Raw genomic sequence first — 72,089 nt, 5'->3', positions numbered from 1 at the left:
CATCAACTTCCCTAGAAATCCAGATGGCCACAGATTTACATCACATTATTATCACATGGTAATGAAAAACGGAGAGAAAATTACACGATCCTGGCTAATCTACAGTAGAGCAAACAACTCAGCTGTATGCTTTTGTTGTAGACTGTTTAGAAATGGAAAAACTCTAATTGAGATCCAGTGGTTTCAGGGACTGGAAAAATATTCACGCGCATCTTAAGCAGCACGAAAAGTCTGATGAACACATCACCAACATAAAAAAATGGTAGACACAACCATTGATCAGACAAGCCATGGCCTAATAAAAGCTGAAGTTAAAAGATGGAAAGAAATTTTAAAAAGATGAGTTGCTATTGTAACTCACCTTGCAGAGTAAAATATTGCTTTTAGAGGTCACAGAGAAAAGTTGAATGAACATGGCAATGGCAATTTTTTGGGCCAAGTAAAATTGCTGGCCAAGTTTAACCCGTTAATGAAGGAGCATCTGAGGAGAATCCAGGAGAAATCTTTGATACATACCTGAGCAAGACCATTCAAAATGAGTTAATAGGAGTTATTGCACAGAGTGTCACTGATTTCAATGTAGAGCGAGTCAAAAAGGGAAAATACTATGGTGTTATCATGGACTGCCCACCAAATATTAGCTTTGTTGAACAGCTTTGTAAACTGTGAGCTCACAAAGGGAGTTACAATCCATGAACATTTTGTGGGTTTTCTTGTGGGCGAGGACACTACTGGGAAAGGTCTGCTAGACCTTTTTCTAGGACACCTCAACAAAATGCACTTGGATATCTCTGACCTTCGTGGACAATCCTATGATAATGGAAAAAATATGCAAGGGAAACACCAGGGTGTTCAGAAGAGAGTCCTAGAAGTTAACAACAAAGCCCTGTGTGTGCCATATAGAAGCCACACCCTAAACTTAGTGGTTGGTGATGCTGCCAAGTCTTCCGTGATATCCTTCAACTTCTTTGGGTTATTGCAAAGGCTGTACACTTTGTTCAGTGGGTCTAGTTCATCGGTGGACAATTCTTCAGCAGCATGTACAAGGATTTCCTATCAAAGCTTTGTCCACAACAAGATGGGAGTGTCGGGTGGAGGCTGTGAAAGCAGTACGTTATCAGCTTGCAGACATTATGAAAGCTCTAATTGCTTTAAAAGAGTATGCACAGGAGAAAAAAGATGCAGAGTGTCCATCAAGTGCTGACAGCCTCTGCAAGGACATAACAAAAATGCCTTTCTTGGTGAGTACCATTGTTTGGTATAATGTGTTGTATCATATAAACAGAGTAAGATCTTGCAGAGCCCCAATGTATCCATTGAAACAGTAAGAAGAGAGATACTATCTGTATCAAGATATCTTGAAGATTTCAAAGAGAATGGATTTAATGCTGCAAAAACTGATGCTAAGGAGATTGCAGAAACAATTGAGGTGGAGATGAGCTGGCCTGAGGAGCGACAGAAAAAGGCATAGAGGCAGTTTGAGTATGAAGGGAGAGAGGAAACACTTTCAACTCCAGAGGAGCGCTTCAAAAGAGACTTTTTTCTCCACTTAGTTGACACAGCCATAGTCACATTAAGGGAGAGATTTTTTCACCTACAGGACTTCTTTGACTTATATGGATTCCTCTACTCCACTGAATCACTGAGAAACACATTTCAGGAAGGGAAGCTGGGTGAATGCTGCCACAGACTGGAGGAGGCTATGGGAGATGTTGATGCAGAGAACCTGAAAATGGAAGTAATGGGGGCTGTCAGATCCTTCCCTTCACAGATCTTAACACCATTTGAAATATTAGATTATATATATATATATATAGCTTCAGGTGAAAGGAGTTTCTCACTACTTAAACGACTAAAAACATACCTGAGGTCCACGATGTTACAGGACAGGCCGTCTTCCCTTGCTGTCATTGCCATTGAACATGAGGTCAGGAAAACAATGGAAATCGACACACTTATACAAAGGTTTGCAGAGGCCAAAGCCCGCATGGTTAAGTTCAGCAAGTGCCGACTGTGCCAGCTAGCTCAAAAGTGACAATATTGTTAAAGCTGATTAACTAAATACAGTATTACCAAAAAAATACACTTGAAACAAACAAACAAAAAAGATCTTAAAGGGAACATAATGAAGAAACGAAAAGGAGTACAGTTACAAAAGCACAGAGAATGAATAAAGGAAAAGACAAGAAAAAAAGGGACAAAGAGAAGAATACACCCACATTCCAGGGAAAGAAGAATAAAAGAGGAGACAGAAATAGGGAGCCTAGAAGAGAGAAAAAGAGTAAAGGTATTACTTTGTAAATCAGTAAATTACATTAATGTATACCTTTTATATTTCACTTGTTGTGCTCTCATGTGATTATTTTTCTTCAGTAAAATAAGATAGAAGACAACTTATAAGCAGAGGTTCAGCTGAATAATCAAGGTAATTCATGATCACATAATGCTGTAAATACACACTGCAGGTAAGTGCGTTTATTTTCTCCGACATTAACATATTTGTTGTGTTTTTTTTAGATGCAGTCTTTAACCACACGTCACTAAAGACCAGTAACAAGACAGAAGACAACTTTCACAGAAGTCCAGCTGAATAATCAAGGTAATTCATGATCACCTAATGCTGTAAAAACACAGTACAGTACAGTACAGTACAGTTAGTTTATTTCCTCCAACATTTTTTTTTTCAGATGCAGTTTTTAACCACACATAACAGAAGACCAGTAATTACAAATTGTTATCCATACAAACCTCGCGAATAATCTCTGCCAATTCTCTAAATCAGGGGTATTCAACTGGCAGTCCGCATGTCTCAAAGTCTGGTCCACCAGACCGGGTTGGATTATGCCCGCAGGCTACCAGATGAAAACCCCTGGTTTAGAGAGTCGACAGAGATTAATCATTCATCTCTTAAGCACAAACTACCAGTTTTATACTTTATTAATATAAGTTATTATAAAAAGTTAAAGTTCTAAAGTTAAAATCAGCCATAAATGGTTAATTTTGAATTGATAAAGCCTCCTATATGGGAAGTGAAACATTTTCTTCTTCAGTACAGTTGTTGTTGTTTTTTAATTACTATTTTTTTGTTTTTTTTATTTTTTCAACTTTTGGGATTTAATATGACCTGGATGACTGAGAATCTTCAACAACCTCTGCTGTTTGATATATTGTGTAGACAACAATTTCAATTGAAATCCATAAAGTCAAGAGACAAATCACAAGTTTTACAAGAAAAAACCAACAACTTTTTATTGTCGTTTTTACAGATTGCACAAGAGAGTCTCGTGTCTGAATATCTTGCTATCCATCATATCGGGCCAGGGTGTGAATTCACTCCCAAGTACTGCATCTCAAACGCAGACTTTTTTACATTTATCTGACAACCTTTCCCTGTTACAAAATATGTAATAACTAAAATAATTAAAGTTATAAAAATCTTCTAATTTAGAAAAATTTTAGGAAATTAGGAAAATTATATTCTTTACTTATCTAGTCATCTGTGTTTAGTTAGTGTGGTTGAATTTTGATGTAACACTTGATTTAGAGCTTTTTTATTGCAATAATAAAACAAAAGTTTTTTCAAAATAATTTTAATAAGTAATTGTACCTTATAAAAGTAGAGAAAAATCGTTGATTTTATGGTATGGTTCACAGCATTGGAGTATGAAAATGAAAACCTTTGCCCCTCAGGGCCTAATGACATTTTTAGGCCATGGATAATAAATTCTAGTCCTCAAGATCCACAGCCCTGCATGTTTTACTTTTTTCCCTTCTCTAACACACCTGATTCAGTCAGTGAATTATCTCTTCCAAGTTCTGCAGAAGCCTGAAAATCATCCACTCATTCAAATTAGGTGTGTTGGAGCAGATAAACGAGTAAAACATGCAGAACTGTAAAACCTCAAGGACCGGAGTTGATTAATTTGCGGAATTTCAGTGGACATGTATAAGGATTTGAGCGGTCAACTATTGTTTTGCTCATCGGTTACCACCAAAAGTGGCTAGCCAATGACTAGCAAGAATATTATATGTTTGAAAATTATCAACTGGCCACTTATGGAAGATGCCTCTGATGGTCCACTATGTAACCGATGAGAAAAACTCCAATGAACCCCTCAAAACGCTTATATAGGTTTACTGCAAATCCACTACAATAATGTTTGCTGGGAAATATAATATTTTTAAAACTTTTTTGTGGTTAATAAGGTGCTCCATGTAGTCTTTGCGGTCTTTTCGCAGAACACCATTTAACTAGGAAGTACACTCCTTTTTCTTTACTGATGTCGCTTATCTGGCTAGAGCTGCCATTTCTCCAGATCTTCCATTTTCTCATGTTCTCTGGAGCTGTCGTCTATACTCTCAAAACTATTCAACAAGTGCTTATCAGAGTCTTGTTTTTCAGTCTGCTGGAAAGCGGCATCCGTTATCTCTATCTTCAAAAATTCTGGTAAACGATCTGATTCGTCAAATTACCATCCCATTAGTCTTCTTCCTATCATAAGCTTCCTATCATATCTTTCTGATTGCTTGGAGGGGGCATTTGAGCTTGAAAAGGATCTCACTTCTGCTACAGCATTGGGCTCACAGTGGCTGGTAAACTTCAATACAGATAAAATTCAATTTTTTTCAGCCAATTGTTATCGCAATAGTTTAGATCTTCCTATATTTATGAACGGTGATGTATTCGATGAGTCATCTACTCTTCATCTTCTAGGATTAACTCTTACTTCCAATCTTTCTTGGAAACCATATATCAAATCAGTTGCAAAATTAGCATCTGCTAAGGTTGTATCTCTTTATCGAGTTCGTCACTTTCTTACTTCGGATTCTATTCTCTATCTCTATAAATCTCAAATCTGGCCTTGTATGGAATACTGTTGCCATATCTGGTGCGGTTCTTCTAATGATGCTTTTTCTCTTTTAGACAAGGTTCAAAAAGGCATTGTAAACATAGTTGGATCTGCTCTTGCAGCCTACCTCAAACCATTATCACTTCGTCGTAATGTTGCTTCTCTTTCTCTTTTCTACAAATACTAAAATGGGCACTGCTCTAAAGAGCTAGCTTCTCTTGTGCCATCTACTAAAAAAAAGTTATCTTGCTCTACAATCTTCATCTTTTCTCTTTCAGTAACTTCCAATTTTAATTAGCGGCTGCTTGCAGCCTTGTTGGCAGCGAAGATATTAAAAAAAAAAAATTTGAATCTCGGACATCTTGTGGAGCCATTCTGGTTATCGCTCATCCTGGACTAGAGAGAAAAAAGCCAAACTAAAAAGAATTCTCAACAACCGAAAAGGGATTTTATCAATATATAAAATCAATTATATAAATCGATTGAGAATTAAAAATATATATATATTCAATAAAAATAAGGTGAAAAGACTCTAAATACAAAATTGAACAACAAGAAAAAAAAGCAGAAAACATAATCAATTCTATAACACAAAGTCATTTTTGATTATTGATTTAGAAAAAAACTTTGGTTTTGCAGGTGATAAAATAAATATAGAAGCTGAATATTACGTGGAAATGAAAAAAACATGCCAAGTGATGTCTAAGTGTAACTTATGTCTTAAATGTCTAAGTAATGTCAAAGCCTGTCATGTCCAGAAAATGATTTCTAAATCATTCTTTAGTATTTCAAAGGTCGTAGCAATCAATACATTAATCTGTGTTGATGGATGTTTAGAAGCATAATTTTTTCCATTCATTCACAAGTGTCATGTCAGCTTTTACTATTTGTTTTGGATGTAGCAAGTTCTTATTACTCTAGATTTGATGGACGAACATGTCCATTACTGTCCGTGGACGAACATGTTCATCAATGTCTACTGACGAACATGTCCATTATGTTGATAAAGAATCCAGCTTATCAAATGTGTCTCAAGCATGACAAATTGAGAACTTTTGAGGGCATTTGGTCCAAAGGTTTTACGAGGGATGTTGGTTAGCTTTATCAGAACAAGTCTTAAGTAATTGCTTCAAATTAAAACTAAAAGAAATTGATTTAAATTTTTTACATTTTTTGACTATGAAAGATTTCACTGCAAAAATGAGATCTATTGCATATGATGGAGTTTTTTAAAATAAAAAATAACTGATTTTTATTCAAAAATAAATACTTTAATTTAGAAAAAAAATTCAAATAACATTTTTTTTGATTAATTAAGAAGATAAAGCTTTTATTTTGTCGGATAACTTATGCATCTCCGGTTATTGCGCAAAACAATTTTTTTTTCGTCTAAAAATAGAAGCCAGTAAAAAAGCTTTCTAATTACATTGAAGCAAATTCTGAGTTATCAAAAGTTTAGAGTTTATCAAAAACTTATCCAAGTTAAAAATTTTTATCCTAAAACTTTAAAAATTTGTGTTTAGTTGGTCGTCTAAAAAGAAACCTTAATTAAAACTTTGACTTATTTAATCTTTAAAAATCGTAAACATAATTTGATTGTTATTTAAAGTTATTTCAAAACATTAATTTAGGTGATGTATTGTATTACGCATCGATTAAGTATTTTTCACCGTTTTTTTTTAAAAACTGAATAATTCTTATATTTTTTAATGCTGGTTCTTGTTTATCCCAATTTCCACCAATAACTTTAATATCATCGTTCAAAGAAATTTTCATCCAATTGGAAATTTTCCGTGGATCTGTTGGTGACCAAAACCACGAATGAAATGTTCTTAAAAACCAAATCGGAGTTGTTCCATAACTAGCCGGACTTACAAAAAGTGACGATTGAAGATAAACAAGTCCTATTTGTTCTAATTCTTCAATATGGCTTTCATTAAGTTTTGATAATACCAAAGATGATGAAAAAGAAAAATTATTTTTTTCAAAGCCTCTCAAAATTACATCTTGAATGTAATACATATGCACGGCAACGTTGCGTTTTCTTCGATTGCAATAACCTTTATAAATACCGATAACAGTTCCGCTACTGCCAACAACAGGCGACCCTGACAAACAAAGTTCAGTTGATACTTTAGGATAAAAGACACTTCCCCAGAGTTCATCTACAATGTCAGTGGTTAAAGTTAAATTCTCACCATGTAGATAGTGAAAAATTGTTAATGTATCTTTACTGCAAACAGATGATTTGCTAGCAGTAATTGTTAGAAACTCACCGCCTTTCTGTTCAACTTCATTTTTTTGAATACTACTAATTTTTATAAAAGTTACATCCAAAAATTCACAGGTAAAATAATATTGATCAACTGTTATGAGAATTACTTCGTTTTTTATGAGGCACTTTACCTGGTTATTGTTACGTAGATAATCATTGTTAACTACATGATTATTAGTAAATAGGCCGTAAACCGTAGTTGAGTTTCTACAAATTATACCAAAAAAACCATAACCAACGCTTTTCGATGCATAAACTTCACACAATCCTTTAGCCACATTATCGATTGTATTTAATGAAATAATAGTTCTATTTCTAACGGAAGAGTCAGATCCTATCATTTCATTTTTACTTTCTGTAGAAAATACATTTCCCCCCATCTTTTATGTTAATTCATTATTTATATTATATATCATTAACATTATTGCATCTAATTTGTTTGCTATTAATTCCTAAACAAAATGTAAACAATTTAGTTTTAGTTTATTAGTAAACAGTTTAAGTAAATCATAAAACTACCATATTACTATACGTATTATACAAAGTTTAGAAATATTTTCTTTAAAAAATAATGCTTTTTCATCGATAGCGCTATAATGCTTATAGAAAGTTTTCTTAAACAAAGAATTGTTATATTTAATTAAGATTATCGACGTAAGTAAACACGTAATTATTTAAAAATCAAATGTAAATATTTACAAATTTTTGAATAAAATGCTAGCATTTATATATATATATATATATATATATATATATATATATATATATATATATATATATATATATATATATATATATGTATATATATAATTCTTTTTTACAAGTTTCCTAAAACTTGTAAAAAAGAATAAAAGTATAAAATCTCCTAAAAAGTCCTTACAAATCTCCTAAAATCTCTTAAATTCTTCTAATTTTTTAACTCAAAAAGAGTGTGGCCACCCTGGGTGTGTGTGTATATATATATATATATATATATATATATATATATATATATATATATATATATATATATATATAAAATCTCAAAAATATATAAAGAATTTATGAGATTTTAGGAGATTTTTAAGGACTTTTTAGGAGATTTTACCAGGAAACCAGTAAAAAAGAGTAAAAAAATTGGGATTCATTTGGAAGTATTAAACAATTACGTACTCATATTACCCAGTGGGCACAGGAATAAAATTAAATAAGACGTCTTTTGAACGTTCAAAAGACGTTCAAAAGACGTCTTTTTTACGTCTTGTGCCCTCTGAGTAATAAGTTCATACGTAAACTTTCAATAATAAATTTCAATACCTATTAATAAACTACAAACTTTAAAAACTAATAAAGTTTATAATTTAGTTTTTTCACAAAAAAGAGTAGCACTCTGTCACTCAATAAGCACCACGATTGGACCCCCGAATTGAAAAATGCTCGGGCTTGTATCAATCATCTAAAATCTTTTATTTCAATCTCTGATTTTAAATTCAAGCTTTCAATTATTTGTTTGAATAATAATAATAATAATAATAATAATAATATATGTATATATATATATATATATATATATATATATATATATATATATATATATATATATATATATATATATATATAATTAAATATTAAAGGTTTGCCCATAAATTACGTCACGCAATTTCTGATCATTTTTGACCCCCTCTTTCCTCTCGTCACAACATCGTAACACTTTATTAACAAATCACGTATGAGTCGTCACAAAACCACTATCCTCCCTATAGCGTGACGTAGTTTATGGGCGAAAATCTCTTTATTAGGTCTATCTTTAAAACTTTTTATTATATTTGTGATTCTTTAATTTTTTTAATTTTGATATTTTTAACATTTTGAAATTTATCCATCATCATCTTAATCCTTTGGTTTTCAATCTGTTGTTTTTAGTTTTTGCTGTAGTTAGTTTTTTTTTGTTGGTTTTTGTTTTCTTGAATGAATTTTAAAAATTTTCTTTTAATGATTAACTTTGAAATTTGAATGTTTTTAGCATTGCATGATCGTAAGTTAACCTTCGTGTTGTTGTAATTAAATTACTTCCTTAACTTTTATTAAAAATAACTTTGAAAAACTCTATTAAACTATTTTGTATTCTATGTAAACTTCTTTAAAATATTTTGTTTTTTTCTCTCGTTTTTAATTTTAATTACAACGTATTTATTTAAATGTCAAGAAAAAACAAGGGAATTGGTGATAAGGCAAACCTGTCTTCTTCTCGTTCTTGCATTTCTTTATACATATTATAAAACACGAAACTTGTAAATATATGTACGGCTAAGTAAATTAATTAAAAAAAAATTTCTTTTATAAAATATGTCATTCTCTTAGTACTATTTATTTTTTAACATCTATCTATTTATCTCTTAATCCGACGATCGATTCTGTACTTTTACTACATTTTTTAAATGCCTTTATTAATGAAATTCATCTTCTAATATTTTTATATGATATTTATATTATATAATAACAATATAATTATTGTTATTATTGTTAATATATATTATTAGTTTATCTTTAAAACTTTTTTATAAAAATAGTTATAAATATTTTTTTAATTTTGTATTAATCATCTGGTGCTGTGGCTTAGCGGTTAAAGCGCCTGTCTAGTAAACAGGAGATCCCCGGTTCAAATCCGGGCAGTGCCTACCGTTTTATTTTTTTTATTTTGAAATTTATTACATCTTTGCTTTAAAATGCTTTTAAAATGAACCATGTATGGTTAATTTTCAAATATTATCGAAATTTAATATTATACATTATATGGTCCATAAAAACCGTTTAAATTTTGACTTTTCTTTTTAAACTTTAAAGTTAAACTTTAGTTTTATTAGCGTTAAATGCTATACACCTCTGAACAGCATTCAACCAAAAAATTCACGCCTCTTTCCTTACCTATGATGCATATGTGGCTTCGAACCACGGACCTTCATTTTGAAGTCAGAATCACTGCACTGAAGCCTCTACCAACGCACAGTGGGCCAGAATAGCCAATTTTAAAACGAAGTTAGTAACCAATTTGACATAAGTGCTATATTTATTAAATTTGGCATGGTTACCAATATAACATCTGCGCTTTTTATCCCTATGTTTTTATGTAAATCAATGTTACGTACATGAAATAGTAGTAATTAAATCAAAAATTGAATAGAAATAATTTCGCTTTTTTTGCACATGGCCTACAGTGCACATTGTTAACTTCAGTGTATAATTTTTTTTATGCAATTCAAATTTTGTCACTAAATTCACCACTGGGTTTTATGAAAAAAAAATTTAAAAAAAGATATAAAGCATATATTCAAAAATAAAGTCTCGCAGGATGTAAAAATAATAAATAATAATATTCAGTTTTTAAATAAAGCAATATTTTTTAACTTGCGCTGAATTTTAAAACTTACATAGCAAAGATCAGCAAGTTTCATTATATACTTTATGAAAAAGTATGTCAGAGTATTTCCCATCGGGTAACTTTGTTATCTGGGATGAGAGGCGTAGCTTGGCAGATCCCAATTTGGAGAAGCCCAGCGAATTTGAAGGGCTTAATTGCAAATTTAAGGAGCTTTTTTTATTTTAATTAGTAATATCTAATAAAAAATATTTAAACTTTATGGAGATCTAATGACAAATTTTAGGGAAGTCTCTCAGTGCAGGTAAACTGTCAATAACTTTGCCAATATCCTTACTTAGTAAAGTTTTATATTTTGGAAAAATGTTCTCTAAACCAATATTGTTTAATATATCTGAATCTTTGTCGATAACGACTTTGTACGATAGTTACTTTTTCAAGAGTTCATCCTAAGCCTTGTGGTAAATTTCCAAACAGCATTTCTAATGGGTCAGTTAAAAAACTGCCTAGAGCATCTTTATATTAGACATACTGATAAATTGTGCTTAAAACATATTCTAACAACTGAACTAGACTACACAAGTCTATTGTTAGTACCTTCATTATTTTTTCTTGTTTTTTTTTTTTTTTAATTTACATTGAAGATTCACCAATTTTACTTAAACTCTCATCACAAGCTGAAGCATATTGATTAAAATATTACAAACAAATTTCTGCATAATGACTGTAAACGTTACGAATTTTCCAAAACTCGACGTATTTTAGATTAAAATAATTGACCGATCATTTTCATGCATGTCTGGTTGATCAATTAATTCAATACACCCGGGTTACGTAAAATAGCGAGTTTAAACATACACGCGTTATCTCCACACTAGCAAGTTTGCCACGACTGCAAATTTAAAAACACACGTGCTCAGTGAAATTTTTCTGAAATCCAAATTGTTTTAAATTAAAAAAAAAATTGTTTTTGTAAAATGATAAAAGATTATATTGTAAGTTACGCATTCAAATATATACTAAAGTATAAAAGCAGAAGTTGTTGCAATCGAAACAAATAAAATATCATAAAAATGAAGTGTAAAATGTGCTGGAGATCAGAGGGGGAGGAGACAACAATACCTAGTTTGGAAATAATTCAGTTTTTCAGTCAAGGTTTTACAAAAATCCCTAATGTAAACACTGATACTGATAAGTTTATAGATCAAATCAAGTAAAAAATTCAGTTTACAAACCACTGCTCACAGGATATCTCACAACACAAAAGTCTATGGTTGTCCCAGATTGGCTCTGCCATTTCCAATCTATAAAGTGTTTTGTAAAGCAATTTTTTTAATTTAAAAACTATAAGAATGTAATATGTATAAAAATGTAATATGTATAAAAAACTGTATATGTAATGTAATATGTATAAAAAACTATAAAATGTAATTTAGGAGAGAGTTGCCTAAATTGGAGCACTTAAGGAATATATATTTAATAACCAAAGATGGCTTAATTATAAAACATTTATGATTTGATTAATACAAACAGGCAACCCTGCTGTACTTTCAACCATAATTTGACTTATTTGATTGCACTGTGATTGGGAATAAATTTGTTTTTGCAAAGGTACCATTTTGTTCCAATCAAGGCAATTGTTCCAATTGCCTTGATCGGAACAAAATGGTACCTTTTGTTCCAATCAAGGAACAAAAGGTACCATTAACAATTGTTTCTGTTTTTAAAAAAACACTGTAAAATTAACAAAAATTGATTAAAAAGGATTTTCATCTTTACAGTAAAAACAGTTCATTCAAAACTTATAACAGGATTAATATTACATTAACCTGGAAAACTCTTCTAAAATAAAATCATATAAAAGCTTTAACTGTTATGACATTCTCTTAAGGTGGTAGACTACTAAAAAAATACTGATTTTGAAGTAAAATGTCAAAATTTAGTTTTTGGACTCATTTTTTTCAAATTTTATCCTTTTTTATTTGATATAACCATCTTGTATTTTTTAATTACATTAAACATTTAAAAAATGCATTTTACCAGAGTTAATAAAAATTATTGACCTTACAGCGCCTTAGCAACACAAAAAAACCCCATAATTTAAGCCCTAAAATCTATGCTTTTTTATATTCGTAAAGTGTTGAGCTATACTTTAAAAGCACATTTTTTGTAAAGTGTGCTTTAAAAGCACATTTGTTGTATAAAAAATAAAAGAGTTGAGCTAAACTTTAAAAGCACATTGTTGAAAACGAAGTTTAGTAAAATTATACAATGGCACTAAAACACCATTGTCTGGTAGAAATAAACTGACAGATAAGATAATAAATTCGATGCAGAACTACTATGGCATCGCTATAAGAAGGAACATTGATAGTATTTATGCTATGAAGAAGTCTATATTTGCCATTTTTTTCCACTTCACCAATATTCCAAATCAAGATGAGCGACATCAGTTTTGTCCTCGTGATTCTGAAAGCTGGTGCAGGTATTGGTGTAAAACAAAGCAGTATATACCATCAAATTAAATTCCAGTATGGATTAAAAACCTGCTAATGCCAATTTATAAAAGCTTACAAGCGATCAACTGCTATCTAAATGTCTTCACGGTAAGACAAAAAATCTGAATGAATCCTTGAATGCCATTATATGGTCCAGAGTCCCAAAGAGCACTTTTGTCAGTAGAGAAACAATTAAAATTACTCTGCTGTTATTCATTTTAATGATGGAAGTAAAGGTATTTTGGATGTTTTAAAAAAGTTCAATTTGACTGGGTATATAACAGTGATGACATCTATTCAGTATGACAATTCTCGTTTGAACCAAATGAAGCGAAAGTCAACAAAAGAGTGTATAAAGCAAAGAAAAAAGTTAAGATCAGTAGCCAAAGGGTTCAGTGATAAACTAAAGTCAAATGAAACTAATCAGTCATATATTTCTGGTGGACATTAAACAAGATTTTACTTGAAAAAAACTTTAAATGTGTTTTTTACAAATTTTGATTTTTGTAATACTATGGTAACTTTAAAACGTAATATCTTTGTATTGGCTAATGATTTTTGCATGAAATTTTCTGGGTGTACTCAGTATACTCAATAAATTCGGTTAACAGATGGAATTTTTAAAATTCAAGTTCAATATCTTTAAATAAAAAAATTAGTTCACATTTTAAGTGAAACTACTTAGAATTTCAAGCATGTTTTAAATAATTTGTAAAAAATTTAAAATAAGTCCTTAAATTAAAAATCCATCTGTCAGCCGGAATAAAACAAAATAATGCATCATTCTACAAAGTTTAAACCAGAGAAAATTTATATAACGGAAGATATTACGTCCCAAAGTTATTCAATTTTAGACATTTTTTAGGCAGTTTATCTGCCATTATGGATGTCAAAAAAGTTTAAAAAAAAAGAAGTATTTCTACAACCCTTTAATTTTATTACTGGTTAAGTAAGGAAAGCTTTATAGCTCCAATCAACGAAACTTTGGACTATTATGGAATATCACTGCAACATCATGCTTGCAGCAACTCATAAGTTTATATTGCTATTTGCATTTTAAATCCCATCGCATAAAAACACAAAAAAACCGTATATCCTTTAGTAGTATAGTTTACCCAGCGCAATCAATATAGTGTGAACACAAAATTTGATCACCGAAAAAAAAAAAAAACTTAATAACTTTCAAAATCTGTCAAAACATAGAAAATAAGACGTTTTACTAGAAAAATGCAAAACATACCCAATAATTCTTTTTTTTTTCAAAAATAGATGCAAGTGTTGCAATTAAGGCAACTCTCGCCTAACTAAAAATTTTTTACTAAACTATTTTCAATTTTGTTTTTGTAGGTTACAAAGGCAAAAACGTATTCTCACGAGAAAAGTAGTATTAGAACATAAGAAATCAGCAAAAGTTTTTTAAAATAATGCTAAATATAACCTAGCTGTACTCTAAACTTTAAATAAAAGAAGATAAAAATATTAAGAAACTGTTAAATGTTAATTGATAAAAGATTCTTATAAATTATATTAGTAAATACTTGTTTATTTCATGTTTCCGTCATTTTTTCTCTATTACAAAGACGGATTATTTCAGCAAGACTTTTTCAGATCTTTTCTTTGCAGTATAGGAAACCGCCAAAATTTCCCTTATTTTTAAAACTTGATAAAAAAAAGAAAAAACGACGCACCCTATGATAACATTAACTGTCTAAAATAAGAAAAAAAAATTTTAAAAATAACCATTACAAAGATATTATTTTCTTTAAATTTGAATGCGCTAATTTTTGTTTTTGTTAAGGTAAAGAAACTTAATAGCTTTACTTTTATTAATATACTGCGGTAGTGGTGTAGCGGTAAAGCGCTCGCTTCATAAGAGAGAAGTTCCGAGTTCGATCCCCACCACCGTCCCTGGTAGTACCGCACTCAATTTGTTTCTCCGCGCAGCAGCCTTGTTCGTCAAGGTTCGTGTTTCGGAGTTATAGAGTTGAGAGAGGGTTATAACCACTATTAAGTAGCCTCCTCATCTGCAGTGGCCTTCTCGGCCTTGAGGAGGTGAATAACAAAAAAAAAAAAAAAAAAAAAAAAAAAAAAAATATATATATATATATATCCATATATTAGGTTACGAAAATACCATATATAAATATTACATAGCTCATTCTGAACTAGAAAGAAAATCATCTTGACATCAACTTGCCTTTCTACCTACCCTCCTACCTTCCCTATCATGCCAGTTTAAAAAAAAATAATTTGAAAATATTGTCACTTGAGTGCGTTTGTGATGCCAACGCTATTTGAGCATAATTACTAAACCGTGTCATTGGTCACAAAGGTATATTGGATCTAACTGTAGTTCAAAAACAAACAGTAAATGAAACTTCTTTTTTTGCTTGAAATTCTGAAATAAGAAAAAACTACAAAAATAACTGCAACCAAATGGGTTAAAACTGTTAAGTTGATTACTTTGTATATCTGCATTATCGATACTTCTAGCATTTTTTTGTTCGTTTTTTGTTCGACGGCTTAGAAAAATATTCCCTATATTTTTTTATGAAATTTTGAAAGCGTTTTACAACTCGAAAACTCTTTATTATTTTATTTCATCAACAACAGTGTCTCGTATGCACTGAAAACACGCAATTAAACTACTGAGCTGAATCTTTTCTGAAGTTCCAGCAGCTAATCGATACCTAAAAATAATTTAATAATACTAAATCATCCCAAAACAGTTAAACGTATGTAAACATGGTACTTGAAATAATTAGAAAAAAAAAAAAATCAAACAACAACTTTAATCTAAAACAACTAACTCAACTTCTGCCATCTTGTCTAAGAGTATCATTCGAACGCGTGGAGGAAAATCGACTAAAATAAAAAACGTCTCAAAAAGGTTTTAAAATTTTCAAATTTTAGATCACAATTACTTAAAAATATTTTTGTTTCCTAATTTAAAATACGTTTTTATTTTTTTTCTTTCAATAATTGATAGTTAATTGATTGTCATGTTATTATCATATTATTGATTACTCATGTAAACTTTTGAAGTTAAATGAAGTATTAGGCAATTCGCTAAACATATGCGGTAGTGGTGTTGTGGTAAAGCGCTCGCTTCATAAGCGAGAGATTCCGAGTTCGATCCCCACCACGTCCCTGGTAGTACCGCGCTCAACTTGTTTCTCTGCGCAGTGGCCTTGTTCGTCGAGGTTCGTGTTTCGGAGTTATAGAGTTGAGAGAGGGTTATAACCACTATTAAGTAGCCTCCTCATCTGTAGTGGCCTTCTTGGCCTTGAGGAGGTGAATAACAAAAAAAAAAAAAAAAAAAAACTATACAAAACAAATGACTTTGTATCCTCTGTTAAAATTTTTATTTAGACTTAAAGTGGAGTCTAAAAAAATTCCAAGATATATATATATATATATATATATATATATATATATATATATATTTCTTTGTAGTTTGCATTCTTTTTGTTTTGTATAAGAATTAAGCTTGGTAAGTTTATTTGTCTAAAAGTTCTAAAAAATTTTCTTTTTTTCTTTCTGCAAGTTTATTATTAAATCAATAAAATCAAAACAAAGAAATAACTTTCTTTAATAATATTTCAGGATGTTTAAGACATTCTAGAAAGATAAAATAAAAAAATAAAACAAAAAGGATTTTAGATTTTAATATAAAATTGAAGATATCAATATAATGAAGATCCAATTTTGCAAATAAATTTTATTTTATTACATATAAACCATTTTTATATTTAAAGATCTTTTATATTTTATTTAAACCTGTTAAGTTTGTTTTGATGTTTTTATTGTATCAGTAGTTCACACAAGTAGTGAAATTTAAAATATATATAGTTCTCATGCTAGCAATTGAAATGTATTAAACATATAAAATAAACAGATAGTAAAAGCCTCACCTACATTTTTTCATTAGATTTCTATTAAATGCATTTATCATGACATTACCTTTTATTCTTTTAAGAATCGAAAAGACAATTAGCATAATTATTCACTTGATAAATTAGTTTACTGCAGCAGAAACATGTGAAGCATATTAAAAATAGAAGAACTATTTTATAACAAATCTAATGATAGCACAAAAATACTTGTGCAGCAATTAAAAGTCATATGTTAAAAGTAAAATGTATATTAAAATTAAAATAAGCTCAAAACTGGCTTAATGATAAAAATAAAAATAAAAAAAAGAAAATAGAAACTTCATGGCAATTTGACTTGAAACAATTAAAATAAAGGATTGGAATAAAGGATAGTGCTTCTGTTTTAGCTGGTTTGTTAAACTATATAAACTTTTTTTTATACAGGTAAAAAGGAGTAGAAAACAAATTGTGAAGGTTAAAGTTAACAAAAATAATAACTTTATTATGTATATAAAAAAATTTTAATTTTTTTAAATTAGAGCAAATCTTTTTACTTTAGAGCACTAATATTAACTATGGTAAAGTAGATAAGTTTGTTGAAAAAAAGATAAGTGTGTAAAAGTTAATCTTTTATATTTTATTAGTAAATATAATTATTTATAATAGTTGTAATAATAACAAATGTTTGTAAAACGTTTTGAAACATTTTGAATAAATTGATGTTTTCTGTTATGTCAAAAATCATTTTTATAATGTTACTAATAATACCTGATTCTAGCTTTTCTATCAATCTACCATGTGACACTTAACCAAATGCCTTAGTAAAATCACAATACGGCAAATCTATTTAATAATTGTTTTCTACATCTTCTGTATTTATATTTATTCTTTTTAAACCCATGTTTTAATAAGCAATTGTAATTAGATAACCCATAACTAGGTAATGATTAAATAATCTTGTATGGAATGATAAAGACATGTGATTATGTGCATCGTTTTTATTTACTTACTACTGGGTTATGTGCACATTTAAATAGTTAGGGTTTTTACGAATACAGATTTTTAAAACCAGACTTATAATAAAGCTAATGGAACAAAAATAACTTTGGCCATATTGGCCATATTGAGTCTGAAAACAAATCTTATATTTGAGAATGTCTATGCTCGGGCTCAGGAAAAAAAAAAAATTTGCCAATAGCATTTGATGTTGCAGATGAACAAAACATAAAATAATAACTTACTATTAGTCAATTTTAACTTGTAACTATCAATGTATAATCATAAAACTTTGATTAAGTCGCTCTGAGGTCAAACGAAAACAATCGCATCAGCAGTCATGTTGAATGATATGATAACATTGAGAAGAATAAGAGAAAATCCTTAGAGAATTTTTGATAATTAAGAATGTTATACGAAAATCATTATGAAGACATGTCAAAAAATGATGTAATTTTTATACCAGTAAAAAAATATGTACTAATATCTATGTCATGCATTATTACATCATAGTTCAATTTTTTTTGGAATTAAAAATTGATTTACAATAGGCTGTTATTCAGTTAGGTTATGCAAGAAAGTGGTAAGGTTAGCTGTACGAGAGATAGAAAGATTGTATCACGTAAAAAAGTGGTTATAATAGAGTTAAGAAAGATTGTATCACGTAAAAAAGTGGTTATAATAGAGTTAAGAAAGATTGTATCACATGAAGAAGTAATTATTAAAGCATTGAGAAAGATTTTTTCATGCGAAGTGGTTATAAAAGAAATCACATGAAGAAGTGGTTATAAAAGAACCAAGAAGTTGTTAAGAATTGATAATAAAAATGCTAAAAATCAGTGTTTAAAATTGTTCAAACAACAACATAATGTAAAGTAATGCAAAGATTTATCTTAATCAGTTCTTTACTTTTTTCATCTTTTAAATTTGAATTCTATACAACTATTTGGCGTAAATTAACCACCAAACTGTTTAAAATAAAGTATAGATAACTTTTATACGGAATTTATGTTGTTTATTTTTTACAATTGCTAAATTTCGACATGCTTATAAAGGAAAATACATTATAAACATACAATGATATCACAAATTATCCATTCAACAATGCTTAAAACATTTTACTAAAAGAGTTACTTACTAATTAACAATAATTTATTATTTACTAAAGCTCAATTAGGTACTTAAAAATAAAAAGCAACGTAAATACATTGTTAATTAAACTCGAATGAAAAAAATTAATTTAAACGATTTTTTTAAAGGTTTTTTTTTAATGTTTACGTTTTCAGAACAATATATAATCATATTATGATTATATAATCATATTATGATTATATATTGACATTTTGACATCACCATTATACTAGTTTTTGCGGTGAACAGATGCGTTTTATTCTCTAGAAATAATTACTTTTTGTAACTTTTTTTTTTTAAATATGAAGAAGATAGACTCTGAGACGGGCTTCCTGAAAACGATCAAGAAACCTGGGATGAAACAAAAAAAATTGCTAATTTTATTTAAAAACGAATTTAATATTAAGGACGTTGATATTGAGAGGGATCACAGATTTGGAAAAAAAGTAGAAAATAAAAATAGAACAATGGTCGTTAAAATACTACATTACAAAGAAAATATAAAAGTACTACATTCATCTAATCAACTTAAAGGAACAGGAATATACATCAACAAAGGCTTCTCTTTTGAAACAATGGTCATAAGGAAAAAACTCTTAGAAGAAATGAAGATACATTGTAGAAAAAATTGTAAATATTCTTCTATAAAATATGATAAACTTATAGTTAAAGAATTTAGATAAAGGGAGTGCTTTTTTTTTCTTTTCTTACTTTTTTTTTTTTCTTTTTCAGAAAACTAATTATTTAACAGTTTATAAAAAATACCCTATTTATGAACGAAGATGTTTATTAATGATTATGAATTAAAATGACTTAACTCAGACTTTAATTCATTACAAAATAAAAATAGGATACTATTAGATAAGCATTCTGACGTCGATATTAAATTTCATAGTATTACTATATAATATAAAGTATAAATAGTATAAGTATTATATAATATAATAGTATAATATAATAGTATTAGATAATATAAAGTATTAATATTTTAAAATACTTTGTTATTAACAAAGTAGTTTAAAATATTAATACTTTATATTATAACCCTAAATCTGAAAACACAAAGCAAGGACTAGATGTAAATTCATTTTCAATTTTGCATTTAAATGTTACGAGTATTTCAAAAAATTTTGAATTATTTTAAACAACTTTTGTGTGATGTTAAATTTAATTTTAAAATTATTAGTCTCAGCAAGACATGGTGTACTGATGAAAATATCGAGACAAATACATGTTTTCAACTAACAAATTATAAATTCATCAATTCAGAGGATCTGGGAAAAAAGGAAGAGGGTTTGTGTGTATTTATAAGTAATTCTTTATTATACAAGCTAAAAAGAGATTTGTGCTCAACCACTAATGATTGTGAATCACTATGCGTGGAAATAATAAAACCACAAAAAACATCATCCATGTTTTATACAAACCACCTTCCAGCTCAATAAAACAATTCAAAAATTATATTAAAAACATAAAAATAAATTAAGCAATAATAAAAGCATTTATTTTGTGATTTTAACCTTGACCTGAAAATGAGTCATTTAAATACAAAAATAAATAATTTCTTAAATGTCATATATCAGAAATGCTATATTCCACTAATTAATAAACCCACAAGAATAACTAGAGAAAGCGCAACAGTCATAGATCAAATAGTCACCAATGAATTCATATCAAAAATAAAAACTGGAATATTTACATGTGACATTTTATTTCATTTACTTTCCTGTATTTGCTATCTCACAAAAATGTAATATGCACTAAAAGTTACAAAAAATATGCAAAAAATAAATGAAAAATCCATTGAAAATTTTAACACTCTTCTATCAGATTTAAACCTCCATGATATTGAGCACACAGATGAGACATATGATAAGTTTATTGATATATTACAACAACTTTACAATACAGCTTTTCCTGTAGTTACAAAATGTAAGAAAAAAAAACAACATTAAATCCATGTATACCTGGAATTATAGTCATAAAAAAAGTTTGCTCAAAAAAAAAACTTTCAATAAAGAAACTAATTACAAAAATTATAAACGTATTTTTGAGATGGTTATAACAAAGTCAAAGAAATATTACTATACCAAAAGAAATATTACTATATTATTAACATTTTATTAATGCAAATATTTTACATTCAGCTAATCAGACTAATAATACTATGCACTTAATATATTCAAGCATGCTGAATGATATACTGAATATACTGAATGTTTACATGTTGAAGGTGTTGTTTTTTTTTAAATAAAAAAATTTAAAAAAAATCACCACCTAAAGCTAATAACTCACCAACAAATTTTTGATTTTTTAAATGTATTTGAAATTATTATGTAATATTTTTTTCAAGTTCAGTCATTTAAGATAAATTATTTTGAAAAGCCATATAACTATGTATTAAAACTATCTTTGGGTTTTTAAAAGACTTAGTATAGTAACTCAGATTGTGCAATTTGATTGGTCGCATATTGTACCAATTAGTAGCGATTACAATAATTTACTATAATTTACATTCATTTTTGTATACTGTGATTTTTGCTGTTTGTTAATTTATTTGTTTTAATTTTTATTGTATACTTAATTACTTTTTGTTTTGATATCGTTATAATATTACCAATTTTATTATTTTTTTCATTTATTCTGTAGCTAATTTTGTAGTTTTTCAAATAGCTTTTTTCTTCATTTATAAGTGAGACAGGCTATTATAAATACAAAAATAATAAAGGCCATTATAAATACAAAAATAATAAAAATATCTCTGAAAAACTCTATTGAAGCTATTTTAGGCTATTTAAAGGCATTATTTACTCTGGCCTTTTTTTATGAACCAAATAATACAAAGATATCAATTGCCATTAATGAATAGTTATTTTTTATTTTGTATTTCTTTTAGCAATAATAAAATCATGAAAAACGCTTATGGACCTGGACCTCCTCCAAAACTACCAAATCATTTATTAAAAAAAATTTATAGAAAAAAGAAAGTTGATTATGCTACAACCAGAGCAAATGATTTGAAAAAAAAAAACTATTGCAAAAAAAAACCATATAAAATTCAAACATGATACTCAATCAGAAAACCTGAAGGAACATTAACTGTTTGACATCAATTCATGATATGAAATATTTCTTTGCACTTTAACAAATTTTTAATAAGATTGATACTCCAGTTATGTTTTCTTCTATTTGGAATATGGACGAAACTGGACTTCAATTAAACTAACTAAAATTATTGCAGCACAAGGTTCCAAACATCTTCAGTCTTGCACTGAAGATGTTTGGATGCACAGGAAAAAAGAGAGACCATCACAGTGATCGCAGCTGTGAATGCTGCTGGTGAAGTTTCTACATCTAATACCAAAAGGTAAAACAATAAAATCATTTCAAGTTTTTAATATTAGTGATGCACCAAGTGGTTCAAAATGGTGTGTTAGTGAGACTGGGTGAACAAAGCAAGGAATAGGATATCTTTGGTTTACAAATGCATTTTTGGAAAACATTGGAAGAACAGGCCACAGGTATTAATAGTTGATGGCCATGATTTTCACAATTCGGTTGAACTATTATCAGTTGCTATTGACAACAACAATGAAATTGTTGTGATGCTAGATTGTTCTTACTGGTTACAGTCGTTTGATTATCATGATTTAATAAACACCTACTCTGTTACAGTCAATAAGCCAAACTTTTGTAGGTTATTCAAAAAAATCTCGGGATCAAGCTTTCCCAGTTGCTAACATTATTTCTGGTTTTCAATCATGTGGTATGATATTTATTAATTCACTTTATTCAGTTACTAGGGAATGAGAGTTTGTTGGAATAAAGTTTCCATCCCTGCAAAATGAATACCTTAAATTTGAAAAAAAATCACTGAATAAAACTTTTGAAAAACAAATAAATTCTAATTCAAGTTTTTCTCTTATTGATAATGGGATTAACACAACTGAAAACACAGGCATTTCCTCTAGACTAGAAATTGTAAATGTGGATTTAGATTAACTAGTTAACAACACAGCATTATATTGTTATGGAAATATGTTTTACTTCTGAGCAACTGAATACTTTTAACTTCTGTTTTCAAAATGGTTTTGGTATTTCTAACAATTTGTATTCTTCATACAAAGACTTTTAAATTTGAAACAAAATTCAATTAGTAATAGTTCATCTGATCTATTATAAGGAAAAGCTGTTGAAACAATTCCTTTACCAAACGAGACTCATTTTGTCCCTGTATTAAATACAAGTGTTGATCATTTTAGTCCAATGTGTTTTAAAACAAGTTCACCAAAATTGCCATTGTCAATGATCATGATCTTTCATACCCAAATTTTTATGTTGAAGAAAAAAGAAAGAAAAAAGAAAAGCTAAACAAAAGAGATTAAAACAGCAACAAGACAGAGATTTAAAAAAGCATTATAAAAAAAATTGATTTTGCTATTAATAAGTCAAAATAATTAAAGATTAAACTTCCAAAGACAAAAGATTGGTTCTTTAAATAAATATTATATAAAATTAAATATAGTTATATTTAAATTATTATAGTATATAATTAGTCTCTACAATAGTAGACTGCTTAACATAGTTTTCACAACTGTTTTTTATAATTCAAAAATTCAAGAAAACAATTTCTGTCCTATTTACAAAATCTACTGATTGTTATACTACACTGCACTCACTCTCATGAACTGCCAACTATCAGCATTTATTAACTTCTTTTAATAAAACATAGCTTCCTTTACATATATACAAAATATTTAATTCAAAACACGTCTAGTAAAAATGAAATCGAAATTTGTTACTTTTTGTCCCATCGCCTTAGCTCTCTTATTAGTATCAAAAATCTGATTATTTGAGATGCCCTGAAGAAGATCAATAACCTTCTCTAAACACTGATTTGAAGCCTTAACAGATTTTGCTTGTGCGGTTCATCTTGTTCTAGACAGGTTTACAAGCTGTATTGCACTGTCAATGTCTTCAAGTTTTTCTTTTAAATGACTAAATATTTTTGTGCTTGATGTGAAGAAAACATGCAACTGTTCGAGGACATTAAACAATTCTCGTATTAAAGTATTAACATTGCAGGCATGTTCAAGAGCAGTGTTTGTTCTGTGGTCTTGACAAGGTATGTAGGTACATTATGGTCAACTTCATCTGTTATATACTTTAGTACTCCTTTAAATTGTCCAGACATTGAACTCGCATAGTCATATGACTGAAAAGCCATCTTTGATGTGTCAATGCCTTCTTTATGTAAAGAAGATAAAATTAGCTCAGCCAACCCTTTTCCAGTCTTATCAGTGCATTCAACAGATTTTAAAAGCCTTTCCCGAATCTCACCGTTTTCACTGGCTGATCTTCCAACTATACTCATCATGTCCTTATGTGACATATTGGGAGTAGTGTCAGCCATCACTGAAAAAAAATTGGTGCTGTTTTTTTCATCAATGATCTTACTCTTTAATTCAGTTGCAAGTAAACTAATCATTTCATTTTGAGACAATGGACTTGTGTATGTAACTCTATATGGATGAAGGGCTCTATCTTCATTCAAGGCTTTTAGTGTTGGATTGTGGCAAGAAATAAGATTCACTACTGCAACAAAGTTACTTTGATTAGCACTGTCTGATTCCCTAATGGCTAGCCCTTGGCTTCCTAAAGTCTTGCATGTATTGATAAGAATTTTCTATTCTGCACCTCTATTTTTTGCTCTTCTATTAGAGCAAGTCTATTGGATTTATCAATAAACTGATCTATATGTCCTTTTTTCATAAGAAAGTGACAATATTCACTTAATGCAACTTTATGTGCTTGAGAGGTAAAGTGCGCCTAAAGCTTTCCAAGTTTGTCTTTTCCATAGCTTTTCATTTTGAACCAAGATCTCACCCCAACATTTATCTAAGCATCTTCAGTTTTTCCCTTCTTTCCAACACCCTTGGGGAAAAGGCGACAGACAAAACAAAATGTGGCAACCTTCTGGGTGCTGTATTCTAAATGTTCAAACTCTTTGTACCACTAGGGATTAAATCTATTTTTATCGTCACTTGGGAAACTAGCAAGTTTTGGTTGGTGTGGCCCTAACTGGATTAAATACAATTTTTGATTGTAATTGTATGTGGACATAAACCTGGGTCATGGCTTATCAATGCTAATGAATCTGATTTGTCAATTATAATATTTTGAACTTTGATATCGAGTTTTCTTATAAAAGCGTTTCCCATTTTCAAAACATTTTTTGACATGTCCACCACAGAACTTGTTGCATTCACAATTTCATTGCAGCGAATTTTTCATTTACTAATTCTTCTTTACAATATTTTTTATAAATGTCATTAGAATCTTTAAGATTATCTATTAAAACACCAAAATTTCCCATGAACGAAATCCAATTTGTTGTTTCACTGCTTACTTCAGTAGTATCCAAGTTAATAATATTCGTGTCATCCTTTTCATCTCGGTCAGGAAACTGGGTCAAATGATCTGATTTAGAATTTAATTCTGTAAATTTCTCTACTTGTTCCTGGACACAACATAACCTGGGTTTTCATCATTATCTTGAATTTTTGAACTTGCATCTTCTGCAAATTTTTTATCAGAAGATGTTGTTTCTTCTTCTATGGATACGCCACGTGTTGAAGTCGATGTCTCAATTATTATCAAGTCTAACTTTGTATGTTCACTACTTTGTATTTCATCATCTACTTCCACATCGTTACGAGCATTCTGAGGTTCCATTTTTCGTTTTTTTGAAGCTAAGGAAGCTACAAAAGGATTCTCTGGGGCTCCCACTGTTTGTATATAAACCTTTATACCACCATGAACAGATCTTTCATGAATGGTTTTATAGTCGTTATTAAATACTGCTTTGCATATGCAATATTGTAACTTATATCTTTTGCTTTTCATAGTTAGTGCTGGAAAACAAACACAGATACTATGTTTATAAAAGTTGTCATTCTTAATAAGTGTGATAAGATATAAGAGTCTTATAATAATAGAATAAGACTAATAATCCTATTATACATTGAAAAAAGAATAAGAAAATAAATGCTAAACTCTGATATGAGCAAAACGCTCATATCAGAGTTTAGCATTTATTTTCTTATACTTTCTGATAAAAAGCTTTATATAAAATTATTATACTAAAAAATGAATCATATCATTTTAAATGCTATCATATCTTTTAAGACAGAAATGTTAAAATCAATTCATGGAAATAAATATTCATGTTTCAAAGTAGAAAGTATGAAAAAAAATGAATAACTGCTTTTAGTCAAACATACAGCATAAACTTGCAGCTGCCATTTTATTATTGATAACAAAAAAAAATTGCGGGAAAAAAACAACAAGGTGGAAATCAAAAGGGCGCTTCGTTATGACTTCACAATTTATTTCATCTTGTGGAAAACAGCCTTAAGTCATTTAATAAATATAAAGTTTATTTGTCCAAGTCAAAAAAGAATTAGATCTTTGATGGATTTTCACAAACATTTTAATTTTATTTAACTAGAAAATATTTTTTGATTTTATCACCGATTTCCCAACTGTCCGAACTCATGGCAAGGAAATTCCCAACTTCTCTTTTCTAGATTCTGGGAGAGGGAGACTCCCCCCTACCCTCTCCAAGGTGACGCCCCTGTTTAGGGGAGGAACTGAGTAGACATAACTCATTTGGATATTGGAAAGAAATGTTGCATAATAATCTTGTAAAGGCCAAGATACTACAATTATGTAGATAAAGTTTCAAAATAATTCATTTTCTTTTTAAGTTATTTTACTCAATTGGGGTTAGATACCTATGTCCTAGTTTTTATTGAGTGATTTTATTGTTTATATTTAATAAAAACTGATGTAACATTTAGTTAATAACCAATATTTAATTTTTCATGAAAAAGCAAACTGGCTATTTTTTTTTTAAAGGTATTTCACCTCACCAAGGTCAAGAAGGCCACAACAGATAAGGAGGCTACATAATTGTGGTTAAAACCTTCTTTCAACTGTACAACTCTCTAACACAAACCTTGATGAGCAAGGCCGCTGCACAGAGAAACAAGTTGATATTTACAGAGCTTAAATAAAAAGATAAGAAGATATATTAATTGGTTTATTTATTCAAGTTATTTTACTTTTATGTACTTATTCAAATTTCAAGTTTAATTTGAAATTTTACAGCGTAAAATTATTTTTCCAACGAATGTTAAAGAAAGAAATGTCAAAATGTCAAAAGAATGTTAAAGAAAGAAAGTCCATTATTAAATAGAGCAAATAAAACTTTAACTCTAAGTAAATTTTCAGCCCGAAAAGTATCTTTTTTTTTTTACTTTACACATTTATAAAACACAAAAAACACACAAAAAACACACACAAAAAACACACTGAAATTAAAAGATAAAACAAAATTGTTAGTTGTTTTACATTACATTAGTTGTAATACAATGAATAAAGTATTTCTAGCCTTTTGAAAAAATAAAATTTGTTATTGTTAATCCTTTTTTTATTCCAAAGAAAAGACTTGGCTGCTATTGCATCACATTTTTATTAAGTTCTATTGCACTAAGTGCATAAAATCACATTAAAAAAGTTTTTTCCATTAAGTTCTATGCATTAAGTGAAAAAATTACTTCTCAACATTTCTGGAAGGAATAATTTTAAGGAGGTAAAAATTAAACTCTGTGCAGTATTTAGGATGACTTAATAGTATTGTCTAAGTGTTAAGTCTTGAATAGCCACCATAAAATCTTGATTTGAATCCCATCAAAAATTTCAGAGAGAAGCTCTCTAGAAAGGTGCAGAGAATTAAACCCAAAAATCTGGATGACTTGCAACATAATTTACAGGCTGTTAGAACACATTTCCGGCTACCACAACACAGAACCTAGTACAGTCTGTACCAAAAGAGTCAAGGATGTTCTCGAATCACACTGAGGACATTCAGAATATTATTATTTAAATGCAACTTGCATTAAAACAATTATAGTAATAATAATAAATAAAGTTTTTTAATGCTCAAATTAAAAGATGGATTTTCAAAAAGACATCAAAGAGTATTTTCTAATGAAACAAAAGTATTTAATTAGTTAAACATTAAGTTGAAATTTCAAATAATTAAGCTTCGCATCCCCAGGCAAGTTTACCACAAACTGTGCACTCAATTACCTGTTTTTGGTATTCAATTGTTATAACAAAAAAATCATAAAGAGATCGTCCATAAATAACGCAATACTAAATTTATTTAAAAGAAAAGAAGTAGGAGATCTTAAGTTCTTTTATGCAGAAATTTTCATTAAACTTCATTAACCTATTTAAAATTTTTGTTAAAATTAAGGCTATGCAAGGAAAAACTTTTGATTTTTTTTGTTTTGTTTATTAGTGAAATTTAGCATTGCATAATTTATGGACAATCCCAAATAAAAAAAATCATCACTGATTTTGAAATATAAAAAAAAATTGAGAATGCAAAGTAAAAACTTTAATCAATTTAGAACTTAAAACTCCTCAGGTTGATACATTAAGCTTGATTAAAGCATCAATTTAAAAATTATGGAACCTTCAACAAAAACAAATTAAAAACCCTAAAATTTATAAAACTGTCATTTTTACAGCCTGGTTAGTAAGCGACTGGGGCTGGGTTTGATAAACCCGTAGCCGGGATTATGGCCAGGGCTGCCTAAATCTTGACAAGCTCTATATATAAAATAAATATTTCATCTTGGATTAAAATTCAGGTTATGTTTATAAATACTTGAAGATTAATATATATGTATATACATATATATATATATATATATTATATATATATAAATTATATATATATAATATATAAAAGTCAATATCTATTCCATAGATGCTAAAATCATCAGTTTTATTTCTTGATTTTCCATATTTATCATGCTCATAGAAAATATTTAACTAGAAGATTTTCTTCTGTAGATAAAGGGATATTACTACTACTATGCTTCATTATACAAATCAGAAGAATTTAAATTTAAAACAAATCAATAACAAAAAAGTTACAACAACCAAACTAACAAGCTAACAAAATAGTATTAAAAAAATTAAACAATTATAAAAATACCAAAAAAAAACAAAAATAGAACTTAAATAATTAAAATTTAATTAAGAAAGTAATAAATAAATAATAAAATTACTTCGATGAATAAAAGCATGAACTTCAGTAAGAACATCTTGAAGAGCTAACCCTTTAGCAAGCTTCATTTCTGTGATTTCTAATTAATGTAAATTCATACTATAGTATAAAGCATGACTTTTTTGTTATGATATAAAAAAGAAAATATTTTTTAACACCGTAAAAAAATATTTTCTTTTTTATATCATAACAAAAAACATAAATGTATTTAAATTCTAGATGCATATAATTCCTTAGTACATTTGTTATTAACAACAATTTTGAACAATTACATTTACTAACAAAATGTAAAAGATTAACTTTTAAAAGCAGTGCTAAAATTTTCATTTAACATCCAATCAACCATGACTTGTATATCTTGTGGCAGAGGATTTCCTGTGCACGTGTAAACTGTAGACTCATCTACTTTACCATAGCCAATGTGAGTGCTCTAAGTTAAAAAAAAAAACAGATTTATTTTATACAATAATGTCATGAAAATGTCCAAGACCTTAAAAAACCTTAAAAATTAAAAAAACTAAAAACTAAACTCATAAAACTATTATGAGTTAAAAAGTTCTATATTTTTTATTTCACCAATGGTTCTTTATCTTTTTTAAGTTCAAAAAATAATTTTTGCAAAAAATTACTGCTCAGTAGACAAACATACAAATTTCACTCGTTTTGTTAATTTTTCAAATAAAGTAAGAATATCCAATTGTCATCTTTTAATATAATTATATCCAATTGTATATTTAATTTTTTTATGGGTTTTAGAGGATTTCTACTTCTATTTTCAAAATTTAAAGATACTAAAAAACTTTAAAAAAATCTTTGCAGCAATTTTTTTCTGTATACAATAATAATATAATATTAAAGTTGCAAAAACAGTAGAAAAACCCATTAGACAGAGTGTAATATCTACACAATGACGCATTTTGTTATTTAAAATGTCTTGTAAGTAAATATAAGAATATCGCTACTTAAAGGTATTGACAAAATCTAGCAAGGTGAATTTTTTAAGTAGATGTTTTTCTATAAATAAATCTCTTTAAAAATATTTTGACACTTTCAAAATAAAAAGTTAAATTTGTAGATGTAAGTGAACCACAACAACCGTGCGTGACCAGATCAAAATCAAAATTATTCTTTGAAGATAATTCTCATAATATTATCGCTCCTCCTAATGTGCAACAATAAAATAAAGTTATACCTATTATGTGTGATTAGAGTTGCATGTTTCTCAATAAGAGTAATGCAAATGGCACTGCAAGTAATCTGTAATTTACTTTTAAAGCAAAATACAAAATTCAAGAAAGAAAATGACTGCATTAAAGTATAATATAATATAAATAACAATAAGCCCTCACAGCAATCCGAAATCATCTGTGATGACTTTTAACAAAGTTATTTAGCATTTTCACTGGTATTAAGAACAAATTGTTTCTTTTGTGATCTTTTTAAATGTATAATCCCTAATTTTTTATGTTACTTATAACTACACAACAAATATATACTTTATTAACAAAATAAATAAAAAATTTACTAGGGATTTTAATTAACTTTTATTTAATAATAATAATGACATTTAATTTAACAATTTTTAATAATAATGACATTTAATTTAACAATCAAAATAATTACTTTTTTTTGATTTGTTAAGAAACTCAAAATCAACATGAAAAATTATTAATAAGTTGTAAAACTTCAAAAAATCTAAAAAAAAAGAGGCAATTTTGGACTTCCCACCCCACTAATATAACTGACAATACAAGAACTAATATAAATAAGTAACAACAATTCTAATAATGAAATAGAAAGATGTTTCAAACATCTTCTTAGGCAAATGTTAACTGCATCTGAGTAATTTTTTGTAAAAGATCTCCTTAGCAAAGACTTAAAGGGTAAACAGGAAGTTTTTGTTAACAAGCCTCCATTCCTTTATCATATAATAGACTGATATAAAATCTATGCTACATAGTTAACCTTCTTGATTCTATTCGTGGGTTTTTGTTTGTTACTCCTTGGTTCAAAAACTTAGTTTAATACTTCTGAACTCAGCTGGTACTAAGGTTTCTTAAATTTAGTGTTAGTTCTCAGAGAAGATGTTTCTGTTAACAACTATAAAATATCTGAGTATAAAACAGTGTAACTCTGTGAATAGTGTGCATTGCCAAGGGCACGTAAGCAGCCCTTTGTTATGACTTTAGATTCATTGGACTGATGCAACTGTATAGAATATTGCCTAGGGTATCATACATTATTTGTTTTTGAGTCAAGTTCACTAATAATTTAAAACATTAATTTAATACCTAAAAATATTAAACATAAAAAACAATCATGATTCAATCTATAATTTACATCAATAATTCAATCTATCCTTTTCAAATATTTGTGGCAAAGTAACTTTTCATCAGTTAAATCATACCTCTAAAATTTCTACTTGCTTTTTGTGAAACTAATTTAAATTAGGCACTTAAAAACTGATGTTTTTCTTAATGTCTCAAACTAAGATAGGTAACTTTGTAATTTGTATTCATGACAACCCTAATTACTTACATTTACTCCATGGTTTTACATCTTTTCTCTGACCGTAGCTCGTACTCAATTTCTTATTATTAAATTTTTGTTGGTTTGGATCATGCTTTGATCTCACTAAAACTTTTATCCTGTACTTCCTCTTTATCAGACCTACCCTTTATAATATTACCTTGAGGTTCATTGGGATTTTTTTTGTGACTTTATTTTATGACAATCCTTGGCCTGATGTCTTTTGTCTCTACAACTGCTACAAAAATCTAAAATATAAAGATTATCTATGATAAGACAAATCCAATTTTTGTAGCAGAGACAAAAGACCTGATGTCTTTTGTCTCTGCTACAAAAATTGGATCATCTCCTAGATTCAGAAATTCAAAAATTGGGTCTCCTAGATTCAAAAATTGGATTATGGATCTCCTAGATTCAGGAATGAAAGCTTTTATTTCGTCTTGTCTGGGTAAAAAAAATTTTTAGCATTGTAAGATATTGATGCAAAAAGATATTTTCTGATACAAGATTCAATATCCTCAAATTACTAAATATTGTATTTTAAAATTTAACAGTGTCATTAACAAAGACAAGTCTAACATTCAATCTCTCATAAAAAGTCTAACATTCAATCATCATAAAAAGGTCCAACTTTATTAGTCATCCAAAGAATAAAAGAGAACTACTTGAAAAGAACTTTTCTTCTAACATTATCTCTAAAGTTTAATAACATTAAATTCAATAAAAAAAAGAAAAAGAAAAAATCTATATATAAAACAAGGTTCTGCACACCTTATAAGTTTTTACTCTAGACTAAAAAAAATTTTGATGTAATTTTGAATCACCCACATGTCATCCTGAGAAAACAGGTTAGCTCATTGCTAGACATTCAAATCTTTCAAACTGCTAATCTATTATTTAAAATTAAGTAATAATATTATAATAAGCAACTATATTTATTTTGAATCTACAGAAAATTTGTTTTTACAGAAAATTGTTCGTCAGATCAGGTTATCCTGCTACTGGTAACATGTAACCCAGTACAATCTGCTTCATGTCCTGCTGCCTTGTAGGATACGCCTTTTTAGGCAAAGGCTAGGAGATGCCAACTCCGATATAAAACACCCCCTGCCTTGGGGCTCTTGGTTGAGTAAAGGCTAGAGATGGTGTCTCGATAAAAATACTCATCTTGGGCAGATGTTAAATGCACCCAGCTACTGTCTTGTAGAAGGCCTCCTAGGCAAAGACTTAAGGGGTAAACAGATTCTATCTGTTGACCAGCCTTGCACCCCTTCTTCATCTATTAGGCTGGCGCAGATGTATTTTTAATACATTGTTTCCAGTTTAGGATGTTGAATGCTGGATCTTCTTGACTCAATGCATGGGTTTGCTTGTGTCACTGTTTTTACGAATAGGCAACTCATTCTATTATCTCCTTATGAGGGTACAGCTCTAAAACTCAGTTTATGGTTCTGAGGCCGGCTGGTAGTCAGGTTTCCCGAACTCTGTGGTAGCTCTCAGAGAGGCTGATTCCATCAACAGCTGAAAAATATCAAAGTATTAACAGTGCCATGTTGCGCATGGATGGTGTCCCTGTTTGTACTTTTGGTGTGCATTGAGGAGGCCACATTTGGAGCCCTTTGTTACGGCTTAGGGTTTATTAGTAGTAATGAGGCAATTGCTTGGGCTATTAAACGGTGTTCTGAGTACTATCTATGCTTTGAGTCAAGTTCTTCAAACTAATTTAAAAATGAATAAAGTACCAAAAACTATAAAACACAAAAAACCATCATCATCACCAAGTTCTCTAAACCTATCATTCACTAATATTCGTGGTCTTCGAAGTAACTTTTCTTCTGTTGAGTCTTATCTCTTGCAAAGTTCACCAGACCTACTTGCTCTTTGTGAGACTAATTTGAGTTCAGCTGTCTCATCTTGTGATCTTAGTGTTGATGGTTATCTTCCTCTGATTCGTAAAGACTCCAATAGTCACATGCTTGGCCTGGGCATTTACATTCGTAAGAATTCACCTGTTTGTCGTGAAACTAGGTTTGAATCCACAGACTATTCTTTCATGTGCTTTCGTTTAGCACCACTTCACTCTATTGCCTTTCTCTTTGTTCTATATCGCTCTCCTTCATCTCAAGACTGCACTCTTTTTGACGTTATTTCTGATCATATTGACCAAGCCCTCTCTCTTTATCCATCAGCTAATATAGTTGTTGTCGGTGACTTTAATGCTCACCACTCTGAATGGCTTGGCTCTAGTGTCAGTGACTCTGCAGGCATTAAAGCCCATAACTTTTGCCTTTCTCAATCCCTAACTCAAATAGTCAACTTTCCAACTCGCTTTCCTGACAACCCTAATCATTTACCTTCTCTACTTGACTTATGTCTTGTTTCTGATCCAGGTCAGTGCTCAGTTTCTCCACATTCACCCTTAGGTGCTTCTGATCACAGTTTGATCTCTTTAAAACTAATATCTCATTCTTCTTCATCACCTGAATCCTCCTATTATCGAACCTCTTACAACTACAGTAAAGCTGACTGGGATTCTTTCCGTGATTTTCTTCGTGATGGCCCTTGGGTAGAAATCTTTCAACTTCCTGTCGACAAATGTGCTTCTTACATAACTTCGTGGATTTAGGCTGGCATGGAATCTTTTTTTCCCTCTCGACGATTCCAGGTCAAGCCTCACTCTCCTCCATGGTTTTCCTCACACTGTGCTGCTGCGATTGCCAATCAAAACCGTTACTTCCATATTTATCAGCAAAACAATTCTCCAGAAAACAGACGTCTGTTTATTACTGCTAGAAACAACTGTAAAAAGGTTTTGTCTAACACCAAAACCCGCTATTCTCAGGTCATGAAATCTCGTATCTCATCTCAAAAATTAGGCTCTCGTGACTTCTGGAGAATCTTTAATAATATCAATAATAAGGGCAAATCTATAATTCCACCTCTCTTGTATGGTTCAGACTTTGTCACCTCACCTAAAGACAAAGCCGAACTGTTTGCTAAAAACTTTTCATCAATATCATCTCTTGATTCCACTAAATGCGTTCTACCTGATATTGCCAACAAACAGGTTGATACATTGCTTGACATTCATATCACTCCAGCATCTGTATCTAAAGTGATCTCCTGCCTAGACTCTTCTACAGCTTGTGGCCCAGACAACATACCTGTTATTGTCTTGCAGAAGTGTTCTCCGGAGCTGTCGTCTATACTCTCAAAACTATTCAACAAGTGCTTATCAGAGTCTTGTTTTCCAGCCTGCTGGAAAGCCGCATCTATTATCCCTATCTTCAAAAATTCTGGGGAGCGATCTGATTCGTCTAACTACCGTCCTATTAGTCTTCTTCCTATCATAAGCAAGGTTTTTGAATCTTTAATTAACAAACACTTAATTTCTCATCTTGGACCTAATAACTTACTTTCTGACCATCAATATGGATTTCGATCTTCTCGTTCTTCAGCTGATTTGCTAACAGTAATAACTGACAGGTTTTATCGTGCATTAGATGAAGGTGGAGAGGTTAAGGCCATCGCTCTTGACATTTCAAAAGCGTTTGATAAAGTTTGGCATGCTGGTCTTCTCCATAAGCTTTCTTCTTATGGTGTATTTGGCAACATCTTTAAGATTATTGAATCCTTCCTTTCCAATCGTAGCATAAAAGTTGTCCTCGATGGACAACACTCTTCTTCTTATTCTGTAACTTCAGGGGTTCCTCAAGGTTCTATCCTTGGCCCTATACTCTTTTTAATTTACATTAACGATCTTCCAGATATTCTCACATCTAAGGTGGCATTGTTTGCTGATGATACTACCATTTATTCTTGTCGTGATAAGAAACCAACACCCTCTGATTGCCTGGAGGGGGCATTTGAGCTTGAAAAGGATCTCACTTCTGCTACAGCATGGGGCTCACAGTGGCTGGTGAACTTTAATTCAGATAAAACTCAATTTTTTTCAGCCAATCGTTATCGCAATAATTTAGATCTTCCTATATTTATGAACAGTGATGTACTTGATGAGTCACCTACTCTTCATCTTCTAGGATTAACTCTTACTTCCAATCATTCCTGGAAACCATATATCAAATCGGTTGCAAAATTAGCATCTGCTAAGGTTGCATCACTTTATCGAGCTCGCCACTTTCTTACTCTGGATTCTATTCTCTATCTCTATAAATCTCAAATCCGGCCTTGTATGGAATACTGTTGCCATATCTGGGGCGGATCTTCTAATGATGTCCTTTCTCTTTTAGACAAGGTGCAAAAACGCATTGTAAACATAGTTGGACCTGCTCTTGCAGCCAACCTCCAACCATTATCACATCGTCGTAATGTTGCTTCTCTTTCTCTTTTCTACAAATACTATAATGGGCACTGCTCTAAAGAGCTAGCGTCTCTTGTGCCATCTACTAAAATTCATTCTCGTGTTACTCGTCATTCAATTAAGTGTCATCCTTTTTCTGTGACTGTTCCTAAGTGCTCCAAAAACGCTTATTCGTCTAGTCTTTTTCCTCGAACATCAGTTCTTTGGAATTCGCTTCCTTCATCTTGCTTTCCTGATTCATATAATTTGCAATCTTTTAAATCGTCTGTCAACCGTTATCTTGCTCTACAACCTTCATCTTTTCTCTTACAGTAACTTCCAACTTTAATTAGTGGCTGCTTGCAGCCTTGTTGGAAGCGAAGATGTTTAAAAAAAAATTGATTCTCATTGAGTATACAGTAGTTATAGAGTACTAGCTTCTTAAGTGGAAGGTACAGAGTTTAAACCCCAGCGCATCCCAGGAAGGTCTAAGCTCACCTTGTTTGTCCAATATCAAAAAGTAAAATTTAATTATCAAAGAGACCTTGGCCAGGCAAAGCAAATATGTAAAAAAAAAACTTATAATTTTTACAAAGAGCGGCAGATGTTATTTTTAGGTACTAGCCAATTAGTGACATCTTTAAACCAATAGGATGGACATAAACAAGATAAAGATATTATTACCATAACAATGAAATGCCTATAAACAAACAGATTTTTTTACAAGCCAAGAATGCTGTTAGCTGCTGCAATATTGGAGTCACTTTAAGAAGTTTTACAAATATTATAATAAATCAAACAAATTGTTAATGAAAATGATGAATATTGTTTGGCCTAAAACTAATTCACATAGTACATCACTAGTAAAAAGTTCTCACAAAGATAATGTATGTACCTTTTTTAACTATTTGATAAAAATGACTGATTTACTGGAAGTATATGATTCAATAAACCTCATCTGCATTGTAAAACTGAATGCTCTATATTTAAAATCATATTTCAACATAATTTCTATTAAAGTAAGATATGCTAAGCATATTAAATACTTAAAATGTTAAAAATTCTTAAACTTATTATTGCAAGTGCACAAAATTTTAAGTTCTAGATTTTTAGGTTTTTAGTTCTTGATTTAAAACTTATGACCGACCTTTAATGTATAATTTAAAAAATAACTAATACTTTCAAAAGATATGCAAGAACTAAAATATTTATTATATGATGTAACAAATAACAATCTTTGGTTACAGCAGTTTCCACATATGAAAGAAATAAAATTATATTTACCCCTTTCTGTATGAACTTTTTTAAATCTAAAACAACTTATAGCGCCTCCAAAATCGCTATATTGTTGATTTAAAAATATAAAAAGTATAAAACAGGATTATTGGCAAACTTCATGGTTAAATTTGAAAATAAATTATTAACAATATATCTTATTAATATACATTGTTAAAATTATAACACATGTAACCATACTATCCTTAAATTTAAATTAAAGTTAAATATCATATATATACTCTGTGCCAATAACTGAAAAATGAAGTTAAAAAAAAACTTATATTGAGATATAAAATATAAGTTTATATATTGAGATATCAACTTTATTGAGATTAAACTTATATTGTGATATCAGTATACTTAAGTAGGTTTCGGTGGTAGGTCTTCGCAAATTAAAATTAAAAAGTAAAAATTAAAAAGTAAAGAAAAAAAAAAAAGAAAAGAAGAATTAAGTAAACTAAAAAAAAAGAAAGAAGAAAGAAGAAAAAGCAATAGTAGAACTAGAATATTGTAGTGAAAATTAAGAAGAATTTAGTTTGTTTATTTTATAATATGCTTTTAATTTAATGTAATTATTCTTATTTTATTATTATTATTATTTTTCTAGATTTGTTTTGTTCATTTTTCATTATTACTACCATTATTTTTTTTAATTTATTGCTTATTATTATATACACTTTTTATTATTATTACTATTATTATCTATATAGTTTATATATATATAGTTTGTTACTTTAGTTTTACTTATTAACTTATAATATAAGTATAAAATTATATTATAAGTTAATAACTAAGAATTTATTAAATCATATTTAATTCTAAATATTCATAAAACCTACAGACAAAAACAAAGTATTATCTATTATTCATTCTCTTAATGACAGCAAAGCTTCGGGACCTAACAGCATTCCAATATCTATTTTTAAAGCTCTTGCAAATGATATCTTTCCTGTGCTTTCTGAACTATTTAATCTGTCATTCATCACCAGTGTATTCCCTGATATCTTAAAAACTGCTTCTGTTATCCCAATTCATAAAAAAGACTCAAAACTTGAATGTAATAACTACAGACCAATTTCATTATTATCAAATGTCAGCAAACTTTTAGAAAAACTTATGTATTCTTATATTTACAACTTTTTGAATAATTCTGCTTGTTTTCATATTTGACAATTTGGGTTTTGCTCAAGTCACTCCACTTCTCATGCTCTTATTAGCATTACTGAATTGATTCATGGTGCAATTGACAGAGGTTCCTTTGCTTGTGGTGTATTTATAGATCTTCAAAATGCTTTTGATACGGTTGATCACAACATTCTAATAAAAAAGTTAAACTACTACGTAATACGTGGTATTGCTAATCATTGGTTTTCTTCATATATTAGGGATTGTACTCAGTTTGTTTCAATTAATGGATTTGAATCCACACATAAAGTTATTAAATGTGGTGTTCCACAAGGTTCTATTCTTGGACCGTTATTGTTTTTATTATATATAAATAATTTATCTTATTCATTAAAAAAAATCTAAAGTACATCATTATGCTGATGATACCAATCTTTTATATATCAACAAATCACTTACGACTCTTTGTAAAAAAGTTAATCAAGATCTTCATTGCTTATGTAACTGGTTAAATAGCAATCATATTTAGTTGAATATCAATAAAACTGAATACATTATTTTTCATTCCCCTCAAAAAACTAATATTTACTAATTGATAATATTAAAATTAAAATTAACGGAAAAAAACTTTTTCCATCAAAATATATAAAATACCTTGGAGTATATCTTGATAAAAACCTATCTTGACATAATCAAATGTATCATCTTAAAAAAAAACTTACACAAGCTAACAGTATGCTATCTCTAATTTGATACTATGTTCCTATCCAAACTCTTCGAATGATTTATTTTTCTTTATTCTCTTCTCACCTTTGCTATTGTTGTATCGTTTTTAAATTAGCAATGCTATTAAAAAAGTAACTTTTTAATAGCATTGCTATTTTACAACGCGCATCTATTAGAATAATGATGTTTTCACCAATGAGATCTGATATCCAAAAAAAAATTTCTGAACTAAAAATCCTTAAACTCTATGATTTTGTAAAGTTTTACAACTTCCTTTTTGTGTTTGACTTTTTCCAAAATAAACTACCAAACTCTTTTTTAAATTTTTTATTAAAACAAATGAAATTCACAATCATCACACCAGGTATACAGAAAATAGTAAACTATAATCTTCTTTTTTCAACACAATTAAATATAGTAAGTTTTCATGAAACAACAATGTATTTCCCAATGGAACCAGTGAATTCCTGCATTAATAAAAATGTCTAAAAAAATATCACCTTGTTACGGATTAATTACTGCTCAACAGAATTCAATTTAAAAATATATTATTGAAGTGTATTTCTTCATAACTTCTCTCTGTACTGAAGTTGTCTTTAATATATAATTTCTTTAAAAAACAAGTGGTTTGATTTTTACTTTATTTATTATTGCTACTATTGTTATTATTATATTTAATTATTATCTATGATATGTACATACAATTTATATTGTATTATAATTATTCTTAATGCTATTGATACTTTATTATTATTATTATTATTATTTTGTATTATTACTATAATTATTACATGCATCATTATTATTTGTTTAACAATCTTTTCTTTTTATTTTCTCTCTTATTTATATTTTTTTTATGTTTTTTAGGTGTCACTCCATTGACTAGTTTGTAACTATATGAGTGACACCTATCCATTTTCTATTGATTTATGATGAGCATTTGTAAATTTTTATTGATAGGTTTTATGGTTGAAAGAAAAAAAAAAAAAAAAAGATATCATAATTAGTGATCGACCAAAACAAAACAAAAAAGGATGAGATTGAAGTAGTTAACTCTAGGAATATTAATTTTAATTCACATAAGCAAATTAAGCATTTTAATTGCATGTACAAAACACTCAATGACTGTCTAACTCCAATATTGTTATGAGAAAATTCTCAAAAATAACTCTTTCTATACTAGATAAAAAATTTAAAATTTTACAAATTTTTTGTTTTTCAGTATGTTTTTCAACCGAAATTTTACTTTTTACTGAATTTATAAAAAGTGCCGAAACCGAAATTTCAGTATCGGTTCAAATTGAAATTTTGTCTGAAACCGATGCCAAAATAGAACTTCCATCATCACTAATCATAACTATTTCAACTCAATTATGATATCAAAAGATATCATAATTGTGTCAACTCAATTGTGATATTTTCATATTGTCTATTTAATATTTACTGACTTTGAAAAAGCCTTCGATACAGTGGCTCGCTAAATGGATTAAAGCATGGCTAAATAAAAGGCAGCAACGGGTCAAAATAGGACCAAATACATCGGAATGGAAAGATATAGTTAGTGAAGCCCCACAGGGATCAGTCCTTAACCCCTTTCTTTTTGTGTTGTATATTAATGACCTACCAGATAATTTGACACACAATATAAAATTATATGCTGATGATAGAAAATCATTGGGGTAATCAGCTCACCATCAGATGTAGATTTTTTACAAGCTGATATCAATAAAGCTGTTGGATGGTCAAGAATTTGGCAGATGAAGTTTAATATAACAAAATGTAAGGTCATGCATATTGCTTAAGGATCAACTAAATCAAATCAAAAATACTATATGTATGATGACAATGGCACAAAAGTCACATTAGCTGATACCTATATTGAAAAAGATTCAGGTGTACTCACCTCTGATAACCTCTAAGGTAAGATGCAAATAGATTCTGTTGCTATGAAGACCAATTGAATACTTGGAATTTTTGAAATAGCATTTCAGCACAGAGGTTTAAATCTGTAGAAATCGCTTTATATAACCTATATTAGACCACATTTAGAATTTACATTTCAATCATGGTCACCATATCAAGTTAGAGAAACCAATATTTTAGAAAATATTTAAGGAAAAACTACAAAAGTAATTTTTTTGATTTCAAAACTGCCTTACAATGAAAGACTCAAAAAACTAGGACTTACCACCCTGACCGAGAGAAGGATCAGAAGTGATATGATACAGCATTTTAAAATAATAAGTCAGATTGATGTCATTAACTGGCATCACCCACTGATGTCTCTTTCCTCCTTTCTTTGCGATGAACTGGCTGGTGGTACTCGTGGTCATGCTATGCGATTAAAGTGTCAACTGGTGAAGCATTGTGAACAGAGGCGATATTTTTTCACAAATCGTATAGTGAAACACTGGAACTCTTTGCCAGAGCAAATTATTGATATTCCAGGATTGAGAAATTTTAAGGAGTTATATGATAGTCATGTTTTAAGAAGAAACATTATAGCCTGATTTGTGATGCTAGTGTAACAAAGTTACAAAAGTAGTGCAACAACTTTGGGTTCTCCACAGGAATGCCAATACCATTCCTTCACAAGTCTTTTTATTTTTGTAAAATAACTTGTTCAGTAAATACCTAATAATAATACAGTCCGGGTTAAAAAAATTTTAGTCACCTGATTTAACAAAAAATTTATTCTGACCTGTAAAATATTTAATGATCTTCGCATATCTCCTTTTCCAAGTCTGATCAAGGATTTCATACCATCATCAGTGACTGTAACACTATGAAAAAAAAGTTAAATATTATACTAAATACTAAAACAATTGAAAAGATTGCAGACAAATACAATTTGTCTAAAAATACTTATTTGTTTAAAAAATTTTTTTACTTTGTTCATATGAAAAACTAATAATTTTACTTTACAAAAATGCTGAAGAGCTACTTAATAAAAAAAACAGAGTTAACTTCTAAATGTCTTTATTATTCTTAAATTAATTTCAAAATATAGTTTAAAAAAAGTTATATACAATTAAAACTAGTTTTAATTGTATATAACTTTTTTTAACAAAAAAACTACATTTGTATTTCACCTGGTGATTGCAATAGCATGAAACTTAAAGTTGTGAAAATCACATAGTTTTATTTTTATTTCGATTACGAGAACTTGAAATTGAACTGAAATTATCAGGCCATACTTTTTTGAAGATGATGATGGAAATGCTGTGACTGTGACAGGAGAGAGGTACAGAGCGATGCTTCAAAATTTCTTATGGCGAGCAATTGAAAATCGAGTTAGAATGTGGTTCCAGCATGATGGAGCAACAGCTCATACTGCAAGAGAAAGCATGCAATTACTCTGGCAATGTTTTAATGGAAGAATTATTTCTCGATTTGGTGATGTCAATTGGCTATCTCGTTCTCATGATCTCACTAGCCCAGACTTTTTCTTGTGGAGATATCTAAAGGAAAACGTTGATGCCAACAAGCCGCAATCTTTAATGGAGCTAAAGGGAAACATCACTAGAGAAATAAGAGAAATAAGCCCAGAAACTTTGGAATAGGTAATCGGCGGAGGTAATCGAAAGAGCTGCAATTTGTGACACAGTAAATGGAAGGAATATGCAAGATGTTATTTTTCACACTTAACGATAATGTTTCTAAAGCATACTAAAAGTAAATTTGTTATAAGAATAAAATTAAATTTGTGATAGAAAATCAATTTCTATCGCCTTGACTTTAGGATACTAAAATTTCATGCATATAACTGGTAAAGTAAAAAAGTTGTTTAAAATTGAAATGGTTCAGTCTGAGTCTGATAAAAATTAAAGAAGTGCGATTGAACGCTATTCCTAAACACGCTTAAAGTATTTTGTTTTTACAAATCTAGGTGTTTTTAAAATGCGCTCAAAATAAAAAGAAAATTTGTTAAATAAATTTCTAACAAAAAGGAAATCTTAAAGAAAAAGAAAAAATCTAAGCTCAAATATATTTAAATTACGTCTTTAGAAAATTAACATATTATGCGAAATGCTTTGTAAATTATTAAAAAATATATCAAACACATAAATTATGTAACTATTAAATACATAATAAAATATGTAATAAAAATGTATAATAAAAATACAAAACTAATAAATACATCAATTACTATGTAAATATATTAAATACATAAATTATTAAGTTTATAACTTAATAAAATAAAGTAAAAAATTAATTATAAAATTTACAATAAACCCATTTTATTTAAATTACCAAAGTATATTATACGTAATTACATTTATATAAATATGTATTTTTTTATAAATCTTTTCAAACTTTTTCTAGTTTTCTAATTTTATAAACACTTTTTACAATTCCAATTTACAACTCAAATTTAATAAAAACTGGTTTCTATAAGCATTAATATAACTATTACATTAAAATTTTTATAAAATAAATTTAAAAGCTAAAATATTTGTTTAAAATTTATAAAAACCATGGGACACAAAAAAAAAATACTAAACTTTAATTTTAAATTCATAATTAACTGCAATGTTTTAATACAAATGATAAAAACCGGGCTACTTAATTCAAAAAAATGTAATGTTTTGGCGTCTTTTAAAAAATGAATTAACTCAAAAAAATGAAATATTTTATTAACCTAACCATGTGTTTAACTTCAATTTTGTTTTGTATAAAAAATAAAAAGTTTTAAAAATAAAATTTTTATACAATACTGAACTTATTTATAATTTTGGAACAACTAAAATAATTAGAAAATAATTGCACATAAAATATGTTGGACAAAATGACCGATATATGTCACTTTTTACCGACCAATGTCGCTTATTTCGAGCCCTGTATATATATATATATATATATATATATATATATATATATATATATATATATATATATATATATATATATATATATATATATATATATTTACACTTGATTTTGTCACTTTTAAAGACAAGGGGTTGTTAAGAGCCCTTTTTTACCGCAAACGGTAAATTTAGATCCCAATCTAAAGGCATATAAAAATTTATATGCATATAAGTATAAATGCGCGTTTAGATAACATGTCGACATACTAAAATAGTGTGCTGCCAGGTTCTGGAGTCAATATTATTTTCTGTTGTATTTAAAATAAAAATTCTTCATAGAAAACATGTATTTTAAATACAAGTTTTCTATGAAGAACTTTTAAAAAAAGTCAGTAACTAGAATATAGATAAAGATTCATCTTTATCTATATTCTCATCTTTATTCAATTCATCTTTAATCAATTGTTAGGCTAAAATATCTTTCAGATGCTAAAACATAATTTCAAGTAGAATTGTGATGGTAAAAAACCATGCTGATTTTTAATTATGAAACTATTAACTAAAAGTTGCTTAACTATATATTTCTTATAGTCCTTTCCTAAAAATTACAGTAAGCAGGTAAAGGAAAACAGGTCTATAGTTCAAAAGACCACATTTATCCCCACTTCGGTAAAACTGGAACTATGTTTGAATCTTCTTCTACACTCTTGGTAAACCTGCTGATGTAACAAAAACATCAAAGTTACACTTATTGGTACATTTCCTGATGTACTAAAAGTCATTTTCAAATTTTTTAGATGCAATATAAACGGAACTTTAAGTCGTAATTTTAGTATAGTTATACTTTGCTAACAACTTGTGATTAATTCTACTTGATGCTATCAACTTTGACCATTATCTTCTTTTATTGCTAATAAATTGCTTTGCTTCAGATAAAATTCATATTTTTTTAGTTGTTTATACTTTTCAAATTGAGGGATAAACTTGTCACAGGCCACCGTGTATGTTTCTTATCACAGGTCACCATGTTGATTATGCATATTTTTGCATTTTTCTAGATGAAATTTGTATATTTTTGCATTTTTTTTTTTAGGTAAAATTCATATTTTCTTAGTTGTCTTTACTTTTCAGATTGTGGGATAAACTTATCACAGGCCACCACATATGCTTCTTATCACAGGCCACCATGTATATTTCTTATTCTGGGCCATTATGCTTTTACAAATTTATCATAACAATCATTGATATTTTTCTTCATTAACTTAAAATAATGTATAACTTAAATCGTCACCTTTTTTATTAATAAAGCTTGAGAGAAAATTTAAAGTTATTAGTATTTATTAAATATTTCCATGTCAAAATGACTATGCTCATGCACATGTTAAAGTGACTATGACCATGCATATGTCAAAGTGTAATGTGCATGGCTGATCTTGATAAAAGGCATATAAATACCAGTAGCTTCATTGTCAGACTTTTGACAAGAACACATTTTATGACAAAAAGCATTCATTTCTAATTTTCATAAAGTTTTTTAAAGCTAAACTCAGACCTATTTTGATCTAAAGCCAACAAATAATCTGTAAAAGTACCATTGTGGTAAATACTTTTTGCAGCTAGAACCGATTTTCTAAGCATCATTCTGCTTGCAAAATTTAGACTTCTATAGACACATCCAATCATTTCTCCACACCTTATTTGTTCAATATCTGGATAACATAATTTGATTGGATTAACATTAAAAGTTATTAGATCTTTTGTGTGAAGATACATATTCCACCAAATGCCCATTAATTTAGTCTTATCCAAAAATTTTAAGATTTGCACACTTTTTTTTTTTAATTTGACATGGAATTTGCGATAAACTATAGTAACTAACTATTTCTTCTGTATTTGTAAAAAATTTGATTTAATATGAAATATTTGAATATAGGTAATTTAATTTTAACAACTTGATTTAACTATATATTATAATATAATGTAATAAATATTTTAACATTTTTTTTATTTCATAAATATTTAATAATAAACATTATATTTATTGTCTTTGTAAACTTATATACGTTTAATTTATATTTGAAACTATTTTTGTAAAAACTATAAATGAAAAAAATTTAATTTAGAGTTTATTTAGTATACAGCATTAAAATTACTTTTCCTCTTGAATAACATGCTTTAATCTTAATGATACTTGATCAGCATCTAGTGGTCCAAATCGAAATCTGGTACATCGAGACTGAATAGCAGGTATTATACCAGTTAAGTAGTTGCAGATCAAACAAAAACGTGTATTCTCTGTGTATTTTTCCATAACTATTAGTGCATAACAAAAAACATACTTAAAATGAACTAAACAATTACAGTAAAATAATTGAAAATTTGATAAAACCACAAACATACTTCTTCGAAGTGCATTTTGGGCATCGTTTGTCATTGCGTCAGCTTCATCAAGTATCACAAGTTTGAATTTAGATCTAAATAAAGCCCCTAATTTTTTTTTTAAATTATGAAAAGTGTAATAAAAATAAATAATAAATGATAAAAAAAAAAAAATCAAAGTTATAAGAAATGATAAAAAGACTTACTTAAATACGGTTCTTGTGCTTGCAAAACCAAGGATTTGCTCTCTAACAATACCAATGCCTCTATCATCTGATGCATTCAACTAAATAGCATAATTAGTGTTTAGTATCTTTACTTAAGAAAGTTAGAATGGAAAATGAATTAAAAGCTATATACTTCTAAAACCATCGAATGAAATTCCTTAGGAGAATATAGTTGTTTAGCAACTGCTAAAATGGTTGATGTTTTTCCAGTTCCTGGTGGACCATAAAACAGCAAATGTGGAAGTTTTCCTTCTGATATGAACTTTTGAACTTCAAATAGTAAAAAAATATTTTAAATTCATTTTTAAAAATTATACAAAAAACTAATCAAAACGATTTAAAAAATTGAATATAAAAAATTATATATACTTTTTTATCTGTTATTTAATCTGTTTCTTTAAGAACAATCTTAAAAAACAGATTAAATTAAGAACAAAAAAGAATGCCTTCATACGGCATAATAATGCTTTTATAAATTTTCCTTATGGCAGGCACCAGCACAGGGGCACCACTGCTCTGTCCAAAGTTTCTATTTAGCACAAAATAAGTAATTATCTTTATTAATAAGACAAATTTTTTAAATTTTTTCTTTAAAACCATATTTAATAAAATTAATACATGTTTCGACATAAGCCATCTTCAGTTAAAATGATATTTAAAATTTATACTATATTGCAAAAAAAAAAGGTTATATATGTACAAAATAAAGCATCATAAAAGACAATAAAATCAATGTAAACTACAATTATAAAACCTTTAACAAATTTAACAAGATCCGGCAATTCAGGCTTGGACAGGAATGGTGTGTGATCGCATGCTGTAACTGACCATGCTTATAATATTTTTTCTTTACAATTTGACCACGACAGTTTTGATCTTTAACAATTTAAGTCATAAAAAATAATTGTTACGTTATAAATAACTTAATTGTTGATCTATTCTTAAGTTTTTATTTTACAAGAAGGCTTTAAATAAAATAAAAAAGTAATTATAGTAATTGTTTAAAATATTTTGTGTTAATTAACAAATGTTATATTTAAATTTTTTTTATGTAGGCATGTTTTATGATAAATTTAAATATAATAATTTGTTTGAAACTATTTTTCCATGTCTTTCTAAAACTCTTTTAAAAGATAATCTTTTAAGTTTTAAATAAAGTTGAATTAAATCTTCCATTGCAATGGGATGATTTAACTGCTTTTTTTTTTTTGTTTCTATTTTTAGAAAGAATTAATCAAATTTTTTTTAAACTTGACTAACTAATCAGAACATGAAATGATTCAAAATTACTATTTTAAATAGACTACAGTATTTTTTTCAACAATTTTTTTTACAACTTTTTGGAAAAAATAAATGTTTATACAATTTAAAAATAATATATATAACACTTTTTAGTAATTTAAATAAAATTTATTTACTCGTTAAACAATCATTAGAAGTAATTTGTAAAAGAGTTTTGTGTAACCTTAATAAAACGTTTCAAAAGATAAATTTTCAAGTAATTTATTTTAAACATAATCAAAAACGTAACAACAAGTAATTTTCTCTTCAAGTTCGAGTTTTTAGAGTTTTATTTTAGCGCTTATATATTTTCTTTTTTGTAAGGAATTGTTTTCTTGTTTCATTACATTTTTTTTTTATTTTCTTCCTAGTTTAAACTTAGCTAGCTTTTCTTTTTTCAGTGGATGTTTAAAAATCATTTGAAAATCTAAACAGTCGTGGTCAAGTTGTCAAAAAATAAAATTATTTGCGTGGTCAGCAATAGCGCTTGATTGCAAGCCATTACTGTCCATGCCTGCAATTATGATATAATAAAAAGATAGCAATAAAAGACTCTCTCTCTCTCTCTCTATATATATATATATATATATACATATATATGTATTATATATATATATATATGTATGTATATATATGTATATGTATGTATATATATATATATAGTGAAAATTATATATATATATATATATATATATATATATATATATATATATATATATATATATATATATATATATATATATATATATATATTTAAATAACTTTAAAAAGTATTCTACACAATAGAGTGCTCAATGTTCTTAAAAGAACAGAGCAATTATATTAGTAGTAGAAAATCACTTAACAAAAATTTTTTCCATTTAACACTGTGTTTCATCAACAAAGATTCATCAGAAATGCATTTCTGATGAATCTTTGTTGATGAAACACAGTGTTAAATGGAAAAATTTTTGTTAAGTGATTTTCTACTACTAATATATATATATATATATATATATATATATATATATATATATATATATATATATATACATATATATATATATATATATATATATATATATATATATATATATATATATATATATATAGATCTATAGTTTGTTGTCTTTGGGAAGAGCGGAAGGAAAAAAGTGATTCTTACGCCAACATATACATCACTTTTAATTACTTTTGACTTTTGTCCAACATTTGCATGTTGGACGAAAGTAAAAACCATTAATTTAATTACAAATAAATCGTTTTTAAAAAAACCACAAAAACGCAAATTTAATTGACCAGAATGTTTTAAAAACATTCTGAATGTTTTTAACAATATAAACAATGTTTTTATTTTTATTTTTTTAATAAAATTTTTTTATTTTTAATTTTTTTAATAAAATGTTTTTATTTTTATTTTTTTTTACTGTAAATCATGTGCAGAGTGTTGCTACATCGACTATCTTATAGCCTGTCTCACAAGGGAGTGCTGCTACATCGACTGACAAATAGTCTGACCCGCAAGGGAGTGCTGCTACATCTACTATCTTTTAGCCTGACCCGCAAGGGAGTGTTGCTACATCGACTGAGGGTTTGGTTGGGGCAGGCAGTCTCTCAATTAATAAAAAAAAATAATTCTGGTCTTGCATTTTAATTTTTACTTTTTGTCAACAAAATATGGAAAAAACTTGCGGACAACATCTACGGGTTGTATATATATATATATATATATATATATATATATATATATATATATATATATATATATATATATATATATATATATATATATATATATATATATATATATATATATATATATATATATATAAAATGTTAATTATAGTTACACAGAGTGAGTCAATGATTAATCTGTTTGGTCATATTTGGCTTTTGCTATTTTATATACATACTTTCCTTTAATTTGAGTTCAAATTTATTAGAGGATGAATTTAATATAGAAAAACATTTATTGTCAGCAAGGAGATGTTTAACTATGCAAGTTTTTGTCTTTCTGATAGCGCTCAATCATTTGTGTTTTTAGATGACAAGCTGTCTCTCCAATATAACAAGAATTATATTTTGGGCAAACAAATTTATAGACAACAAATGATTTGAACTTTATTTGAATCAGATCTTTAGGTGAAAATAGGTTAGAAATTTTAATGAAGTGAAAATAACTTTATGGAGACAGATTTACAATGTCTTTTAAATAATCACTTTATAATAATTTTTCTTAATTTCTTTTGGTGAAGTCTGATAATTTTCCAATGTAGGAAAGTTTGAAATATTTTATTAATAGTTGATCTTTTGATTTAGCTTGATTAGTATTAGAGATTTTTTCCATATAAAAGTTCAAAACTCTTATTATTTTTTAAAAAAAATGGAGGACAACTCTAACACAAAATCCCCAATTTTATTGTGGCTCAAGGAAAAAAGAGTTCATCAATTTTGGATGGTAATTTTGTTAGTCCTAGGCTTTATGAGATTTTACTGCATAAAAAAAAAAGGGTAAACTCTAAAAAATGTAACTTAAACACAGCATTGATATTTAATTATTAAAATATTGTTAAAAGTTAAATTTTGTCATTAACATCAATAAACATCACAGAAACAAATTGTATAAAAAGATAATTTTTATATATACCAAAATAAAAGTTTTCCATAAGTTTGCCTCAACCTTATGGAAACCCATCCAAACCACACAAGCATTGAAACATTTTTTAAGTTCTTTACTTCCAACAAGGCTGCAAGCAACCACTATTAGTGTTGAAAGTTACTCGAAGAGAAAAGATGAAGTTTATAAAGCAAGATAACAATTATCAGGCGACTTAAAAGATTGCAAACTATATGAATCAGGAAAACAAGAAGGAACCGAATTCCAAAGAGCTGATGTTTCAGGAAAAAAACTAGACGAATAAGAATTTTTGGAGCACTTAGGAACAGTCACAGTAAAAAGATGAGACTTAATTAAATGACAAGCAACATGAGAATGAATTTTATCAGATGGCACAAGAGACGCTAACTCTTTAGAGCAACACCCATTATAGCATTTATAGAAAAGAGAAAGAGAAGCAACATTACAACGATGTGACAATAGTTGAAGTTTGGCTGCAAGAACAGGTCCAGCTATGTTTACAATGCGTTTTTTCACCTTATTTAAACAAGAAAGGATATCATTCCAAGATCCGCTTCAGAAATGGCAACAGTATTCCATACAAGGACAGATTTGAGATTTATAGAGATAAAGAATAGAATCCAGAGTAAGTAAGTGGCAAGCTTGATAAAGAGATGCAACCTTAGCAGATGCTAATTTAACAATCGATTTGATATATGGTTTCCAAGAAAAATTTGAAGTAAGAGTTAATCCTAGAAGACGAAGGGTAGATGACTCATCAAGTACATTACAATTCATAAATATAGGAAGATCTAGATTATTGCGATAATGATTAGTTGAAAAAAATTGAGTTTTATCAGATTTAAAGTTCATCAGCTACTGAGAGCCCCATGCTGTAGCAGAAGTAAAATCTTTTTCAAGCTTAAATGCCCCCTCCAAGCAATAAGAGAGTGTTGGCTTCTTATCAGGATAAGAACAAATGGTAGTATAATCAGCAAACAATACCACCTTAGATGTAAGAATTTCTGGAAGATTGTTAATGTAAATTAAAAAAGTTTAGGGCCAAGGATAGAACCATGTGAAACTCTTGAAGTTACAGGAAATGAAGAAGAATGCTGTCCATTGAGGACAACTTTAAAACTACAATTGGTATGAAAGGATTCAATAATCCTAAAGATGTTACCTGATACACTGTAAGAAGAGAGCGTATGGAGAAGACCATCATGCCAAACATTATCAAAGGCTTTAGAAATGTCGAGAACGATAGCCTTAACCTCTCCACATTTATCTAATGCACAACAAAACCCATCAGTTATTACTGTTAACAAATCAGCAGTAGAACGAGACGATGGGAACCCATATTGATATCAGAAAGTAATTTATTATATTCAAGATTCAAGATCAAGTGTTAATTGAAAACTCAAAAACCTTGTTTATGATAGGAAGAAGACTAATGGGTCAGTAGTTAGACGAGTCAGATCGCTCTCCAGAATTTTTAAAAATAGGGATAAGAGAAGCAGCTTTTCAGCAGGCTGGAAAACAATACTCTGATAAGCACTTGTTAAATAGTTTTGAAAGTATAGACAACAGCTCCGGAGAACACTTCTGCAAGACTATAACAAGTATGTTGTCTGGACTACAAGTTGTAGAAGAGTCTAATCAGGAAATCACTTTAGATACAGAAGCTGGAGTGATACAAACATCAAGCAGCGGAACAACCTGTTTGTCAGCTATATCAGGTAGAACACAACTATTGGAATCAAGAGATATTGATGAAAAATCTTAACAAACAATTCAGCTTTGTCTTTAGGTGAGGTGATGAAATCTGAACGATATAAAAGAGGTGAAATGACAGATTTGCCTTGTTATAGATACGGTTAAAGATTCTCTAGAAGTTACTAGAGCCTAACTTTTGAGGTGATATACAAGATTTTGTGACCTGAGAATAGCGGGCTCTGGTGTTTAACAAAACCTTTTTACAATAGTTTCTAGAAATAGTAAACAGATGTCTGTTTTCTAGAGAATTGTTTTGCTGATAGATATGAAAGTAATGGTTACAATTGGAAATTGTAGCAGCACAATAAGAGAAAAACCATGAAGAAGAGTGAGGCTTAAATTGGAATTGTCAAGAGGCAATAAAAGATTCCATGCCAGCCTGAATAAAAAATGTTACATAAAAAGCACATTTATCAGCAGGAAGATGAAAGATTTCAATCTGATGGCCATCATGGAGAAAATCATGGAAAGAATCCCAGTCAGCTTCAAGGTAGTTGTAAGAGGTACAATGATAGGGGATTCTGATGATGAGGAAGAATGAGATAATAGTTTTAGAGAGATCAAACCATGATCAGAAGCACCTAAGGGTGAATGTGGAGAAACTGATCACTGACTAGGATCAGACATTAAACATTAAAAATTCTTATCATTTATCACACTCAGCTTTGTTTTATGAACAATGATTAACATTTATTTATTTTATAATAAAAATATTTATTATAAAAGTATTTAAGTTATTTTAATGATAAATATAAAAATAAAAAGAGAAAACAATACCATTCTCTACAAACAAAAAAAATATTTCAACTTTCAATACACATTAGTAATAAATGGGGCAATTAAGATATAAATAAAGAATATCAAAATAAACATCTTCAATTAACTTTCATAAAAAATACATAAGATCTATAACAAATACAAACAAAAAAACAATATATATTTATTACTTGTGTCAATGATGTCCTTGTGTGAAATTAGATCATCAAGGCAAGCTGGTCTATATTTTTCAACCCTTAAAATTATTTAAAAAAATATATTATCATACAAAATTTAAAAAAGCAAAAAATGCTAAAAAAAATTTATTTTAGAGCATATGAGACATGTCAAAACTCAATTATTTGTCTAAATTTGTTTATTTGATTATAAGTCTAAATTTGATTTGGATTTAAATTTGTAATAGTTATCAAAATCACTTTTACTGTATTTATCAAGCAAAAAAAACAAAAAAACACACTAATATTCACTAATATTTTCAATACTATAATAATTAAATATATATGATTCAAATTTTTCCTTATTATTATAAATAATAAAAGTGTAAAGTGATTAGGAAGAAAAATTCTAATTTATCTAACAATTAATAATTACCAAAATAAAAATAAAACTATTGCAAGAATTCCAATTAGCCAAGCCATTAAAAAAGAAGTAATTAAGTATTGGAAATTTATTGGAAATAAATTGTTTTGTCATTTACAGGCTGACATTCAAAAATAATATCATACTCCCAGGACTGGTGCAAGAGTATTTGGCACCCTAGTCAGACCTGTCTCACTGCGCTCCCCCTCCCCCCTAAATTAATTTTCACAAAGAATTGGTAAAGTTATATAAATACATTATGTACTTTTATTCTGAAGAATATATACATGCATAATCATATATAAGTGTATATTTGTGTAAAGCTTTATACATTAATAATATAATTTCAAAATAAGGAGTGTGATTTATTTTCATTTTTTATTTTAATTGGAATAATCTAATTGGAATTCTTTGATATATGGTTTCCAAGAAAGATTGGAGTTAATAGAGCAAGATAATGATTGACAGACAACTTAAAAGATTGCAGATTATATGAATCAGGAAAGCAAGATGAAGAAAGAGAATTCCAAAGAATTTATGTTCCAGGAAAAAAAACTAGACAAATAAGAACTTTTGGAGCACCTTTTGGAGTAAAAAGATGAGACTTAATTGAATGACAAGTAATATGAGAATGAATTTAGTAGATGACACAAGAGGCACTCTTGTGCCATCACAACTTTTTAGAGCAGTGGCCATTATAGTATTTATAGAAAAGAGAAAGAGAAGCTACACTACAATGATGTGATAATGGTTGAAGGTTGGATGCAAGAGCAGGTTCAAATATGTTTACAATGCATTTTTGCACCTTGTCTAAAAGAGAAAGGGCATAATTGGAAGATCCACATCAGATATCGCAACAGTAGTCCATACAAAGATGGATTTGAGATTTAGAGATAAGAAATAGAATCCTGAGTAAGATAGTGGCAAGTACCATAAAGAGATGCAACCTTACCAGATACTAGTTTTGCAATCAATTTGATATATGGTTTCCAAAAAAGATCGGAGTTAAGAGTTAGTCCTAGAAGATGAAGGGTAGATGACTCTTCAAGTACATTACCATTCATAAATATAGGAAGATCTATATTATTGGGATAACGATTAGATGAAAAAAATTGAGTTTTATCTAAATTAAAGATATACGAGAAACTTCTTTGTTTTTTTAAGATAATTTGTCACATAATTTTTTTGCCTGAAGCTGTTTGTTAGTTTTGTTGATCTTAAACAACATGTCATAACACAGCCCAAGAAACAACAGACTTAAAACTAGATATGGTATTTCCAATAAACCGTGCATCTACCCATGTTAAATCACCATCAATTAGATTTTCCAATCTTGTTTCAGTCGGTGGTTTAACAAAGAGCTAGAAACATGTTGAGTTAAAACTTCTCAGCGACGAGTTGATGCAGAAAAGACAACATACAAATGTTGCACCAGATCAAAAAAGGTTGCTGCTTCTAAGCAACATTTAACAACATTATTAACAGCCAAATTTAATGCAAGTGTACCGCAAGGAATAAGCAATGTTCTGGATTGATATCTAAAAATTTTCATTGGGCACCCTTTTTTTCCCTTTATATTTCTGCCATTATCATATCCTCAACCACAAGTTTTTAATAGATAAAGACATCTTGCCTAACTGCTTAAAAGTAGTTTCAGCCATACCATATGTTGTTTTCATCAGTTGTATTCTTTAGAGACACAAAATCTCAGAAATGTTCCTTTATAAATGCTATTGCTGCAATGTCATTTCCTGGTGTTGAAATCACATCCACAAAGTGAATGATTATAGTCATTTGTTCAACATAACCAGCATCAAGTGTACAATCTATAATTATTGAAAAGTACTTTTGAGCACCAGATTGAGCACACAATGAATTATTTGTTTTATTGTATTGGATAAAAGATGAATCAATTAATTGTGTATGTCTTTGCCTATGTAATGTACATGTGTTTGATTGTCTTTAATTTTCCGAAGATGCTCATCCACAAACAAAGCTAGAAATTCCACAAATTTTAGAAAGTTTTTGTTACTAGCAGTGTTCAGTTTTACATGATAAAATACGCTAGATGTTTACTGCTTTTTTCATGCCCTGACGAAATTGCGAACATATTTTTCCAATCATATGAACCAATAGAAGAAAGAAATATTGCGGCTATTGTGCTATTAATAAACAGCTTGCAGCTGAAGCAATACACAGAGTCCTTACTTACAGAATATACTGCAGCTAATGTCTGCAATCTTCATCTCCATCGACAATCTGGCAGTTGTTATGGCTTTTTTTTAAATTTTCTTTGCATACTGTCCTTAAGAAAATCAAAGTGATTGACTTATTTTGGTCCACGTTCTCTCAAAAGTTGTCACATTTCATCATCAAATACGAACCAAGTAGCCGGATCACCATAACTAACATATAAATTAGATAATTTATTGATTTCATGCACTTCAGATTTTTGGTGTGTTACGTGTATAACATTATGTAATTCAAACTCTTTTGAATTATATAATGTAAAACACTTTTTTTTTATACTGTCATCTCATTGACTTCCCTGTCTGCTTCAACTAGATTGTTTAACTCAACTGTGCCATTTTTATTTCTCTGTGGTGTACATAGATACTTTAACAATGAACCAGCCTGTATTGTTACGTATTCTTCATTTGCAGCCTATTGTTTATGATAATCTTTTCCTCTCTGTCATCGTGGATTGAAATAACATATACTTTAAAACAACATTAAATTACTTTCAAGGAAGCTTTAAATATGTCAAAATTACTACAACAGAAGTTGAGTAAATGAGTAAAAGTCTCACACTTATCTTATCTAAAACAACATTTTAAAGACAACAAAAAACCTCATAAAGATTTGAATAAAAAGTTATTGTCATCAGTTGTCAATATACACATATACTGATAGAGAGAATAATATATCAATATACTGATACAGAGAATAATATATGATCAAGACTTTATACTAACAGTGAATGTTGAAACTGACAAAAATGAAGGTATTGTTGAACTAATCTTTTAATTAATGAAAGAAGTGTTACTAAAACTTATGTTACAGTATACTGATTTTCTTGTAACTTTATTTCTAAATTGTCAGTATTTTTAATTTTTTTAAATAAATGCCTAAAAGATTTATTTTTTTTCCAAAAATTTAGCTTTTTTAGGTTGTTTGTCAACTTCAGTAGTGCTTAGGACAAAGCACATTAGATTTGTCTTTTTATTTTTTTAATTCACCTCCCAAATCCTTGCTGCAATCAAGGAAACTACTCTTTTTGCTAATAAAACTTTCCAAAAATTTTTTAGAAGAGATATAGAAGTCTCTAGACTTCTATATCTCTTGTAAAATACAAGATTTAATAGGCCTGAAAACAATAAGCCTTAGAGTAATGATAAAAAATACATTTGTTCTTGAGACAGCTATTCAACTATTCTAGGAGAGTAAGGGGAACTGAGCAAAAAACATAAAAAACAAATAAAAGAGCTGATGTAAACAATTTGGGTTGTCTAGAAAACAAGTCAGAGAGTTGACTATTTCTCACCAGGGATGCAGAGTCCCAAAAGGACTCCGGCTTTAGATCTCTACTTTTTCCAAGTCCAGAAGCTCTAAACATGTTTGTTGACTAATTATCTGCTATAATAAAAAAATTCATGGGATTTAATGACTTGAAACTTATTGTTTTTAAGCCCGGAATCCTGAGGTCCTTGCTGCCATTATATTCCGGGCTCAAAAAACGATTGTTCCTCTAACCAAAAAGTCTAAATTTTTTTCTTATTAGTAGTCCATAAACTTATTTATATTTTTAGAGCTCCTGGATACCAAAAACTAGGATTAAGTAATCTTTTTGTGACTTTCAAATCCGGAGTCTATTTTGGGATTCCGCATCCCTGCTTCTCACATATCTATCACGTACCACAAGTCAGAGAGTTAACTATCTGAATAGAAAATTGAAAACAACTAAATTTTTAGCCAAGGTATTACTTTAGTATTAGGTAGGTTATTTGTTCATAGCTTAGACAACTAGTTATGCAATTGCCTCTATGTATATCAAAATAATATGCAACACACAGCCAATGCACGCCTGATTTATAATCATTAAACAATGTTTCAGAGATGTACCCTCATTAGGAGATTACAAAAGCGTCAGTCATTAACAACATTTAATTATCAAACTTCAAAACAGGTGCCAAACAAGACCTAAATGCAGAGAACCAACAGGAGCACCAGAATTATAAAACCTTGCTATGAAACAAGCACTAAACCACTACAGTAACTGTAATCCTGACACAACTATGTATTCAAATCTTGACAAACTAACACTCTTTTTTGATAGCTTAGAAAAAAGTCAATCTTGAATGTGATCTATCTTCTGTGACAGCTCCACAGAGAATCCACAGCGGCTGGTGACGTAGTTCAAACAAAACTCAGTTGTTTACTGCTATTAATAAATGAAACACTCTGAGTTTTCAACTCAGAGTGTTCCAAGTTTCACTCTGCTTAACTCTATTTACATTTAATACCTGGATTTATCTTTCACTACTGACCTGTCATGGTAACCCTATAAGTCTATATATTTAAATAAAATTTATTTGGTTTTTTTTTTTAAGTGACTATTTCTTTGCTTTTTCAAATATTTTAATTTATAAAGATATATATTTTTTTAAAGATGTAATTAATATATCTCATAATTAAAAAAAATACATTTAAGTAAGTTATTCAAAAAAAAAGTAAAAGGATACCTAGAGAAACATTGATTTAACAAAAGTTTAACTGTGACAGTGTAAGATTTACTTTACAGTTTTAGAAAAGTAAAAAAAAAATACTTTGTTTTAAATCTCTATTTATTTTTTTCTGTTTATGGTTAAAATAAATGTATTTTTATAGCCTAGTTTTTAATTATGTCAAAAACCAATTGCTTTAAAAAATCTATTAATTTCAGCTTCTGAATAAGAATCATGGTTTCATCATTAAAACAAGTTTTTAACATAAATAACAAAAAAATTAATTCATAATTTTATTTAATAGTAATAATAAGTAACTTGCCATGGAAGATTTGAATCTTTTTGAAGCTCTGCTACAGGCATAATTATGTGCAAAATCTATATAACAGTGTTAATTAAATAATAGAAATAACAATAGTAACAACAACATTGATAATGCTAAATAATAAATTTACAAAAACAATTAAATATAATACAAAATAATACTTTAAGAAAAAATATTTTGACAAGATATTTTTGTAAAATTCATTGAAAACCTTAAATTTCAGATTGAGAATAAAAACCTGGAATTTCAGGATGATAATAATGATCTGAAATTTTAAGTAACTTGCAATAATAATTTTTTGAAAGTTACTTAAATATAGCAAATGAAAGATTCATTTCCTATATTTATATTTTAAATTTATATCTTTATAATTTTGACTCAAAACAGCAAATTAATTCCACTAAAAATTCTTTAATTAAAATATCTTCCAATTTCTACAATAAAATAAGTAAAATTAACTTACAAAAATTAATTAAGTATAAAAAATAAAAATATAAAAAATAAAAATATATAAAAAATGAGAAACTCAATAGTTTAAACAAATTTAAGAATACAACAAAAAATAAATTTAATATTTATGTAGCCTTATAGCAAAGAAGTATTCATTTCTGCGTTAATTCAACAAACATCATGCAAATCTCAGTATATTCAACCAGTACTCATTCAAAAACTTTAAAGCATTTGCTCAAAGCACTCTGTTAATTGAATTAGTGATATAAAAAATGATTGCTGACCTGTTACCAAATATTTTCAATTAAATTAAGATCAAAAAATGAAAAGATTTTTTGATAGTGTCAACTGTGTGAGTTGAAATGCCATTTTGTTGAAAGATAAATTGTTTACTTTTCTGTACAACTAACACTTGGTGAAATTAAAGAAGTTTCAAATGGTTTTTTACAAAACTGATCAATTCACCCTTCAAACAGCTACCAAAAAATATATCAATATGGGCAGTTAAAAATTTAAGCTAGCTTTATTTAGATAGGTCTGGAATTCTCTATGCTTTTCTGAACCTATTAATATTGTAGCAAATAATTTGTTTCTCTATATGTAGCATGCTAATGTAGTAAATTCCCAATTTTGATTTTTAAATGCTACATCTAAAGCATCCAACAATATTGAAAAGGTATTTCAGTGTTTGAGTTAGCCAAATAATAATATTTAGAAGAATTTTATATCTTCCTGAAGTTATAATGTTGATTTTTCCATTAACATATTATTTAGATGTTGCGAAGAGACAATAAAATTTTTGTGATTAGCCTAAATGATGTGGCATGAATTTAATTATGAAGAAAAGATTCAACAATAAGATATCCAGTGACAATCATATAATTCCTGTTTATAACCACTAATGAAACAAAATATCTTGTAAAGATAATAGTCTCTCATCCATCAATCATTGTAAGATTTATCATCATGAGATTTCTGTCTCACTACTAGGGACTCTTATTATTACTTCCTAAATGTCTCTGAAGTAACGAAACTTGAATGTAACAATCATATTGGAAAAACTTATTATAAAAAATGGCCAGTTTGAAGAATGTTAGCTAAAACTAAATAACTGTTCATAAATTGTAACACTACTTGAAGTGCAAAATAATAAAAGAATAATTATATTGTAACAAACAATGTTATGTACTCAAAAATTCTGGTCATAACTGTTGTCAGAACAATAATGTAGTGTAGTCAAAAATAAGAAATAATTTGCTGTTATCATAGGACACCTATCTCCCACATTAGCCATTACTTTAAAAATTTGTTTTGTATACAAAATATTATTTTATCTTGAATGAGTGTTTATGCCAAATTAACTTTAAAATTACTTCAGTTTATGGAGACATTCAAAACAACTATACTACTTATTAGTAATATAAAATTGTGGAATTATTAAATACATTTTATTAAAATTTTTAATAGTTAAACAGGTATTTAATATTATAATTAAATTATAATTTGACATATGACATATGTCAAATGACATATGACATATGTCATAAAATTAAATACATATGATATGTATTTAATTTTAAATAAATACTGATGTTGTAAAGGTTGTACTAAAGTTTGTTATATGTATCTAATATTAATTAAATACACATATCAAATATCACATTATTAAATTATTAAATACATTTTGTACAATTTTACCAGATCTGTTAACGACAAAAATCACATTTCGTTGTCTTAAATGTATAAAAATTCTAATTTCGCGCTGCATTTTGCCGCAAACATTTTTTTTTTTTTCAGTGTTGAATTAGAATCAAATACATATGTCAAATTATAATTATCAAATACCTGTTTAATCATTAAAAATATATAGAAGTATAAAATTTATACTTCCATATTATAAGTATGAAACAATATAAACACGCGTTTATTTTGCGATACTCTAGGCAGAGCAATTAGTACATTCTAAAATTGTATAAAGATGGAGACAGAGCGTATAGTAAACTACTATTCCTTATATGTTACTTTTTTAAATAAATATAATTGCTTAAAAAAAGGTAAACAAAGGGTGTTTTTTTCCATTTCAATTTTATTGTTTGAAGAGTTAATCTTATGTTGATGTAACTTTAAACGATTGAGGGTCTCAAACAAGCATTTATTAATAATTTGCAAAACAATTATTTACATCTTAACTTCAACTTTTTAAATGGCTGTTGATAAACCAACAAGTATATTAGATTTAGTAGTAAGTATCTAGATTTAGTAATCAACATCATATATGATGCTCAACTTGGTCAAATTACTCAAAGTTTTTTTTTACATAAATTATATAACGCGTAAACTTAATTACTTAAGTTAAGTTTTTTAAATGAGTAAGTGTTACTTGAAAAAGTAATTTACTTTTACAAGTAAAAGTTATTTACATTTTTACTTTTACTTGTATATGTAACTTACTTTTAATGGTAAGTTATGTTAAGTAAACTACTTTAAAAAGTAATTTTGGTTATAATTATGTAAAAAATTTACATCGAAATGTAATTTACTTTTTAAATGTAAAAAAATTTAATTACGAAATAAACTTACATAAATATAATATTTAAAAGACATAACACTTACTTTAAAAAGTAAAATAAAACTACATCGTAACAACAAATTATTTTAACGTGTAAAAGTAAGTAATTAGCAAAATCAGCTCACATAAAAGTAATTTGAAAAAAATTGTTATTTACTTTTACAAATAAAAGTAATATTTTTCTTTGAAATTTCATACTTTACTTGGTAAGTAAGTAAAAAGTAAGTTATATTATTTACTTTCTCAAAGAACAGTCACTTCATGTTGATTTAACTTAAATTTTGAGATAGGTGGCGTAATCAAATCTATTGCCTGTTTGAGGGCACTTCTGGGTAATACATCAGGTAATACTCTGATGTATGTGGGGAATGTTTGTGGTGGGGAATCGGGAAAGGATTTTTTTTTTCACATATATCATTAAAGGATAGTTCTATTATAATTAGGGGCAAATATAGCCAACACGCGGCTATACTAGTAGTATAGAGACGGGCTCCCTGTCGCATGAGTGCTAATAGGGGCTGCTAAATAATCATTGATTTTTTTTTTTTTTTTGTTTTTGTTTAGCAGATTAGGTTAATGGCCATAATGAAAGTTTGTTGGTGGAAGAAGGGGGAAAGGGGGCATAATTTCTAAGCTATGGGTAATTCATGCATGTGTAAACCTTCCAGCAATTGTGTAAACTTAATAAAAGTACAAGTTGAAATTGTTGTCAGAGCACTGGAGAGAACTCCACTTTTTTAAATCTTTTTTTTTTTTTAATTTTACTTTATCATTCCGGCTTTACTATGATTTTACTTTATCTTGACAGCATTTGTGTAGTCCCGATGAACGTGCATGTTAAACTTGTTTCCTGGGCAAGGCGGTCGTAACCTTACTTTTTTTCTCTAATATTTTATTTTTCTTTAAAGTTGGAGTTTATAACTTTTTAGAAAGAAAGATAACAATAAGACAACAATACTTTAAAACTTGCCAACTAAATGTACAAATGTGCTAACTCAAATGCATATATAATAGTTTTGGGGTAGGGGATACCCCCTCACCCCCCCCCCCATTCGGGACGGCACTGGTCAGCTCAGGTCGATACAGCCACTCCGAAATGAAAATTGTGCGGCCGTGGCGCAAGGGTTAGAACGCTTGCTTTATAAGCAGGAGATCCAGGTTCGAAACGAGCTCTGGATAATTTTCGCGTCACGGTAAGGAAGGAGGCGTGAACTTCCTGGTTAAATGCACTTCCGTGGTGCTCTGTGACAATACCGTTAGGACTTCTTGGGGGACCTATAATAAAAAAAAAAAAATTTTTTTATTTTGTTTTGTTTATTTATTAATAGTTATTCATAAAACTGTTGCCTGGAATGAACTAAATTCAATTAGTCCATTCCAGAAAACAGTTATTCCTTTATTATTCTATTATCTAACAATTATTCGAGTTGGTCATTTCAAGAAATAACTTTTATTTTGGTTACATTGGTTTTTAACAACCACGCTGAATAAAGGAAGCCAAAATACAAAACTTAGAATAAAATTGCAAAATGTAGAGCCATTTCCAACGAAAGGACATTAAACCAGACCAGTAGTCGGGAACCTGCGGCTCTTTTGTTGAAGAAATGTGGCTCTCATATAGATTTATAATATTAAAAATATTAACTTCTTTTTATTTTTACTTTTGTATTTTCTAGAGAAAATTTTTACAAAAATGAATTAAAAAATTGCTTATTCCCCCGCCCCTCTCCCATATATTTATTATTGTTTTCTAGTTTTTCATATATTTTTATGTACTATTCTTTTATGTGTCTATTTTTTTCAATTTTTCAAAAATGAAGGAGAAAACTAATCATTTTTGAAACTTTTTTGCACATATTTTTATGTACTAAATGCATATTTGCCAATTTTTTCAAAAATGAAAAAGAAACATATCGTTGATGCGATGGTGCTTCGAATGCAAAGTACAAAAGCAAAAATATATTTGAACAATTATTCGAGTTTATATTATATATAACAAACTTATTTTAATTATTATTTATTTTGACTTTCAATTATTCAAATATATTTTGTAATTGTAATTTAATTTTAGCTTTTTTTAATATATAAAGACGGTAAGTTAATTATTATTTAAACGGCTGAATTTTTGTCTCTGGCTATTGATGAATCTGTAGATGTCACTGATATATCTCAATGTTGCGTAATGGTCAAATACATAACAGCTTCCGGTGTACAAGAGGAACTTCTTGAATTGTTGCCTATGAAGGGACAAACGAGAGGGGAAAATATTGCAGAATCAGTTTTGAAATGTTTGGAAACAAAAAATATAAACATTGAGCGTATAGTATCCATTGCAACTGATGAAGCACCTTCTATGATTGCAAAAAACAAAGGCGTTATCAAACTATTTTCCAGTCATGTTTCTCATGAAATTATTTCATTTCATTGTATCTTACATAAGGAAGCTTTGGTTGCAAAATCTTTAGGACCAACATCACAGCTGAAAAATGTAATGGAAATCATTGTGCCCATAGTAAATTTCATTCGAACAAAATTGTTAAATCACAGAATCTTTACAGCATTGTTAGAAAAAATGGATTTTATACATAAAGAACTAGTTACATTCACAGCTGTACGTTGGTTGTCAAGAGAAAAAACTTTAAAACGATTTTCTGAATGCTTAAGTGAAATAACAAAATTTTTAGCTGTTAAAAATTTTAATGAAGAACATTGCAAACTATTAAAGAATCCTTTTTTTTTTTTTTTTAAACAACTTCGCTTCCAACAAGGCTGCAAGCAACCACTAATTAATGTTGGAAGTTACTGGAATAAAAAAGATGAAGATTGTAGAGCAAGATAACGATTGACGGACGACTTAAAGGATTGCAAATTATATGAATCAGGAAAGCATGATGAAGGAAGCGAATTCCAAAGAATTGTTGTTCGAGGAAAAAAATTAGACGAATAAGCGTTTTTGGAGCACTTAGACACAGTCACAGAAAAAGAATGAGACTTAATTGAATGACGAGTAACACGAGAATAAATTTTAGTAGATGGCACAAGAGACACTAGCCCTTTAGATCAGTGCCCATTATAGTATTTGTAGAAAAGAGAAAGAGAAGCAACATTACGACGATGTGATAATGGTTGGAGGTTGGCTGCAAGAGCAGGTCCAACTATGTTTACAACGCGTTTTTGCACCTTGTCTAAAAGAGAAAGGGCATCATTAGAAGATCCGCCCCAGATATGGCAACAGTATTCCATACAAAGCCGGATTTGAGATTTATAGAGATAGAGAATAGAATCCGAAGTAAGAAAGTGACGAGCTCGATAAAGAGATACAACCTTAGCAGATGCTAATTTTGCAACTAATTTGATATATGGTTTCCAAGAAAGATTGGAAGTAAGAGTTAATCCTAGAAGATGAAGAGTAGATACTACTCTAGATAGTACTCATCGAGTACATCATCGTTCATAAATATACATTGGCTGAAAAAAATTGAGTTTTATCTGTATTGAAGTTCACCAGCCACTGTGAGCCCCATGCTGTAGCAGAAGTGAGATCCTTTTCAAGCTCAAGCGCCCCTTCCAAGCAATCAGAGAGTGTTGGTTTCTTATCACGACAAGAATAAATGGTAGTATCATCAGCAAACAATGCCATCTTAGATGTGAGAATATCTGGAAGATCGTTAGTGTAAATTAAAAAGAGTATAGGGCCAAGGATAGAACCTTGAGGAACCCCTGAAGTTACAGAATAAGAAGAAAAGGCCTTAACCTCTCCACTTTTATCTAATGCACGATAAAACCTATCAGTTATTACTGTTAGCAAATCAGCTGTAGAACGAGAAGATCGAAATCCATATTGATGGTCAGAAAGTAAGTTATTAGATCCAAGATTTTAAGTGAACTTAACAAGAGATTAAGTGTTTGTTAATTAAAGATTCAAAAACCTTGCTTATGATAGGAAGAAGACTAATGGGACGGTAGCTACCGTCCCACTAGGCAACAAAAAAATATATTTTTTTTGTATCTCAAGCAATTTTATTCGACAATGAAACGAAACGACAACGAAAATTTTTTATTAGCTCTAGTTTCTGAGATATACAATAGCAATAAATTTTTATTTCAGTTAATTTCCAACAGAGCAATATGACATATAATTTACATATTATAATAATATTTCAAGTACATTTGTTTTTTTTTTATAACAGATATATTCTAATAGTTTTAAACAAAGAAATCATGATCATCAAGTTAATAGGGTTAAAGATGATTATGGGGTATCGTCACAAAATCGTGATCTTTTTGCTTTCCTTTTGTAAACTAGTTCTGGAGCATCCCTACACACAAACCAACAGTAATCTGCAAGCATGGCCTCATTCCAACGACCCTGATATCTTTTTTCCATTACAGAAATAACTTGGTGAAACCTTTCCCCATGTTCATCACTAACAGCTCCACAATTGGGGGGGAAGAAGTCTAGATGTGAGTGGAGGAAATGAATCTTGAGGGACATGTTACATCCAAGTTGATGATATTTTTGCAGAAGTACTGCTACCAATTGAATGTAGTTATAATCTCGTTTGTTGCCTAAAAATCCACTAATCACTCCCTTAAGAGCTTCCCAAGTTTCCTTTTTGGGCCCCTTCAAAACTTCATCAAATGTAGGATCCTTCATAAGATGACGTATTTGTGGCCCAACAAAAATACCTTCTTTAACTTTTGCATCACTTATTTTCGGAAACTTATTTCTTAAATAATTAAAAACCTGTCCTTCTTTGTTCAAACCTTTGACGAAATTTTTCATCAAACCCAACTTAATATGTAATGGTGGAAGAAGAACATCTTTTGGATCGACAAGTGGTTCAGCAATAATATTTTTTTCATCTGTGTTGAGATTTCTTGCAGGCCAGTCTTCTTTTATATAATGTGAACTTCTGTCTCTACTGTCCCACATACACAAAAAGCAGCAGTATTTAGTATACCCTAATTGCATTCCTAAAAGTATAGCAATGACTTTTAGATCACCACAAATTTTCCATTTGTGTTTATTGTAATTAATTGAGTTGAGGAGAACTTTCATGTTTATATAAGTCTCTTTCATGTGAACTGCATGGCCAATAGGAACAGAAGGAAGACGGTTTCCATTGTGCAGTAATACAGCTTTCAAGCTTAGCTTAGATGAGTCTATGAATAATCTCCATTCAATTGGATCATAGTTCAAATTAAGACAATGCATTAATCCAAAAACATCAATGCAAACAACAAGATTATTTTTTTTCTCAAAAAAAGAAAAGAGATTCTGCTGCCGTTTTCTGTAATGTGAAACCTTGACATCAAGTTGGAGAAGATTCCACTGCTTTAGTCTTGACCCTAGAAGTTCTGCCTTTTCCTGTGACAAGTCCAGATCTCGAACAAGATCACTTAATTCTGCTTGACTCAATCTGTGTGGCACAACATCTGTTAATACAAAATCAGGATCATTTGATGTGGAAGGCTTGTTTTCTTCTATTTCTACTTCATTTTCTGCTTCTAACTCACAACTTTGTGGTGGAGTAGGAACTGGTAAATTATCTGAATGTGGAATAGGTCGAATGGCAGATGGAAGATTCGTATATTTAACTGTTCCTACTTTTTTCATTGACAAACCTGCTTTAATGGGTGGGGTCAAGCAGAAATAGCAGTCATCTGTATGGTTTTTAGGCTTTCTCCATACCATTGGAACAGCAAAAGCCAAAGATCTTTTTTTATTTTTCAACCATTCTCGTAGTGTAACCGAACAAGAGCTACAGCATATATGTGGAGCCCATGACTTATCCTGGTCCTCTACCTTCATATTGAAATAATGCTGGTAAGCAGTCTGCACAAGAGGTGTCATAGTTCTTTTCTGTGAAGAAAATGTTATTTTACCACAAATGTAACAAAAATTGTCCACTAAATTTACACATTTCCTTGGCATGTTGATTTGTGAAATTTTACACTAGTAAATAAAAAAATAAAAACTAAGAATAGATTAGACCAGAAACTTTAGCAAACACACATAACTAGTATCACAAGTTTTAAACATGAACAAAACATTTTGGATAGTCAAAAACAAAAATTTTTTTTTAAAAAAATGAAAATTTCTACCCTTGCAATGGTTGAATAAGCGATCGCGATTTACAAAATCTGGAAATATATCTGGTCTTTAAAATTTTAGTTTATGCAAGCCGTTTTGTTTTTAAGGAGCAAATTATTGTTAGCGAAAAAGTTATAAAAAACAAAATAAAACAAAACAATAAACTTACGATTACAAATGCAATAACACTCCAGTCACTAACTGCATTATATAAGTAATAAAACTATAATAGTATTATTATTTTTATAAAGCACTTATAACTTTTAAAGTTCATTCATTGCTCAAACAACATTAGTAATTCCAAACTTTAATCAAAGTAAAAAAACATCTGAAAAAATGAAGTGGATAATCAAATATTATTAAAAACTTCATGAACTCCTACAATACACTTAAACAACTTTATAAGAACATGTTTTATAAAAGGGTTTAGCATTATGAAACGTTACGAACAGTCCGAAAAAACGCGCGCTAATTTAAAAATAAACCAATAAAAAGTTTTTTTTGGTTGATTTTAAAAATAACCGCGCGCTTTTACGGACCATTAGAAGCTTTTTTCGTAATGCTAAACTTTTTATTAAGTGCGTTTTTATGAAGTTGTTTAAGATCTTATACGTTATAAATATTATTTAAATATCCACTCTATTTTTCTAGATGCTTTTCTACTTCAATTAAAATTTGGGATTACTTATGTTGTTTGAACTAAGAATGAATTATAAAAGTTATAAGTAATATATATTACATTATAAAAGTAATACACTTATATAGTGTTATTACTTTTATAATGAAGTTACTAGAGTGTTATTACTTTTGTAGTCGTAAGTTTGTTATTTTATACTTTACAACTTTTTCGCTAACAAATTTAAGTTGATTCGCCCTTAAAAACAAAGTACACGGTTTTGCATAAACTAAAATTTTGAAGACCAGATATTTTTTCGGATTTTTCATTTCGAGATCACTTAATTCAACCTTTGCCTTGAGAGAAAATTTTTGCTTTTATTTCTTAAACTAGAGCTAATATGTCATTTTTAATGTCATTTTCGAATTCAGCAGATGGAAATGCATAAGAAATAACTAATTTTGGTTCCAATACAAAATCACTGTTGGGCAAAATTTCTGGAGAGCGATCTGATTTGTCTAACTATAGTTAGACAAATCAGATCGCTCTCCAGAAATTTTAAAAATAGGGATAACAGATGCCGCTCTCTAGCTGGCTGGAAAACAAGACTCTGATAAGCACTTGCTGAACAATTTTTGAGAGTATAGACGATAGCTTTGGAGAACACTTCTGCAAGACAATAACAGGTATAGTGTCCGGGCCACAAGCTGTGAAGAGTCTGGGCAGGAAATCACTTTAGATACAGAAGCTGGAGTGATACGAATGTCAAGCAATGGATCAACCTGTTTGTTGGCAATATTAGGTAGAACGCAACTAGTGGAATCAAGAGATGATATTGATGAAAAGTTTTTAGCAAACAATTCAGCTTTGTCTTTTGGTGAGGTGACAAAGTCTGAACCATACAAGAATAGGTGGAATTAAAGATTTGCCCTTATTATTGATACTATTAAAGATTCTCCAGAAGTCACGAGAGCCTAATTTTTGAGATGAGATACGAGATTTCATGACCTGAGAATAGCGGGCTTTGGCGTTAGACAAAACCTTTTTACCATGGTTTCAAGCAGTAATAAACAGGCGTCTGTTTTCTGGAGAATTGTTTTGCTGATAAATATGGAAGTAACGGTTTCAATTGGTAATTGAAGCAGCACAGTGTGAGGAAAACCATGGAAGAGAGTGAGGCTTGACCTGGAATCGTCGAGAGGAAACAAAAGATTCCATGCCAGCCTGAATCCACAAAGTTACGTAAGATGCGTATTTGTCGACAGGAAGACAAAAGATTTCTACCCAAGGGCCATCACGGAGAAAATCACGGAAAGAGTCCCAGTCAGCTTTAAGGTAGTTGTAAGAGGTTCGATAATAGGAGGATTCAGGTGATGAAGAAGAATGAGATAATAGTTTTAGAGAGATCAAACTGTGATCAGAAGCACCTAAGGGTGAATGTGGAGAAACTGAGCACTGACCTGGATTAGAAACAAGACATAAGTCGAGAAGAGAAGGTAAATGATTCGCATTGTCTGGAAAGCGAGTTGGAAAGTTGACTATTTAAGTTAGGGATTGAGAAAGGCAAAAGTTATGGGCTTTAATGCCTGCAGAGTCACTGACACTAGAGCCAAGCCATTCTGTGTGATGAGCATTAAAGTCACCGACAACAACTATATTAGCTAATGGATAAAGAGAGAGGGCTTGGTCAATATGATTAGAAACAACATCAAAAAGAATGCAGTCTTGAGATGAAGGAGAGCAATATAGAACAAAGAGAAAGACAATAGAGTGAAGTGGTGCTAATCAAAAGCACATAAAAGAATAGTCTGTGGATTCAAACCTAGTTTCACGATAAATGGGTAAATTCTTACGAATGTAAATGCCCAGGCCAAGCATGTGACTATTGGAGTCTTTACGAATTAAAGGAAGATAACCATCAACACTAAGATCGCAAGATGAAACAGCTGAACTCAAATTAGTCTCACAAAGAGAAAGTAGGTCTGGTGAACTTTGCAAGAGATAAGACTCAACAGAAGAAAAGTTACTTCGAAGACCACGAATATTAGTGAATGATAGGTTTAGAGAACTTGGTGATGATGATGGTTTTTTGTGTTTTATAGTTTTTGGTACTTTATTCATTTTCAAATTTAATTGAAGAACTTGACTCAAAGCATAGATAGTACTCAGAACACTGCTTAATACCCCAAGAAAATGCCTCATTACTACTAATACACCCTAAGCCGTAACAAAGGACTCCAAATGTGGCCTCCGCAATGCACATCAAAAGCACAAACAGGGACACCATCCATGCGCAACATGGCACTGTTAATACTTTGATATTTTTCAGCTGTTGATGGAATCAGCCTCTCTCTAAGAGCTACCACAGAGTTCGGGAAACCTGACTACCAGCCGGCCTCAGAACCATAAAACTGAGTTTTAGAGCTGTACCCTCATTAGGAGATAATAGAATGAGTTGTCTAGTCATAAAAATAGAGGCACAAGCTAAAACCCATACATTGAGTCAAGAAAATCCAGCATTTAACATCCTAAACTGGAAACAATGTATTAAAAATACATCTGCGTCAGTCTAATAGATGAAGAAGGAGTGCAAGGCTGGTCAACAGATAGAATCTGTTTACCCCTTAAGTCTTTGCCTAGGAGGCCTTCTACAAGACAGTAGCCGGATGCATTTTACATCTGCCCAAGATGAGTATTTTTATCGAGACACCATCTCCATCAGAATGGCTGCAGAATTTTTACTTTTTGCTTGATATGACAGAACATTTCAATAAGCTTGATCTGAAGATGCAAGGAAAAGGAAGTATATCTGCCCAGCTACTGGAACTGATTACTTTTGAACAAAAATTACAGTTATTTTTAGACGGTATTTCAGGAGACCAATTTATATATTTTAATAATTTACGAAACTTTAGGATGAAAATAATTTCAGAAGCAGAAAAGGTTGATCGTAAACAATTTTTTGAGATAATAACTACAATTGTTCACCAATTTGCAAGCAGATTTCATGATTTCAGGAAATATCAGGAAACATTAAAGTTTGTAATGCTGCCATTAAAATGCAATTTGACATTGATGGATTTAAATGCATTTCCTGAAATAAATATTGCAGACTTACACTTGGAGCTTGTTGAGATTTGGAATAAAAGTATCTGGGCTGATAAATTTGAAGCAATGCTTGCACATATCACCATCTATGAAGAAAACATGAAAGATACGCCACAGGATATCATATTCCAATGCTGGACTTTACTGCCTAATACTTATATAAATTCTAAAAAACTTGCTTTTGGTCTAATACCCATTTTTAGTTCAACATATAATTGTAAACAATTTTTTTCTTCGATGAATTTTATTAAAAATAAATACCGAAGTAGGTTAACAGATGAAAGTAAGCAGGCTCTACTACAGTTGCATTCAACGAAATATCAGCCAAATTTAACCAAATTATCAATAAAAAAAAAGTTCAAATCCAGAAATCACATTAAACTTCATTTCACCAATAATAATTGTTATTAAGCTTTTATTAAATATGATTATTATAGCTTTTTCTATCTTTTTAATATAATATGTGAATTTCATTTTATGATTTCAAGTTAATAAAAAAAAAATTAAAATTTTGTATTTTTGTGGCTCTTCGTTACTATTTTGAATTTTTTTTAGCCGTTATGGCTCTTAGTTTAAAAAAGGTTCCCGACCCATGAACCAGACAGTCTTTAAAAAAAAAAATTTTAAACAACTGATGTAAATAACATTAAGATTAATTTGAAAAAAAAATTAAAGTTAAAAAAGTATAA

The 72,089-nt window shown here is 29.1% G+C and overlaps 2 protein-coding genes and 1 non-coding gene across 6 annotated transcripts; 2 read left to right on the top strand and 1 right to left on the bottom strand.

The window, feature by feature from the left end:
* The first annotated feature begins 9,709 nt into the window (after positions 1-9,709).
* On the top strand, positions 9,710-9,782 carry trnat-agu (transfer RNA threonine (anticodon AGU)). The gene has a single exon. It is a non-coding gene; the product is annotated as a tRNA-Thr (tRNA).
* Positions 9,783-15,077: 5,295 nt separating this feature from the next.
* LOC100208083 (replication factor C subunit 5) lies at positions 15,078-67,895 on the bottom strand. 4 transcript variants are annotated; one of them, XM_065807232.1, is made up of 12 exons: positions 67,846-67,895; positions 58,558-58,613; positions 53,103-53,167; positions 46,636-46,772; positions 46,482-46,561; positions 46,297-46,370; positions 46,050-46,209; positions 41,787-41,868; positions 29,428-29,557; positions 29,129-29,206; positions 15,789-15,843; positions 15,078-15,668 (listed from the first exon to the last, which is right to left on the bottom strand). In XM_065807232.1, the coding sequence occupies exons 2-12, from the start codon at positions 58,596-58,598 to the stop codon at positions 15,569-15,571; spliced, it is 1,002 nt and encodes a 333-aa protein (XP_065663304.1). In that variant the 5' UTR covers positions 58,599-58,613; positions 67,846-67,895; the 3' UTR covers positions 15,078-15,568. The 4 variants fall into 4 exon arrangements, with proteins under 4 accessions (XP_065663304.1, XP_065663301.1, XP_065663303.1 ...); XM_065807229.1 differs by lacking the exon at positions 67,846-67,895 and adding an exon at positions 60,856-60,882; XM_065807231.1 differs by lacking the exon at positions 67,846-67,895 and adding an exon at positions 60,692-60,769.
* LOC136086129 (general transcription factor II-I repeat domain-containing protein 2B-like) lies at positions 63,762-64,418 on the top strand. The gene has a single exon (XM_065808402.1). It carries the CDS (start codon positions 63,762-63,764, stop codon positions 64,416-64,418), a length of 657 nt encoding a protein of 218 aa, XP_065664474.1.
* Positions 67,896-72,089: the final 4,194 nt, after the last annotated feature.

Source organism: Hydra vulgaris, chromosome 10, assembly GCF_038396675.1.
Source record: "Hydra vulgaris chromosome 10, alternate assembly HydraT2T_AEP".
NCBI lineage: Eukaryota > Metazoa > Cnidaria > Hydrozoa > Anthoathecata > Hydridae > Hydra > Hydra vulgaris.
Note: the sequence above shows the minus strand (reverse complement) of the source record. Positions and strands in the feature narration are given on the sequence as shown.

Coding starts and splice junctions, on each gene's coding strand:
- LOC100208083 (XM_065807229.1), bottom strand. Junction 29,207..29,427: donor TTTTAGCACTGCTTTTAAAA/GTTAATCTTTTA, acceptor TACATTAATTAG/AAATCACAGAAATGAAGCTT. Junction 15,844..29,128: donor TCATGCTTTTATTCATCGAA/GTAATTTTATTA, acceptor TTTTTATTTTAG/TCGATTTTCCTCCACGCGTT.
- LOC136086129 (XM_065808402.1), top strand. CDS start 63,762: ATGGTCAAATACATAACAGCTTCCGGTGTACAAGAGGAACTTCTTGAA.